The sequence below is a fragment of the Mytilus californianus genome, unplaced genomic scaffold (assembly GCF_021869535.1).
Source record: "Mytilus californianus isolate M0D057914Y unplaced genomic scaffold, xbMytCali1.0.p SCAF_5, whole genome shotgun sequence".
Lineage (NCBI taxonomy): Eukaryota > Metazoa > Mollusca > Bivalvia > Mytilida > Mytilidae > Mytilus > Mytilus californianus.
In genome coordinates, this window is record NW_026262701.1 from 30,490,211 (window position 1) to 30,562,299 (window position 72,089).

Genomic DNA, 72,089 nt, shown 5'->3' on the forward strand with positions numbered 1-72,089 from the left:
TTTATATTTTGCACTTACTCAAAATACATTGACCTCAACCCCCCAAGGGTGACTGGGGAATAGAAGTATGGTCACCATTGGTCTTCCTCCGACCGGCAGTAAAACCCTTGCTAAAGTGGGGCGTCCGTTTTGACTGTGCGGGATGTACAAATTTGCAGCCACGTCCGGTCAGAATGGGGACGTTAAATCCGATGCCTCGTGTAAAGAGAGTGCCACGCTCTTTGCACGTTAAGAACCCTTGCAACAACTCTATGAGGGATCCGTAGGTGACCTGTTGCAAGGCTAAATTTCTGTCCCTATCCAATATACCATCATTTCCCGTGGCAGTCTAAATTTCCCCGACCTTAATCCCGGAAGCCCCTATTACAGAACCTACCTATTGTATTTATTGTTAATTTGTTCTCGTCCTGAATATGCATGAAATATTTGCCACTGGACGTTAAGCAACCAACAATCAACAATCAATCATTTACCTCAATTTAAATTGTAACGGAATTTCCGATCCTTGCCGGAAAGTTACGAGTCACCTCATTAGTCTCAGATGTGATATATGTTGCATATACAAGTCTCTTTGATTACACAATAACTTATATATTAAATTGTTATCAAGGACATTTAGTTCAATACAATCCAGGTAAAATACATACATCAACTGACAAATTATTATCTATCTGTTATTGTGTGTCTCTAATAAAAGTAGTGTTATCTTTATAAACAACATTGACACAGATAGACTCTAAATGAGATCCTTTCTATACTGATTTAGGAATGTACATCGTTAATCTTAATCCCTCGAAGGTCTTCAAAACATACACTAAGTAAATATGATGTATGTGAAGTCGAACTGAAGCTCTTGGACCATTAGCTATGGAAAACAAAGCTTTCCAAGAAGGTAAATTTGTATTTGTTTATAGTTATGCTTTATAGTATTTGACAACGCCACCTGGAGCACTAGTGCGGCTGTTCCGATAGGTTAATTAATTGCATCGTTTAAAACTTTCGGTTATTTTGATTAATAAATTCAGTTTTCATGGCCATTTGTGTATTGCACTGTGTTTTTATATTTTACTTTTTAACCTTGAATACCTTTAAGAATAAAAAAAATATAGTATCTATTCCTACTTAATTGTTTAGTATTTTGCTTTCGTGGCTTGACTGTTTTTATTGTTACCGATGGAAGCAAATACATAAATTTGCAGGTACTATGCGGCAATCAGTTCTGGTTTTATGCTTGTATTCTAGTCTGCGAAAATTGTAAAATTTTATGCAAAATACGCATGTTATATATGATATACATTTCTCTCATTTCTTATTCAATTTAAATGATTACTTTAAAATAAGTGCCTTAGAAGAGTAAATAAGGGGCTTGATTTGCATTAAAATCAATGCTTACGGTAAAAACTTGAACGAGGATTTAAAATTTTCTAAAGTGTCTATTCAATTTGATAATAATAATGAAGAAATAAATACACTTTTATGAGTATGCCAGCTAGCTGAGTGGGCCATATAACGGCATTCATTTTGAAGAATGCCATCAATTTTAGCTGTTCTCAGTGGAAGTGAATCGATAACGAACGAATATTCTTTAAGCACGGTCTGTCATGCATGTAGACTCAAAACGTTTCTATTAACATCTTGAATAAATTAATAAATAAGCATAGTAGAAGTGACTAGAATCAATCAAAGTATTTCATCGGTAAATTGCAAAAAACATGTTAGGTAATATTTACTTAGATCGATCTTATATGAGAGCGAAAATTAAAGAAGGTTGATAAATCAACAAAGAGTATATATATAACCTTTACATTTTTACACACAATTTTATCAAATGGTGTTAGCTGATATCGTACTTTTCTTTATTTGGTGACTGATTTTGACGGTAGAAAGTCCTTATTCCAAATTCCAAATATATATTTATATATAAATGGTTGTAAGGATACATGTGCGCCATGAGCAACATTTAAAAAGGGAGGGGATTCATTGGTTATTTTTGTTAAAAACCTTATATTCCCAACTTTGAAGAACTACAGCTAAAACAAACAAGCGGGGATTTTCCGACCAAGGAAAGTTCGCGTTTTTTCTCTTTTGGGCCAACCACTAAAACGCATCTTTCATCAGTTTTTCTTCAATATTGGCGACTGGAAAGTGGCGTGTGCATAAAATGCCATATAATGATAAACGCCTTGGCACATACTTTTGATAATATTTCGAACAACAATGCTATATACGTAGTTTTTTTTAACTAAATTTTAGAAAATATATATTTACCAGAAAGATTTGTAAAATTAATAACCCATTTGGATATTATCATATTATACATAAACAAAAACATAAACTCAGAAAAATATAAGATCATCATAATTATAATTAGTGAAGCCTTTTTTTTAAATTATGCCATTTTTCTGTCTGATCAACCCCCTTTGTATACACAGATTAAAGATAGTATTATTATATCATAGAATGTTTTTGTCGTCTGTAAATCAGTATTATAATGTAATACATAATATGATATATTAGTATGGATATTCGCATAATGTAAGATTCAAACATCTTTCTGTTATTAGAGAGAGAGAAAAACGGAAGCGACGTAATAATATACATTGAATCAAATATGATTTATACATAACCCAATGGAAGTTGTCTTTTTTACTACAGTAAATCAGGTAATACAGTCGAATGCAAAAATATTCAATGCATCTCGTAAAAGATACAAAGATAGCATAGGGGTCTTAAAAATCAGAAATTCAACAAATAATTTACTTTTTGGCTCAGATAGACTATCTGTAGATCAAAGCAAATTTCTATCAAAAGATGTTCACACTTTAATTATGAGTAACAATCGATTCACATCTACAATATAATACCTCTTTTCTCTCTTCCCTGCCATGACTTATTAAATTAGGTCTTAACTATTGTTATAAGAGTTTAAATTCTATTCATCTTAAAACAGTTCTCGGCATTTCAAGTTTAAAAAAAGTCCCCAATATTTCTAGAATATTCAGATACTATAGTAATGTTTGAATCATTCAGGAGTGGCATGATTTACTTCCCACGTATAGGAGGAACATCACTAATTCATCATCCCATTGCTTTCTATGTTAAATTCCTCAATTTCAAGCAGTCACAGCTCTTTCGTCTTGAGTTCAAATAAAGTGACAATCATTTCATGTCAAAGCAACTCTTTATGGTGTCTTGTACTGAAAAAAATCAATATACCTTTAATTGCATATTTAAAGAGTACTAGTTCCCTGAACTTGGGAAGTACCAAAACAGGTACTTCCGATCTGAAAAACAGGGAAAATGTACCCTCTTTTTTAAATTTCATACATTTTTTTTATTATCAAAATTATAAAGTCATAAAGGATACTCCAGTGTTCACCAGTCATTCAGCTTTCATTTGATAACAAAATTACCAAACTATTCTACATATTTTGAAAGTTACACCCATGCGTAGAAACTTTTTTGTTTTTGAAATATGTACTACTTTCCGTTATGTTCTTTCAGACCGAGCCCGAATTGGAAGTGTTACACTTATAGCCATCACATAGGCACTACTTATCTTCTCTATTCTAGATGTAGCCATTCTGAACAGTTCACATTACATTTTATTTCCTTTAATAATTCGTAAAGATTCCGGATTGTTTTACTCCAACTGTTATAGTTCGTTCATTTTTTCTCTCCCAAAAAGGTGTTTTTCAGCTCCATTTTTTTAATTGAAAAAAAATGAGAAGTGGAATAGACATAAATTTTACAACTTAGTAACGTCTTCAAAACATAAGAGTTCTTATGTTTTTGGTAACAGCCGCACAGTTTGCTTTTTTTCCAGTTTTGATGTTGGTTTCTACCGTACCAGAACGTCACTTTGTTTGAAAGTTAATGCAAGTTTTGATTTTCAAAATAATATTTTACTTTGCTTGATGTTCATGACGTGTTTTGTTTTCATTTCAAATGACTTTATACAAACTTTAATTATTAGGTTATCTTACTAAGTAAACATTTTCGTGTCAAGTTTATATTGATTACAAAAAAAAAAACTATACCATTTCAAAGAGATAACCGCATTAGCAAAAGCTAATCATCCCGAGAATCATCAAAATGAGTCACACTCACATGATGTATTATATACAACTTAAGGTAAAAGTACATTATTTAAACGCCAAATAAATACATTTACAGCAAATGCTTCGATTCACAAAGTATTCAGAGACTACTGGTTAAAAAAGAAGTTATAACATTTATTATTTTGCATTTATTACAGAGCTTAGTGGACAACCTTGGTTATATTTCAATAAGAAAATATTTTGTTTATGAAGGCAAATTATATCATATTTGTGCACCTGAGTACATTCAAATGTTTTCCTCATTAAATGGGCTTTGACTCTGGCAGGTGTTAGTATCCTGCTTTATAGTTTTTTTTATATTTATCTGACTATTGAAAGGTTTGATGCTTTGCACATTCATTATGTACTGTCCATCTGGTAGGAATGAAAATCTGAGTAATACAGCCGAATAGAACTGTGTGTTCTTTTTCTTTATTTCAATTAATCGTAGCATACTGATAATATCTTTTCAGATACCTTTAAACAAGAATATGTGTCCATAGGACACAACGCCAAGCGCGAACTATATTTCTTTGTTCAGTGAACCTTGAAATCTGAATCAAAACTCTCATTTGACATATAAGTAAAAAAGCTCACATCATCATGAATACGTTAACTGTACCAAGTTTCAAGTGGATGTAAATTTTAATCACAACTTCATGGTAAAATACCTTGACCAAAAAACTCTGACACGAGAAGTAAATCCAGATGGACGGACAGTAAGACCGGAAAACATAATGTGCCCATAATATTGTAGGCGTGGCATAACTAACATAGAGTGTTTTCAATATTCATAGATTCGAGCACAAATGAAGCAATGGCATCCAGATTAACACTAAAAGACCAGAGATACACTATTTTTTTCTTCTGGTAAGCCGCAGCTCCGAAATAAAATTGTAAAAATCCCATTTGAAAAAAATATACAATTCTAAACAATGCATACGGATAAAAGTAGATATGGGTTATACGTATATGAGACACCAACCCAACGACACATATACCGTCATAAAGACATCTATAAACCAACATACGATTTTCAACAATTGAAGATCGATGTCTTCACAAATTGTCAAGTTGTAAATCTCCCCGCATTTTGTGCTTAAGCTTACCAGATACCATCATAGATCTTTCATCAAAACCAATAAACTCAATATCACAAAAACACGTTCATGTCAAGCAATAGTAAATGGGTTACAAAGGGAAATTTCACTCACATCAAGTTCACGTGAATTTCACCTCAAACGAGCTTATACGTAAAACTCACGTGAAATCAGTTCATGTGAGTTTCACGTGAATCTAATGTGAAACTCACCTGAATTTCATGTAAAAAGCACATACATTTTTTTCACGTGAATTCACGCGAATTTTTAAAATAAAGTAATTCAAATACCATCTTAATTTTCAAGTTTAATTAAAATCATGAAAAGTACCAATTTTTTTTTTTTGTAAAGTTCTCGTGAAATTCACATTAAAATTTTCACGTGAGTTTCATGTATAAGCTCGTTTGAGGTCAATCTCACGTGAAAATTTTCACATGAATTTTAAGTGAGATTCATGTGAAATTCATGTGAGCAAATTTTGCCTGTGTATGTCTCAGATTTTAATTACATTTTGCATACAACTTTGGCATATTTAACACTAAATAAAAATCGTAAAACAAATTTTAAACTTCTTTTGCTAAATCGTTTTGATTGAGATCCCTTGAAAAATTCAACATTTGTATTGAATGTACATAAAATCTTTCAAAAATTTAACTTACTGTGTGCTTTTCTAGATGATGGTAAAAAGTACGGAACAGTAGATAATGGAACGCGACAGAGAACCTTCCCTAATGGAACAGATAAGGATGACAGTCATGATTACGAGAACGTTAAAGAAAAGAACGATACAGGAGGAGTTGTCATTGAACCCATTAAATTAAAGCGATCTGTAGGTTTGATAAGTGGTACTTCGCTAATTGTAGGCACGATCATAGGTAGGTTTGACTTACATATTGCTTTTTTTGTTGTGACAAGACCAATATGTTATATAGTATATATATTAAGTTCAACATGCAAATCGTTTTACTAGGAGAATTACACTGTGTCTAAACTACCCCGGCGAAAAATGTTTGGACTCAATAGTATCAAATGTCCGGTACGGTGACGGACAATCAACAAACAGAGAAAGGTAGAATTTCTGTTTATTTATATGTTGTTTTAATGATACTGAAGAATGTACATACACATAAAACTATTTGCGATTGTGTGATGTAATATTTTCTACAACCGTTCTAGATTTATGGAGAAATAAGTAAAAAGGCACATCAAAATGGTGAATTGAGTGAGCCTTGCCTCGAATTTGTTTAATTTCTCTTTAGATTGAGCACATTGTACGGAAAGAAAGGTACGGAAAGAAAGATATTAACACGGAGATTTCAAGACCAGTCACTATGATCACCTCAATATTTGCATGTCTGTGCATGGAACGACAGAAATGGGTCATGTCTAAATTGAAGCACCCGGTTTTGTCAATGTGTACGACCCGGTTTTGTCCTTAAATTTCATAAAGCAGACCCGGTTTTGTCATAGAAAATAATGCATAATCGCATGACGAAAATTAAAATCTGGCGTTCAACAGGAGTTTGGGGGATCATTGAAAAACAATTTCTTTCAGGTAACTTATAACCTGTTTGAATCCGTAAACACTTGAATTCCTGCTATGTTAGAACAAAGCTAATTTCAATTTTGTTATGTATAAAAAAACTTATACTTTAACGGAGATATTAAAAAGAAATGAAGGTTTTGAAACGCTATTAGATTTTTTTATATCAATTATGTAAATGTAAGTGTTCAAACTTAAATAGTGTACGGCCTTGAAAATTGAAGGACGCACATTTGATATGTGATTTTCTGGGACAAGATGGTTATCTTAATGTTTCGCTCGACCTAAAAGGGGAGGCAGTATGATCGTTTAAAAATGAATATTCTGAAACTAAATGTTCATTATAAAGCAAGAGAATAAGACAAATGTATATGTATGCAGAATCGCCCAAGAAAAGGAATTTCCATGCGGTGAAAGGATCACAATAATAGTGCGTTAAAAAATCTGTTTACCCCTCCTTGTTACAATAATACTAAGTATAAATTAGTATGATAGTCTCAGGCCATCCGAAAATTGCAATGATGATTATTTTATGGTTAGTTATTTTATGAATACACGGTGTTTTCTCTTTTTTTTTTCTCTTCTTTTTATTTAACATTAACACATTCTTTATTACACTAGTATCTAGTTGTTAACAACTGCCCTATATAGTACAACTATTATATACAGTTTTATCTCTTCATTGTATAATGATTATCGTACATTGACAAATGTTCTACAATTTAAGCACGTTGGTCAAGTTTAAAATTGTCAATATGCAAGGGCGGACCGAGGATTTTTGAAAGGGGCGTATTTATAACAACGAATTTTATACCGCCGAGCGTAGCAAGGGGAACTTTTTTTTGACGATTTTATGCTAAATAAAAAATCATATATAAATCGTAAAAAACTTGACAAAATAATTATTTCTAGCCACCAAAAAAGGGGGAGTCGGCGTACTCCCTCTACCCCCTTGATTTGCCACTGATAAAATGCAACTATATCGTATACCATCATAAAATTTAATAAAAGACGAAAAAATAGAGACATCCGCCAATCGCATATTTACTATAGAGGCTCAGTAATCAAAAGAGTTAAGCCTTTTTCAACTGACTGATTTTTATAGTTTGTTCATATGTTGTGCTGTTATACCAGTTTTTTTCTTTTTTTTTCTTTGGGGTGGGGGTGGGGGGGGGGCTTACACGTTCAACACCGCCATTCTGTATGTGCCAGTACCGAATACAGGGGCCTGTAAATCGGTGGTTGTCTTTTGTTGCTGTATATCATAGTTGTTTTTCGTTTTTTATTTTGTTCATAAATCAGGTCGTTAGTTTTCACGTTAGTTTTTTTGCATTTTTCATTTCGGGGCCATTTTTTAGCTTGCTATGCCATATGGGCGTTTCTCATTGTTGGGTGCCATACGGTGATCTATATTTGTTATCTTTTACGTCATTTTGTCTCTGATGGAAAGCTGTCTCATTGTCATTTTTCACGGGCTAAATTGCCACTTAGGTTGTTCTAAATAAGACGAAGATATTGGACGTTATAATGTTGCAAACCAACTTTTATTTATAAAAAAAATTAATTCTTTTATGCCATGCTCAATGCTCATTTTAACATAGGTAGGCATTATATTTGTTAATATTGTTAGACCAAGCGTTAGCAAGGTTTAAAATATTGACAAATATAATGCCTACCCATGTTAAAATGAGCATAGAGCATGGCATGATAGAATTATTTCGATTCTAATAGGGAAGTTTAGAACTTGTGTACTTCGAAGCGGACATAAAATACACTTTTGAAAGGCAACCATTTTGATTTGAGGTAGCCAAAATGTTCCAAGTCTTTCTCTCACTGTCCGTTAATGAATGAATGAATGAGTAAATATATCGTTAACATAGCGTATAGTATAGTAAAGCATACTATCTTTATTCTTTTGATAAATTGATATGGTAACAAAATCATTCCACAATTTCTTATTTTTACATCATTACAGTAGTATAGAAATCAAACAAACATCATAAGGAATTAATGTAAGTGCATGCTATAAAGTAATTATTTCCATTTAACCTTAGGTCGAAGATATTAAGTTCAATAAGGTATACGTATATCATTCGAAAAATGTCTACTCCCTTTTTCGAAAAATTCCCGTTTAAAATATATTTTAACACGACATGTTTGTATTGCAATAATAAGAATAACATCTTTTTGACTCACGTATTTAATTTCTTCCGACGGGCAATGCTCAGATCCGTGTTAACGTAGCTTTTTATAAATTTGTGGTTTCAAAACAAAACAAAACCGGGTCCTATACTGAGACGAAACCGGGTCCTTATGTAGTAAACAACATTGACGAAACAGGATGCTTCCATTTTGACATGACCCATTTCTTTCGTTCTATGCACAGAAATACAAATATTGAGGTGCTCATAGTGACTAGCCATGCAATCTCTGTGTTAATATCTTTTTTCCCCGTATTTTTCTTTCCGTACAATGTGCACAATTTAAAAAGAAATTAAACAAATTCGTGGCAAGGTTCATTCAATTCACCATTTTGGTGTGCCATTTTTACTTATTTTTCCATTAATCTAGAACGGTTGTAGAAAATATTACATCTCACAATCGAAAATAGTTATATGTGTATGTATATTCTTCAATATCATTAAAAAATAAATAAAGAAACAGAAATTCTACCTTTTCTCTGTCTGTTGATTGTCCGTCACCGTACCGGACATTAGATACTATCAAGTCCAAACATTTTTTGCCGGGGTAGTTAAGACACAGTCAATTATTTAAAACTGGAAAAGCAAAATGACCGTAACGAAATCTCAATCAACGGACTAATGTCAAGGAAAATATTGAAAATATTTGGATTTAACATTCATTTCTTTCAATGCTTTCAGCTTTATTACAACATACACCGATATGTCTGCTATATGGTCGGGTTGTTGTCTCTTTGACACATTCCCCATTTCCTTTCTCAATTTTATGTAACAAGTTTACAATCAATAAGGAAGATTTTAAAGTGTTTATCTTGTACGAAAGAAACGGGTTTGTTTTTGATTAAAATTCCATAAAATGAAGGAGTTTACGTCCGACATAAGTAAGAAGAAGGCGCATGCATGATAGTGAACAACGGGATGTGGTTTTACGAATATTTTTGCATCTATCAATAAGTTGTTATCCGTGTAATCACAAAAGAAACCAAGAAGTCTATTGGAATGTTAAATCTTAAAGGCATACAAGATGTCATTTGACTTAAAAATCTATTTTTCATCTCTCAAGAAACACATAATAATAGTCAGAGCGCGTGCTACCATGACAACACATTTGAAACTACAACATTGTTGTGGTGAATACATAATTCAAATAAAAATTCCCCCCTCTTTTTTAATTGCAAAATGCAATTTCGAGAATTCTATGATTTCTTCAAATTATTGAAATAAAAATTATTCGGTTCTTGTTTGTTTTACAGGTTCTGGTATTTTTATTTCCCCTACTGATGTATTAGACAGAACGGGATCAGTCGGACTAAGTCTGGTCATATGGTCACTTTCTGGCCTTCTGGCGCTATTGGGTATGCATATTTAAGAGTGCTTTACCAATGCTAAATTTTTTATTGTGCGATCTTTGATGTACATATTGTTTCTTCAATAGTACTGGTCGGTATTAAAAAGGAGTGGCTGTTAATATCACCAATACCTAATTTAACCCCTCCACACATTATGTACCTGACCTAGTTCAAGAACTTCGACATTGCTTGTCCATTGTCTTATCTAAATATTTATTGTTTGGTTGAAGAGTGTATGTATATAATGGCAAATCTTTGGCAGTTTCTCTTTTATTTATTTACAACTTTTAAAGACTCCTCACGATGGCTTTTGTTAAGCCATGTGACATTTGTTTGTTACGATATGAACTTACTTCTAAATTTGTATTTAGAAGAAGTTTTCTTCGTACTTTTTTTGATTTTTTTTTATTGAGCTGAAAGGGAGAAGGTATGATATGGCCACATTTGTTGGCTCCTTGAGTTCAGAATAAATAATATTTTAATCATATAAAATAACTTCCTTCTGATGTTTAGATGATGAATGTTTATATTACAGTAAGTAGCCAGTTTGAATTGTGTCTCCTATATATGCACCAGGACTTCTCACTTTTGGCATTTAATTAATAAAAAACTGCAAAAACTGCAAAAATATTTTCATTTTGAGATTATGATATTGATATTGAGATATAATCCACAGCCCAAACAAATATTTTGTTACAAGTTGTTTGATAAAAGTATGGTGATGTGGGCACACTATCTTCGTGGGTAAGGCTCACTTCTAATTTTACCAAAAACTATGTGTAAATATATTTGCATAAGGAGATGTGTTATGATTGCCAAAGACACAACTTTTCACCAGATCAAAGGATGAGGATGTAATTTTATAATAATCCACTGATCTATGGTCTTCAACAATGAGCAAAACCAATACTGTATAGTAAGTTATAAAATGACCGGAATGACATAACGTAAAACAATTCAAAAGACCTTATCAATCCATTCATTAATCGCGGAAAGTAACATAATGTTGCATAACATTGAAGAATTTTACCATTTTTGCAATTTCAGGTGATTGATTCTTGTTCGTATCATACTGCTCTTAAAGTAGTTAGCATATTGAGTTAACAGTATATATCAATATTCGCTCCAACTGATTAGATGAAATGTAAATTAAATGCATATGCCAAGGCACTACAAAAATCACCAGATTTTTTTCCTTTTTTTTTTTTTTTTTTTAGAAAATATGATCATTCAACTGTATATTGTAGGTGCTTTATCATACTCAGAACTTGGAACAATGATCCGTAAGTCTGGTGGAGAATATGCCTATATGAAGGAAGCATATGGTGATGTCATGGCATTTTTATTCGCATGGACTTCCGTTATTGTAATAAGGACATCATCGGTAGCCATCATATCACTGACGTTTGGGGAGTACATGGCTACATTCTTCCCAATGTGTGGCTCTCCAGAAAATATAAAGAAACTCGTTGCCATAGTTGTAATAGGTATAAAGTACATATATGATCTCACATAAAACTAGATAAAAGAACTTGTCAGCGATTCTAGGAATACTAAACATAAGAAACAGCAGTTGTCAATTAAAATATAAACGCCATGACGATTTGAGTGACTGCATGATCTAAGTTTTATACCCTTAGACCGGTGATAATTCTAAAATGGACACATTTGAAATAGGATGCATCGGTTTCGGTGAATTCTCAGTTACCTGATATAAAATTTTGTACATAGGAAATAAAAAAAAATGTTGTCAGTATTTTATTTCTGCTTTTGCCTTTCACTTTTTCCTTGGGATATACGTGAGCATGTATATTCGATTAAGCATACTTCTTATCTTCTCAAATAGATAAAATGCATCACTGTAGAGTATGCACTAATTGTATATTTTTATTGTTGATATTCACCCCATATGTACCAAGTATTAGATTAGTTTTATTGAAGAAATTTCTTGGTATTCCTAAAAGGGAGATTTTATACACACAGTAGAAGAAGTATACTTAACAACAAAATTATTTTCATTTACCTGTGTATAATATGACGCAGGTTTCTTCAAAAGTGATGATTTTCTAAAAATTGTTTGAAATTTCAGAGTGATATCATACTTTAACTTTGTTTAAACCTGTTTATTTACTTTTGACTTTAATTATTGATCCCTTGTAATTTTTTATTAACTGTGTATTTGCATTCAAGTGTCACAAGTCAAATTTATTCGTTCATTGTGTGTTAATTTACGTTTTTTGATTGAGTTAAGCCTTCCAATTGATATTTTATAGTGTGTTTTTCTATGTTGTGATGCTATACTATTGTTTCAGAAAAGGGAGAAGGTTTGGTACCATTAAAACGTTTAATCCCGCTGCAAATGTTTGCACCTGTCCTAAGTTAGGAATCTGATTACAGTAGATGTCGTCTGTTTATGTAGTTCATACGTGTTTCTCGTTTCTCGTTTTTATATAGATTAGACCGTTGGTTTTTCCGTTTGAATGGTTTTACACTAGTAATTTTTTTGGGGCCATTTATAGCTTGCTGTTCGGTGTGAGCCAATGCTCCGTGTTGAAGGCCGTACCTTGACCTATAATGGTTTACTTTAATAAATTGTAACTTGGATGGAGAGTTGTCTCATTGGCACTCATACCACATCTTCCTATATCTATGTATTATTTTGAAGTTTATATCTTAATATACTTACCGGTACTTCATTAAAAAGAACAATAATTAAAAAACCTGTACTTAATATTTATATTTCATTTTTCTCAACGCGAGAAACAATTTTGTCTTAAAAATAAGACTTTTTTATTTGTAGTCACGATAGCTGTAGTAAACTGTATAGACACAACATTGGCGGTAAGGATGCAAGTATTCTTTACAGCTGCCAAACTAATAGCTCTTATGATAATTGTTGTCGGAGGATTGATTCGACTGGGACAAGGTAAAATTCTAAGCCAATTGCTGAAGATATGATCCTTAATTGTTTGTATTTAGGTTCGTTTTTATCTTGGTAAGTAGAAATAAAAAATGTTGATGTTCGATTTAAGAGTATGTATGTGTTACATAAATGTTTTAGCTAATTCAAATTATCGAATTTGTATCGAACTAATTGATAGGAGATAGATATCTATGTGTACAGATTACTGCTTATGCCGCTGTGGTTGAGATTAAAAGCCGTTTATTTGAAGAATGAAGTTCATTACAACTTATTACTTGCTGAAGTCGAAAATCAATTCTCGAATATTTTGATTTCCGCCATTTCTGAAATGTACAAACTGCCGTAAACATTCTCTTACAATTAACTCTTAAGAAATACATGCATTAATCGTTTGTTGTTGTGTTACATATTTGTTTTTCGTTCATTATTTTGTACATAAATTTGTCCGTTAATTTTTCTAGTTTGAATTGTTTTTCATTTGTCATTTCGGGGCCTTTTATAGCCGACTATGCGGTATGAGCTTTGCTCATTGTTGAAGTCCGTACGGTGACCTATAATTGTTAATTTCTGTGTCATTTGGTTTCTTTTGGAGAGTTGTCTCATTGGCAATCATACAACATCTTCTTTTTTATATTTTACCTACTTATAAATGACAGAAGCTGTGGTCAGCACGGGAAATAAATAACTACTCAACGACAAATATTGTACTTTTCAGGTCATGTTTCACAACTAAAAGACTCCTTCAAAGGAAGTGAGACGAACCCGTCATCAATAGCCCTGGCGTTTTACAATGCGTTGTGGGCATACGATGGATGGTAAGTCATACGTCTGCAGTTTGGTTTTTAAAATTATATCACCAATAATAAGAAATTGGGCATTACTAGGAGATACTACATAATTATAATAAAAGAATCAGTTTGCTTTAAGTTAACTTGATATATTAAGGAAGATAATTCACTATTTTGTAATCTAGCCATTCGATAAGTTGCTAAGTATGAAAGAACGATTACTTTAAAACTTTCAAGACTCGATTTCCATGCTTTCTGGATGCATTTGAACAGACTTTTTCAAAATAAATTTCGTATTGACGCATATATGATCAATGTGGTGGGATTTATAGATTGCTACAGGAAAGGGCTAAATGTTCATCCCCAGCAATAATGTAACCCTGCATGTTTTCTTTTCGGTGGAAATCAACCCTGCAGAGTATCTAATATGATAACACTTCATACTTTCATGTCATATGAGTTTTTATGCTGTTCTAGATGTTATTTACCTTACCAGAAAAGCGCAAAACGGTAAAAATTTGTTGAAAAGCGCAGATATATTTATATACTATATTTGTGTAGTTTGAGTTATCTCGCTTGATCTATAAACACTGTCTGAAAAGTTGTTCATTTAAAATTTTCATGTAAATGATACAAACCGCTTTATCTAATAAAAAGATATGCAATACTTGAACCCTAACACCCAGAAGGTTCAGAACAAATATATTGCTTATTCTTTAGCTTTGTTGAAACACAATATTTTTGTAGATAACGACTAGAGTTAACAAATACAAATTCATAGGTGAAGTGGAGAAAATTCATATGACAAACATGTAAAATAGTGCGATAGCTGATAAATAAAAGCACTAAGACATCTTATCCCATTGTTTCATTTGCTATTTGGGCAACTTCAGAATCTAATTAGAAAGCCTTTAAAGTAATAACATTGTCTTTTGTGGATTCAAATGGCCGCATTAATTATTGTATTAAATTTCTTTAAGGATGTTTGCTCCTCTTGTTTTTGAATTTCTGCCAGATTTTCGGAATCCTCAAGTTTTATCCATGTATTGCCATTAAAAAAATTTGCCCACTAACCCCTACTTTTCTTTTCATAATTTTATTACATATAGTTTAAAAAGCCATATTTGAAAATCCTATAGAATCCTTGTTATTTTTTCATTTTTTTTTAAAGAAAAAAGGTGTCAATGTTAAATGTATGAAAAATCTAGAGAGAATCATTTCCCGCCAAATTTTCAATGGCTTATATCTCGAAAACAAGCACACGGACCCTTCATTTTTTTCTGCTTTTTTAGTTCCTTCATTTATATACTATCAATTTATAACAGTCTTTTAAAAAGCTTATTATTTGGAAAAAGAGTAGCGAACATCCTTAATGCCTTTTCTTCTTTAACGTTTACAACACTTGTTAGAATTTTCTACTGTTGTCTGACAAATCGTATACATTCATTTCATTTATAAGATGTCTTGGATCCACACAAATGTTTTTTTTTGGGTCACACGTATGACAAAATACACTTATATTTAATGTTGTCTTTTTTCAAACAAACTTACATTTTTCTAGTCTCCGTGCATCATAATCACATAAAATAATTTCAACTTTTATACAGCACCAAATGCGCATTTCCACAATCAGTGACACTTAAATCCCAAATATTTGAAAACCGAAAGCTAATAAAAACGTTGAAGAGCTGACATAATAAAATTAAGAATGGAAATGGGGAATATGTCAAAGCGACAACAACCCGACCAAAAAGCACACAACAGCCGAAGGCCACCAATGGGTCTTCAACGCAGCGAGAAAATCCCGCACCCGGAGGTGGTCCTCAGCTGGCCCCTAAATAAAATTGTGTACTAGTTCAGTGAAAATGGACGTCACCCTAAACTCCAAAACATATAAATGAACTAAAATCTAAAAACATACAAGACTAACAAAGGCCAGAGGCTCCTGACTTGGGACAGGTGCAAAAATGCGGCGGGGTTAAACATGTTTTGTGAGATCTCAACTCTCCCCCTATAACTCTAGCCAATGTAGCATAAGCATATAAGATCGTGCAAAGAATTGCGAAATTCGGAAAAGGGTCAGGGCTATGAATGACTGATTAATTTCAAGTGATTTTCTAAGATATACAACAGTTTACAGCAAATTCCAATAACGCAGAATCCGCATTTTCATGCCAGTTATACGAAGAACTTAGGTTCTTGGCTGGTGATGACTTCGGACATCAATAGATCACCAGCAGAAGTATATGTTAATTGTTATAAAGTTGTAATACGTTGAAAAAGTGAGGGTCTTTAACATACACTAAAACATCAACTTCAACTTGAGGGTTGTTTTAATTGCTTTTCCGACGATATTTCGATTTCAGGAATAACTTAAATTATGTCACAGAGGAAATAGAAGATCCAAAAAAGTGAGTACATTTATAAAATGTGTGTGTGTGTGTGTGTGTGTGATTTAAATTCCAGGTAACCATTTTTTTACTATAAACATACCAAAAATTCTATCAAAAGTAAATTTTGTTCAGTGTAAGTAGAATAAAAAAAATTAATGCTTTCTGTCATTTGACCTAATATTTTAAGTTTCAATCTATGATTTCAAATTGACAATTCACGAAACACAAATGCTATTTAATAATTGCTTTGTAGACGACAAATGTGATTAAACAAATCAAAACATGGATCATACACTTATCTAATAAATATTTCTTTGTTTCTTCGCGAAAATAAAAAAAAAGAAATTTATGCACTTCTTTGCTTCTTAACGAAAATCAAACTGATGCACTGTTATTGATTCACCTCTATTTCAGAAACCTTCCGAGAGCAAACATTATAGCAGTACTGCTTGTTACTATTGTTTATATACTGACCAACATATCCTATCTAACAGCAATGACAGCGGCAGAATTACTCACTGTGGACGCAGTAGCAGTCGTAAGATCCCACAATTTTTAAGAGTTAGCAGCTTATTCCACTGATCAAAATAAAAGGAAGAGGCACGAGTACTAAAAAAACTAATGTACCCCTGTAATTTTTTTATATGTCTGTCAAAAGTCATAAACTCCATTAGTTGTTGTCTTTAGCTATAACCTAGTGTTTGTTCCTTTAAAGAGGTTTCTTTTTATAGTAAATTATTTATAATACCTGCTCACTTATTCAAAATTGTGTAAGCTTGGTCTGTTTAGAGCAACAAAAAAAGGAATAGACAGTGATCTATGTGTTGACCTCTATATATCTTTCTTACTATATATTGAAGGAATTTTGTCTTAATTGCATATATCTCACATATATCTCCTCTTGACAATATTACGTATTTCATGTGCAAGATGACAAAATGAGAATTAATATGCAAGGAAGTAATGAAAACGACTGCGTAAATATGCAAACATTTATTAAAAGACATTTTGTAAATTACAATTTGTAATGTATTTTTTTTTTATTTAATGTTTACTGATTTAGTGTTATAGCTCGTATCACTATTTTTAATATATACCATATTTGATTAATGGTTAGTATGACGATAAATTTTCACTTTTGTTCTCGTACTATGAACAACAAAATTATTTATTTATATATTACAACAAAATTATTTTTATTTACCTGTGTACGTTATTTTATTTGGCGGCATTTTGTCCAAGGTTATGGTTGTCTTTCTGATATCGTTTTACATCTAACCCCCTTGTTTTATTAATTTTGTATTTACATTGTGTTATAGATCAAATTTATTCGTTCAGTGTATGTTCACTTGTTTTTGTTAATATGTCTTTTGATTGAGTTAAGCCATTTCAATTGATATTTTATAGTGTGTCTTTCTATGTTGAGATTTACACTATTGTTTCAGGTAGGGTGAAGGTTGGCGCCTATTAAAACGTTTAAACCCGCTGCATTTGTTTGCACCTGTCTTAAGTCAGGAACCTGATGTTCAGTTGTTGTCGTTTGTTGATGTGGTTCATATGTTTCTCGTTGCTCGTTTTTTTATATAGATTAGACCGTTGTTTTTTTCTGTTTTACACTAGTCATTTTTGGGGCCCCTTATAGCTTGCTGTTTGGTGTGAGACAAAGCTCCGTGTTGAAGGCCGTACTTTGACCTGTAATGGTTTACTTTTACAAATTGTGACTTGCATGGAGAATTGTCTCATTGGCACTCATACCACATCTTCTTATATCTATTTATGAAAAAAAGAAGCAGTTAAATTCAACAAAATGACCATCTATGACGTGGATTAAAAAAAAGTAGTGTTTTGACTGATCTTTACATTTCATCAAACCATATCCTGGTTGCTGTGTCTACTTTGTTATCGTGTGAGCTAATTGAGAAAGCACGAAATATTTTGTACATTTTGTCAAAGCAGATTGTACCTGATTATTCATTTATCTCGTTTATAAAAGTATGTGAAGTTCATTGACATCATATATAATGCTTTATTGTTACGGAACTCATACTGTCTTATGGTTCAAAACTTTAAAGATTTCTACAGCTAATAATAGTATTACATATTTTATGGTCTTTTGAGTTCTATGAATATTCAGAAATAAGGTATTTAAAATATGATTGTTTAAAAATGTGGTTTCTATTACAGTGTACACTTACTTATAAAGTATACGAACTCTTACCAAATTAATTTCTGATTTTTGCTCAAGTAATTAAAAAGTTGACCATTTGGTCTAATGTTAGAAAATACCAACAAGGTTAATAACAGGTTATGCTTCTTCTTCTACTTCTGATTTGTAGTGACCGACTTCAGCACGCCGAAGTTTATATCAATTGTACTGCCCATGGCATAGTTGGTCGGTATTTATAGAAAAATAGATCTGAAAATTACGAAACAAAATCAATTACGATATTTTTACATAGTATTCATTCTTTTTCTATTTTTTACATAAAGATAAACCTATTTACATACGACAAAGTCGCTCATTACCATGTTCAGTTGATGGCTGTCCCAGGTTTTATTAGTGCGAGGAAAAAATGATTGTTGGTATATTTGGGCTGCGAGTTCATGAGTGAACGTTTACACGTTTATTTGATAAAATTTATTTAAAATAACCAAAATATATGTCTATTTATTACAGACTTGGGGAGACACAGTTTTAGGGGGAGCAGCCATTCTCATGCCCTTAGCTGTTTTATTTTCTACTTTTGGAGCTGCTAATGGCACCCTCTTCAGTGGAGGAAGGTAGGACAGTCTGTAACATCTATTAAGATAATTAAAAGATTGAATTAATCTATGTCAGTTGATTAAAATGTTAAAACAAAGCAAATACGGATGGAGTAAAACACGCGTTATCACTCATACTATATATCGCTGTTATAGGTAAACATATCGCAGGCAAAGTTGATCATGATGTACATTAATTTGGCAATTATGTATTTACGCATTCCTCGCTTTCAAATCTCAAAGTTTGATCGTTCCTGATTAAAGTAAATCCATAAAAGCGTTTTGAACGCACGACATTTTAAAAGCGTTTATTTTATTATCATATGTAACAATATTGATAATATCATAACTGTGTTTATTTTTAACATGCTATATCAAAGATATTTATTTTGTGTACAATACAAGAACAGTTATTTTTCATAATTATGTTATACTTTTCCTGTTGACAAACAATGCTTTAATTTTTTTTGGTCAAGTTTTACCAAACAAAAACAAAATGATTAATTTCATTTCATTTCAGAAATTAACTACACAGACTGTTTTAATTTGTTTATCTTGATATATCACAGTTTACATAAAGTGGCATATAATATTTAATAACTTAATAACTAAAATTTATTCTCGACTTCATAATTTGACATACATTCTTACAACCTTAACATATGTTTTCACTACAAAATATATTTATTTGTTACAGAGTCGTGTACGTAGCCAGTCGAGAAGGTCATTTACCAGAAGTTTTGTCGTATGTACACTGTAAAAGGGTCACACCAATGCCATCGATTGTTTTTACAGTTAGTAAATTGTATTCAAAGTTTGTAATACAGCCATTAATTATGTAGATTCGTTTTCTCATTCTGTGGTTTTGTGTAGTTGCAAATCGTACTGCATCTCCTTATATTTTATCTACGTATGACTAAACAAGGAGAAATATAGGGTATATGTCCATGAAAAAAAAAGACCAAAATGTAAAGATATATAGTTAAAGAGATAGTCACAGTTTATTTTACATCAAACAAGTTTCTATATATTCAAATAAAAAGGAGAAGTCTAATATTAGATTGCTGTTTCACCTAACACTTTCTTTAAATCCTAGTAATCATAAACAACAGACGCATTTTTTTTGCACCAAGTATAAAAAAAACTTCACAAAATGAAACCTGTCGCATTAACCACATGACGGTAATACTAGAAAGAACTGTCATCTAATCAGGTTGGATGACAACTATACCGTTACCGAAATATGCTATAACAAACAGAGGTCTCTTTAAAGGAGACCACCTCGGTGGTCTCGTGGTAGCGTGTTCGCCTCGAGTGCGGGTGGTCGTGGGTTCAAAATAAGGATTATGAACAAATTAAGACTGGTCGGCTCGGAGTCAGAATAATGTTTTCCGATAGGATGACATGTCTTCCTGTGGACTGTTACCTTATGAACTAGCAAGTTAAAATCAGAAAGTCGGTCCAGTACAAAGTAGGGTTGATATTTATATCGCATTAACATGTTCTTGTCCTAAATATGTACTTAATTTGCCACTGAACGTTAAGCAGTCATCAATCATAATAATTTATTTTATGGTTGTGTTTTGTTGTCATGCTGTTTCAGTGACGTTATACCAAACCTTCTGCTTTGCAGTGTTGTCATGCTGTTTCAGTGACGTTATACCAAACCTTCTGCTTTGCAGTGTTGTCATGCTGTTTCAGTGACGTTATACCAAACCTTCTGCTTTGCAGTGTTGGCATGCTGTTTCAGTGACGTTATACCAAACCTTCTGCTTTGCAGTGTTGTCATGCTGTTTCAGTGACGTTATACCAAACCTTCTGCTTTGCAGTGTTGTCATGCTGTTTCAGTGACGTTATACCAAACCTTCTGCTTTGCAGTGTTGTCATGCTGTTTCAGTGACGTTATACCAAACCTTCTGCTTTTTAGTGTTGGCATGCTGTTTCAGTGACGTTATACCAAACCCTCTGCTTTGCAGTGTTGGCATGCTGTTTCAGTGACGTTATACCAAACCTTCTGCTTTGCAGTGTTGTCATGCTGTTTCAGTGACGTTATACCAAACCTTCTGCTTTGCAGTGTTGTCATGCTGTTTCAGTGACGTTATACCAAACCTTCTGCTTTTTAGTGTTGGCATGCTGTTTCAGTGACGTTATACCAAACCTTCTGCTTTGCAGTGTTGGCATGCTGTTTCAGTGACGTTATACCAAACCTTCTGCTTTGCAGTGTTAACATCAGAGACAGTCTACAAGTTTTAACCTGAATATTAGTAAAATCAATTTGAATTATTCCAACAAATTTTGTATTACAGTATTTAAATACAAATACCATAACATAGTACAAAATTTGAAAGAATATGTGTAAATATTTCTAAGAACTAGTTTGTACTTTACAGGCCTTAATAAGCATCGCCATGGTGATACCAGGAAATATAGGGAGTTTGATTGACTTCTTTAGCTTTACAGCATGGCTGTTCTACGGTCTTACCGTTGGTTCTCTTATACTTTTAAGATTTACAAGAAAGGACTTAGATAGACCTTTAAAGGTTAGTGAACTAATTTATATTATGAATAAATCTCATTGTCAGGTTCCTATTTAGTTAGTTTGTGTATAAACGAATACAAATCATTATATTATATCAAATTGAAGTATATAAAAATTATTATGATAACAAAAAAGAAAAAAAATGTCAAAATAGATAGACGTTTTCAGCCAAATGTACGATTTATATGAATTAACAATAGAAGAACTTTTCTTACAGCTGTTGTATGTTTAATATTTAAAATGTATTTGACATAACAATACAAATGTTGATTAATAAGAATGGTTGGGCGAAATTTTTCAAAGATTTAGAAATAAGTCTCGAAAACTGATTGCTTGTTCCCGGATCCCTACAGATATCATTAATCCATTGTTTAATCAGATTTGAAGAAAAACATATACATCAGCATTGCTAGAACCATAAGAATAGTAAATACATCTTGTTAAATGTTTCATTTTTCAGATCCCGATCATAATACCGATAATATTTGTGTTAATTGCTTGTTACTTGGTAATTGGACCAATTGTTCAAGATCCAAAGATTGAATTCCTGTACGCCTTTCTCTTTGTTATTGGTGGACTTTTGTTTTATATTCCTTTTGTTTACTTCAAAATAGAACTCAGAATATTTGGTAAGTATGAAAAAAACTCGAAGAACTTTCTGTGTTATTTACAAATGTATCTAAATTTGGTTTTTAATTTACTTTCTCTTGAAATACACGTGCATATAGTTATCAATGGTACCAGGATTATAATTTAATACGCCAGACGCGCGTTTCGTCTACATAAGACTCATCAGTGACGCTCATATCAAAATAGTTATAAAGCCAAACAAGTACAAAGTTGAAGAGCATTGAGGACCCAAAATTCCAAAAAGTTGTGCCAAATACGGCTAAGGTATTCTATTCCTGGGATAAGAAAATCCTTAGTTTTTCGAAAGATACAAAGTTTTGTAACAGGAAATTTATAAAAATGACCATATAATTGATATTCATGTCAACACCGAAGTGCTGACTACTGGGCTGGTGATACCCTCGGGGACGAAACGTCTACCAGCAGTGGCATCGACCCAGTGGTGTAAATAGTTATCAAAGGTACAATTCGGCCCAAATCTAGAAAATATGTGATTATCAAAGATCTGTCATCAATACAAACTTCCGAAATGATTTCTTGTTTTCAAAATACAAATGCATTTTACTACAGTAAGGTGCAGATTTAAATGTGTGTGCTTTGGTAAAATATAAGTGCTACAATGATGAATTCTTTTGTGAAAACACATTTGAAATGAGAAAAACCCGAATCATTAGCAGAATAAGCAAATATTATCTCTCTCTCTATATATAAATATATGTGTATTGTAAGTATTTTGTTACGACGACAATAAATATCGTAAAGTAATATCCCAATGCAGCCGTAGGTGAATTTGCCACAATAAAAAACATGATGATTAACACGGTCTTAAGATTATCTCACTCATGCATTATTTGGATAAACTTGTGGTTTCGTTGTTTGATGGCAAAAACCAAACGAAAAATGTTTTGAAAATCGAGAAATTAGGATTGTTAAAACAAAACACTCCTCAAAGATACAGGTTTATTATTTGGTAATACAGACACGTGTGTCGTCTACATCAGACTCACAAGTGACGCTCGAATCAAATCAGTTTGCAGGCCAAATCAATTACAAAATTGAAGAGCACAAAACGCTAATGTTGAAGGGACAATATATATGTTGTCATATGTATGAATGTTCTAAATGGTTAATCTTGTTAACAAAAAATGAACGCTGATGTTTAGTTTGTTAGCTATGATTTTTTTTACAAAGAATGATTTTGATGTAAAAATAGCGTCAACCAACAATGCATGTTTATTTTCATTTTTGGTGTAATTTTTCTTTTGCATAAAGCGAAATAAATATAAAGTAAAACAGACATGAATTCGGTATACAAGTATTTCCTCATGTTGATAACGTATTAATGTTTTATTTCAGCAAAAGTTACAGAATTTTTTCAACTGCTGTGCGAGATAGTACCTAGCCCGTATGAACCTGACGATTAATATTTGGATGTCCCGTATGAACCTGACGATTAGCATTTGGATGTAATTCACTTTGCTAGAGTCTACAAGTGTTCTGCAACGAATCGTAATATTTGATCACAATTTGCTATCTTGGAATGAACATAGATTTATTTTTAACAAAATTAAATTTCAAATCATTTAATTTGAATATTGCCACGTCTTAATCATAAAACACTGAGTTCATCAATTTTCATATTACTTATTCATAATCACGGAAGACAATCCCCTTATGTTCCATTATTTGACGATGTTTTTTTGGGAAGATACAGTTTTGTAAGAATTTAATGGCTATATAGATTATATTTTTATGCTTTATTCTAATGAATTATTTAGATAACATAATAGACGAATTACAAAGAAATGAAAATCTCTTATTTTAAATATCTTAAACCATTATGTAAAATGCATAATTATTTGTTTTATTATCAAAGTATTTGTTAGCTTTCTTTGCCCTTTCTAGCATGACATCATTTTTTTTATTACCCGGTACCTATGTTGTTTAATGCATATATGCCCTTTTTAGCATGTCAACTTTTTTTTTATATCACCCAGTATCTTTGTTTTTGCAAGGTGTATGTGTTCTTTTTAGCATGTCAATTTTTTATATTACCCTGTATCTATGTTCTTCATTGCATATATACCCTTTTTAGCATGTCAATGTTTGATATTTCCCGTATATATGTTCTTCCAAGGCATACATGCCCTTTTTAGCATGTCAATTTTTCTTATATTATCCCGTATCTATGTACTTCAATGCATATATGCCCTTTCTAGCTTGTAATTTTTTTATATTACCCCGTATCTATGTTCTTTAAGGCACATATGCCCTTTTAGCATGTCAATTTTTGATATAACCCTGTATCTATTTTCTTCAATGCACATATGAAGCGTGATCGACATCTAACAAAGAAGTCCGTTCAAAACGAGGCTAGGATGTGTCTGGAATTTAGTATACAGTGAAGTCTGAGCTGTTTATCAAATTTGAGGGCTTAATTGTGATTTTGAAATGAAGAACATCAATAAAAGCTGTGTGTTAGAATTTTTGTGTCTAAATTAATACATTTTTATTATACTTCACGTTAAAATGCCAGATTTTGATTGGCTAATACGAGGCAATAATTTACTCTATCCCATGGCTGAGTGGGAGACAATTTTTTTGAATGTCACCCTCTGGTGAAGACCAATCAAAAATCGATAATCTAAATGACAATGAATTGAATTTACCTCAAGTAAATAAAGACAATGCTTAAGTTCTACGTTTTTGCACATAACTTTTTCGATGACTTTCAAAATAAAAAAATAAAACATCTTGCTTCACTTCAGTTGATTTTTCGAATACCCGTAACGATGTTATGTACGTGACGTCATAGTAAAATACTTTGAATTTAAAATTCAACTGTATATGCCAATAATGAAAGGACATTCAGTATAATAAATTAAAAAACACATAGCTGAGAGGGTGATGCTTCGCCTCGGTTGACAATGTTTTCTCGGGGTAACAATCTGCTCTATCACCCTCTCATCTATGTGTTATTTATATAATTTTCCCTTTTTCCATTGTAAAAAGTAGAACATGTACGAAAGTTTATAAAGGTTTTTTTTTTCTATCTTAGGTAGGTTTTTTTCAATTTGTGTTAGACAGTTGTTTTTTTTTTTTTTTTTTTTTTTTTCGTTCATTGTTCGTCTTGGTGTGATGTTGATTCTTCAAGTTTAAAAGTACATCTTGAAATCAAAATGAATTCTGTATTCAAAGCTTGTTTTTCTAGATTCCATACTTTCTCGTAAGTAAGTTGATAAATGATTTGTACAGGATGATTATGATCAACTTCCTGGCCTACAAGACCAATGAGAACGCATTATGCCTATAAACCAAGACAAATTTACATATAACTTCTTTGATTGTTTCTTCTGCATGATATTCACGTCTATGCTTCTCTTTCAAAAATAGTACGTGTAAAACGACAACATTGATCAACATTTCAAAAATTTGGATCCCTAATTTCATTAAATTTAAATCTCCGCACTCGTTAACATTTTATGCTTGGTCGCTGTGAGTGAGCTCCCATGCTTCGTCCAGGTATCGGGTCCGTTCGCGCCCAATACACGTTCGCACCCTATACGTTCGCACCCCACACGTTCGCCCCCTGGGTCCGTTCGCACCCTTTTTTTTTTATTCAAAAACCTGATGAATTATAAGATGTTTTTTTACATGTTTATCTCAAAATAAAGAAAAATTCGGCAATTTTTAAATTTTTTAAATGAAATATTGTTTTAAATTGATTTGATGATTAATTATTATATGTTAATTATGTCACAATGATGATTACTGTTGATATATGGTGTTTTGAAACAATGAAAAAAAAACTTATTTATAGCAATACAATAACCAAAATACGATTAAAAAATTATACAACACAAAAATCGTTTTTAGAAAGACACTTAATTTTAAAACAATGAAAAAAAAAATATTTATAGCAATACACTAACCAAAATACGATTGAAAAATTATTTAACACAAAATCAATAAAAAGGGTGCGAACGTGTAGGATGCGAACGTGAAAGGGCGCGAACGGACCCGGATTCCTTCGTCCAGGCATAAAAAAGTGAGCGAGTGCGAAGATTTAATTCTTATCAGATTGCCTGGTTCCCTCACACTGCGCTGATACTCAAAACGCATACTTATAAATGAGATTCACTTGTTGTCGAGTATCGAGTTGCGAGTTACGAAAGTCGGGTTGCTAGTTACGAAGGTCGAGTTGCAAGTTACGAAGGTCGAGTTGCCAGTTACGAAAGTCAAGTTCCGAGTTACAAAAGTCGAATTGCGAGTTACAAAATTAAATTTGCGTGAAAAAGAGGAAAACTATTTTTTGGTGTACCTCTTTAACATTTTTGAATGATGATTGCTTATCGAATTGTATACAGTATTGTTGATTCTTTTTGTTGTTTGGACTTCATCTTAGTCTCGTATAAAAAAATGAATGGATTGCTTACATAATCACTACGCAAAGTATGGTTATTTTCTGAAGAAACATATATCCTTTTAAAATACAGCGGATGGCTTGTAGTTTAATTATCATTAAATCTCATAGCTAGCATCGTCATATTAAACGTAAAGGGAGATAGCAACTAGATTATAGTACATATATGTAAAAGACCCCTTCGGCAAATTTCGTTAAGAGTGGGCTCTTTGAGGCAGCTGCAGAGACAATATTTGTTAGGGACCCCAAAATTTATTCTTTGGCAGTGACACTCAATATTGTGGACGTTTAAGTTATATATGTCTATATTGGCTAGAGGTGAAAGGGGAAGGGTTGAGCGCTCATAAAACCTGTTTAACCCCGCCGCATTTTTGCGTCTGTCCTAAGTCATGAGGAACCTCTAGCCTTTGTTGGTCTTGTATATTTTTTAATTTTGGTTCATCTATATGTTTCGGAGCATAGAATGGCGTCCATTTTCTTTATCTAGTGTACATTGTGTGTCGGGGCCTGCTCGGGGCTGCCTCTGGGTGTGGGATTTCTCGCTGTGATGAAGACCCATTGTGGCCTTGGGTTGACTTGTATATTTTGGTTGGGGTTTTGTCTCTTTGACACATTCCCTGTTTCCATTCTTTATTCTATACATGTAGCTGTCAAAGAAACTTTTGTAGAAGACAAAAAAGACGCAGTTTTGGAATATGTAACTTCTTTCTAAAAAACGGGTTAATCATACCTAAATCAATGCTAACTCTTTTACCTTTTTTTTTGACACGAAACTCATTGTGCAGTAGGTGGGAAATTGATTAAATAACGTTTGAATTGTCTGTATAAAACGTCAAAACATTTTTACATCAATATGAAAAAAGTGCAGTTTTAGAGAGTTGTTAGTTATTTGAAAAGTACAACTAATGCCATACTTTACCCGGGTAAAACTTTTTTCAGGTGCTCTCGTGACAGGCTATGCATGATATTAAAATGAAAAGGAAGCACAGTTTTTTTTTAGAAAAATGAACAATACCCAGCTGATATCTGAAACTTCAACATTTGTATCAAGGCTGCATGCAGGTAAACAAGTAAACTTGTGACAGACAGATCTTCTTGCTCATATCGTAAAAATACACGCCATAACATTCCTTAAAACTGTTCCTTTATTTTTTGTAACAGCGGTATAGCTTATTGTAGAATAACGTCTTTCAAAAAAAAAATCCATATTATGATCTATGTCAGGAAGTTACCATAATGCCATAGAAAAACATCTATAGCATGCTTATTTTTGCGTTGTAGTATTCAGATATACATACACTGAACAATTCGATTATTAACTATTTGGTATATATATGCACTCTCCGCTTGGGATTGAATCACAAAAGTTAACAAAGTTCAAAATTATTTGATTTATCACATAAAGCACATAGCATATCACATTTCTGACTAATTCATGAGATATTTTCCTAAGTTAAATGTAAAAGTGTGCCTATATCACCCTAAACCTTTGCGAAAGACGGAGAGTTAGCACTTGGTATGTTAATCAATATTCTTTGTTTGAGCGTCACTGATGAGTCTTGTATAGACGAAACGCGCGTCTGACGTAGAAAATAATATAAGCCTTGTATGATTGATAAGTATTTATTTTAGGCCTGACACAGTGCCATATTCTGTGAGATGTCGATAATTTGCAAGTATATTTCATTTGTCTACATGATTTATTTTCTTATGCTTGATTTGTTCAGTACGGTATACATTTTGTCTTATATCTACAGTATATCCTGTTTTATTTTAGAACAATGTCGCTCTCATGAAAGAAATTTAAGCGTGCGTGACTTTGCAACATATAGACTCTTATAAATAAGTATCACATAACTCTTTCAATTCCTGCAATCAAAATACCGGGACCCTTCCTCATGCAGTGTATAACTAATGTCGGGTACATGTATGCTTTGTTTATGAAATGCGAAGTAAACCTGTAAATTCTGTTTAAAAAATCAGACGACACGACCGTTTATATATACGACCGTTTATATATCTATATAATTCTAAAGGAATTAGAGAAACATAATATTTTTGTAACTTGCAACTAGACCTTCGTAACTCGCATCTCGACCTTCGCAACTCGCAACTCGACTTTCGTACCTCGCAACTCGACTTTTGTAACTCGCAACTCGGCCTTTTCAACTCGCAACTTGCAACTCGACGATAAGAAACTCTCCATATAAATAGTTGTACATTTTCTGCAATGAATTTATTGAATAAGCACAAGTGTCGCCCGTGGAAAATATTTTCAGGTAATGTTGTTAAAAGTTTGTGAGAGTTTCAAATAACTAACACGACGAAGGCGTACAAAAACAATTAACATTCATAAAAAACAATCTGATAAATAATTCAAAATTTGTTTGATATAAATAAATAAAGAGAAAGATAAATAAATATAACAATAAATATGTATTAAAACACACAATAAAGATGCATGCATGCCGCATGTCATGAAAGGGCAGACCAGAGCACAAAAAAGACGAAGAGACAAACAACTTTTAATCTTTTTAAGTATGTATTTTAAGTAAAAATTATTTAGCCTTTGTTGAAGTCTTTTGGAATTATTTGCTGTAGAATGACGTTCTTTTGACATGGTGTTTACGAAGAATTATCCTTTTTTGTCATATTTGCTACACAATACTTTTTAGACTCATACCACCTATTTTTTGTCTTGTTTATTCTTTAGTCTCTTTACCCTCTTTTTCGATCAATTTCTTTTCCTTCTTTTTATTTTTCGCTGCTTTCTTTAGTTTGTTTTTCACGTCTTTTGCAATTTTCTTTTCCTTCTGATTTGCTCCTTTCGCAGAACCATTTCTCGAATCTTTCTGCTGTAGTTTCCCTATAACAACATTTGTAACAAGGCTGCCACCTTTGCCACCTGGACCTGGTCCACCACCGCCACCTCCACCACCACCCTTAATGTTAAGACTAACTCCATGTAGAGGGCCTTCAGATCCTGAAGTAATGGCCTTGGACCCTTTTCTATGCTCAGTCTGAATTTTCTTGATTAACAAGTTTGTAATTATACCACCTCCATCACCACCTTTTCCAATCCCACCTCCACCACCGCCACCTCCTCCGTCAATAATTAAATTAAGTAATGTTAGTTTACGGCCATCGCCTGTTTTTATTAGTGTTTTTGATCCCTCACTTGTATGAATCGTCCTTATTTTCTTGATAACGAAATTAGTCGTAATATTTCCACCATCTCCACTTGGAGTGATTCTCCCGCTCCCACCATTCCCGCCTCCTGTAATATTCAAACTGTAGTTTCCATTAATATCAGCAAGGTTTACTTCTTTAGCATTACTGATAGCTTTTTCAAAATCTCTTTCCAATGGTTGAACCTTTCCTTTAACTTTCTTTTCCGTGTCTTTTTCCCGAGTTTCTACGGTTTGATTGTCTTCTACTTTTCCTGCTGAACAATTGTCATCAAAGACAAGTAACAAAAGCAGGACGACATAAATAATTGAGATGTTCATCTTTTCTAAAAGAATAATAAAAACAAATATAAATCAATTGTTTTAAAAACATTTTAAAACGGTCTTTCCCCTCCAAAACATGATTGATTGATTGATTGGTTGATTGGTTGATTAGTTTGTTTGTTTGATTGGTTGACCGAATAAACACATTGAACCGAGCCTCTGGGAATATGTCAAAGTTGCCGTTTGGCATATTCCCGTTAAATCCATGTGCTTATATGGATCAGCAGGTCAAGGTTGATCTTATCGTGCATTCTTATTACAAAAAAATATACATCATGATCCTTGTATGCAGTTGCCAATATGGACGGGTATAAGGCGGACGACATTTTGAGTCAGGCGTTTGAATTGGTAGAAGAGACTAAAGATGAGGCAATATTTATGACCTAAAGTACTTACAGGTATCAGTTTAATTAAGGTAATCATAAATGTATTTTATATGTCACGGATGGATTTATTGAAAAAAGCCCCCCCCCTTCTCAACATTAAACAAACATTCATATTCGAACATACTGAGGGATAGGTGTGTCTGAATTAGAAACCCGACGACCGGACACGCTTAACATACAAAAATACAGATTGCATATTTAGGAACCCCCTTTTTGGGGGGCCATCCAGGGGGAGGGGGGTTCAGGGGGTTCGAACCCCCTTTTTTACGATCAATGCTTTATAATAAAGACATATGACTGGACCCCCCTCCCCCTTTTATCCTGGGTTGGCACCCCCTTTTAAAAATGGCTGGATCCGCCCCTGGGTGCTATCATTAATTAGTTTTCAACAATCCAAACATTAATATTTATTTTATGATTAAGACTTAGTCAAAACGAAAACTATATGTTTTTAATGTATAATTCAAATAAAAGTTCTTTACATGTATGTTCTTTACGACATTGCCATATGGGATCAAAAATTTTAATTTCAAGCAAAGGAGTATTTAAATGATTTTTTTTTATTCAAAATAATATTTTTTTCGTTACGGGAATTTCCTGTAATGTGTTTATTTAATATGTCTTGAAACAACTTGTAGTGAACACTATTAGTAATCTCTTATGTTCATGCTAATAAAAAACCCAATTTCTGTTGTTATGAATAACAATGGACTGTTTCCAGAAACCCCGCTCGTCACACCCTGTGGTCAAAATCCATTGTTATTCGTTACAATAGATCTATTCAATATACACTTGTTTCAGAAATAGAAACAATGAAGTATAACAATAGAACTGGGGTGTAATGCTATTGTTATAGTACTTTAACAAAACGTGTATCGATTAATTTCAGAAAATACATGAATTGGAGCAGATTTTTGCAGGGATGGATTTCTATTTCGAAAGTTTGTACACAAGAAGGATGGCATTTTTACAGTAAAATTTACGGGCGATTTTCAATTCATAGAAATGGGATTCCTAAAAAAAAATTTCTGAGGATGTAACGAATAATTCAGAAAAAAAATTGTCTTTATCTTTTTAGGCTACTGAGGAGATACACAAATAAGAAAAACGGTGTTTGGGGAGATAACTCTTACAAAAATTACACGCAAGAAACAAATTTGGCGGAAGAAGAAAAAAAAGTAATAATGATAACCAAATGAGTCGACAAGGAAAGCGTCTCCTGTTAAATGCCACCATCGGGATAAGGACACAATAGATAAAATTACAGATCGCACACTTTTCTTGTATCTAAAGATCTCAGACCGCGAAAACACATGAAATGCACTTGCAGACACCTTTTTGTATAATTTCAGCCCTTTTGTACATGATAGGCGGTTATATGTTTTAATTTAAACATCTGTGGGCTGTCATCCTACAATTGTTGTTGCTTTTTGGCCTTGTAATTTCAAAAAAACATGATTGATAAATTAATAACATGATTAAATGTAACCACTCTACTACAGACATGTGATATTACTGTGATGTTATAAACAGTAGAGGTTGACAAATCTGACTTAAAAAGACAATTTAATGCAGTTTTAATACAACTGAATATGAACTAGATATTAACCCACAAAATATACTTCACTAAAGACTACATCTTTTAGCATCGTTATGGGGGGTTTGAGGGGGGGGGGGGGGGGGGGGGGATGGAGGGGTTGTAAGACTGTTGCTCGTTTCTTAAATATTTTAATGACGACATTTCAATTGAGTCGTTGTTGGCAGCAGGTTATTCAGTTTTTCCTTACGTTTGAAGAGGGACGAAAGATACCAGAGGGACAGTCAAACTAATAGATCGAAAACAAACTGAAGGTTTACATTAAAAGTGCAATACACAAGTAAAAAAACCAACATTCAACACTCGGACAGATTAGGTCTTTTGAACACCTACAAAATATAACGTGATAGATTTATAATAGTTTTGGATTTACGTAAAAGTAAGCCCCTCTTATAGTTTTTTTAAAGCCTGGTATCTACGATGAGTATATTTACAATATTTTATGAAAAAGCAAGAAAACCATAATGAGAACCACTATTTTTTTTATGCTTAAAGTTATACGATACAGAAAAAGAAAGCTCGTTGATTTTTCCTTCAGATTTTGACATAAAGTCAATTTTGATATGCACTAACGAAAGATGCAGAGGAATTATACTTCCGTGGCTTACTTTTCAGGTTTGAACTTGTAATATGAATGCTTTATGTAAAACTCAAAATGTTCAATACTTTTCGATAAATAACACAACTTTTAAACACAAAGAGATATTTTCACCCGTTTGCTTTTGCAAAGTGTTTCTTGTTCATAGGAATTTAAGTAAGTCCCTCAAATGAAGGCTGAATGCAGATACACATTTTTTGTGAAATCATGCAATTATTGGTAATAAAAACCGTAGAAATTTTCTTGCCAATACAAATGCATACAAAAAAAAAATCAACCATTGATTTTTTTTCTCGCAATTACGATATGGCAATCTTGAAGCAGAAGAAAATGGGGGTCCATATGCAATATTTGTTTAGCTAGAAATGATGGCAAACCCGTTTTCCTTTTTGGAGCTAAATAACGTCGCAGTGCATTCTTCATGCAACATCGTCGTGCGGTAAATCCCACCGTACATCAAAACGCTTTACCAATTACTGTCATACTCGAATTTGTTGATGATAGAAAACTAAACAGTCTTCGCCTCGAATTTGTTGATGATAGAAAAGTAAACAATCTTCGCCTCGAATTTGTTGATAATAGAAAAGTAAACAATCTTCGCCTCGAATTTGTTGATAATAGAAAAGTAAACAATCTTCGCCTCGAATTTGTTGATGATAGAAAAGTAAACAGTCTTCGCCTCGAATTAGTTGATAATAGAAAAGTAAACAGTCTTCGCCTCGAATTTGTTGGTAATAGAAAAGTAAACAGTCTTCACCTCGAATTTGTTAATAATAGAAAAGTAAACAGTCTTCGCCTCGAATTTGTTGGTAATAGAAAAGTAAACAGTCTTCGCCTCGAATTTGTTGATAATAGAAAAGTAAACAGTCTTCGCCTCGAATTTAATGCCCTTGCAGTAGATTTCGAGTGCTTAACTATATCTTATCTTTGTTTTCCTTTGTAAATTCAAATCCACGTAACCGAATCGATTTTCAATGAATTTCGGATGCTCATCATTAGCAGAATTGCGAAAATCATTTTTTGAAAACTGTATTTTGAATGTAGATGTATTTTCCAATTTCAAGAACAATCTATCTCTGTAAATGTCACTGTCCATATATAATAATTTCTCAAAAAATCTAAAGCAAAATTTTCTTTCGATGAAGTTATCATAATATATATTTCGAAAAAAAAAAAAATTATAGTATAGTCTCTTAACATTTCTCGTTTAAATCCAATTCACACAAAAAGAAAAAGAGCAGGAATATCATCAAGTTGCGCATTTAATGAAATGGTAAATGAATGGCTGAATTCATTCAGTAAAACAATAGTGTGTGTATGAGTATTCAAATTCCTTCAATAAAACAATAGTGTGTGTATGAGTATTCAAATTCCTTCAATAAAACAATAGTGTGTGTATGAGTATTCAAATTCCTTCAATAAAGCAGTAATGTTTGTATGTATTTTCGAATTCATCTAATCAAACAAATAAGCTTCGAAACTGATTCCAAATTAGTGTAATTACTTACCTTTATAAATTTTATTCCAGCAAAAAACAATTGAATATTCCTTATATACTAAATTTTAGATACACGTGGTATATCCTTGTTTATTATAAAATTATAAATTATGACTTTACACAACAAGAGAACTGCTTTTCATGTTAACCTAACTTTGGTCTTAGGACCGGTCGGAACAGTAAACAAATCTTTCAGTAGGTAATTGTTATCAGCCAAAAAGTCTGGTCATCAAATTAACTTGATGTACAGGTTAAGACCACACCAATCTGTAAGTTGTAAAACATTTCCCTAACAAAGGAGTAAAACAAGTGAATAATTAAGGAGAACAAGTGGTACATGATGCAATCTGAAATTATCAATGGAAGTTACAGTGTAATAAGGGGATTCCTGTTTTAAAGAAGAGAAAATGTCAAAGGGTCAATCATAAATCACAAATGAAATGGACAAATAAAAAGAGAGACGAAAAATGGCCAGCCAACAGTACATACAGACTTTTCATATAAGAAAAATGATTTAATTATAATATGAAAATGGACTTTTGAACTAGATTTCAGTAACTGCGAATACTCACTGAATTTGAACTTGCAATGATCAACTTGCCGTTTGCCACATGCAGAGCAAAGTGCCAGATTCAGGGAGGACTAAGAATTAACAAATATGATTATATATGCTTATGTGCCGGTCCAATGTGAGGAGTTTGTAATACAGTAGAAGTCGTTGGTTTGCTATCAGTCCCATAAGATTTCGTTTATTGTTTAACAGAAATAATTTTATCATTAATGGACATTGTCTCATTGGTAATCATATCACACCTTTGTCTCACTGGTAATCATATCACACCTTCTTATTTTTACAGACAGTAACAAAATTGCAAAGCAGAACAATAAAGTGTGGATACCTATGAATCATATCATTAATACGGTCATTTCCTGAAATTCGCTTTATCAAAGGACGTGGACAAAATGTATTTACAGGAATCATTGTCGAATATTACACACGGGTTGTAAACTAGATGATCAATATGTAAAGGAAACAGTGTTTTAAATTTTTAGTCTTGAGAAATGGTAGTAAAAGTTCTTTTCGTTCCAAAAGTAAACCTCGGCTGATTTGAAACTCACTGACATGAGTTTTTAGAATTATAGTTGAAATACTAATGATTTTTGTTCTACGTTTATGTTTCGGGAATGACATTATGGCAGCAAAAATGTGCTTGCTTTAAAATTAAATGTAGTTTTATCTTAACAATTAACGTCTTGACAATTAATTATTATTACAGTTATTGTTTTATTGAAAGTCTGAATACAGGTAATTATGACAAGCTGCAAAGATCACAATGACACTCCTTATAACGATAAAAGAGGGACGAAAGATACCAGAGGGACAGTCAAACTCATAGATCGAAAACAAACTGACAACGTCATGGCCAAAAATAAAAAGACAAACAAACAAATAATAGTACAGATGACACAACATAGAAAACTAAAGACTAAGCAACACGAACCCCACCAAAAACTGGGGGTGATCTCAGGTGCTCTGGAAGGGTAAGCAGATCCTGCTCCACATGTGGCACCCGTCGAGTTGCTTATGTTATTACAAATCCGGTAAATAGTCTAATTCGGTAAGTCACATTCGTGAAAAGGGAAGGGTATTGTAGTTACGACATAAGGAACATATCCGATATCATCTGTGAAACGGTTATTCCATAACGGTCAACCAAAAAACTTTAAACTACTGCTAACATCAAGAAAATTTAACACACAATGTATAACTTTCAAAAAGAAAAGAGTCTTTCAAATAAAAAAATATAAACGTCTTCATGCCTGTCTTTCATGCTGAAAAAAAACCACGGTAATATTAACCTTAGTACTCCTACGTGTATATAGAGATACAATACCTGCTTATAAATTTTCCTTTGTAGCAAATTTGTCAGAAAATCTGTTACCCATTTAAAAATTCGTCAAATAATGTTGACGGTTTGTTTCAGATTAAACAAAATATTTTTTAAGATTTAACAAATGTTTAATCATTCCAAAGTCGTGTCTAGTAAGGCGTTCCATTATGAAACAAATATATAAATAAATAAATGAAATATAACTAAACTGTTTCATCCATGTACATATGTACAAGCATATGAAGGCGATCAAATATAACTACATAAAAAGCAATAAAAATAAGCATATGCCAAATGTCAAAGAATAACAGCCAATGTGACAGCACAGAGCCAAATTACAAACAATAACACAAAACATGACACAGAAAAATAGAGTTTCAACTTTTCCCAATAGAATCTAGGTTACAGTCGACTTATCATAAAAATTAAACCTAAGGCTTTACACTTATGAACAATAGCAAATATGATCATCAACTGGAAATATGTTCTTATAAAGAATCATTTTGCTCCAATAGTTAAGTTACAAATAAATTTATGTACAGTTGTGATTTCATATTTAGACAAATTGATTTTTATTATGAAGCCGCTGACATTGCAGCTGCTATAAGAACAAAATACGAACAATTCGTATCAAAATAGTTTTTAAATTTAGTAGAGGTAAAGCAGTTTTGTCCTCATTTTTGGATTGATCTTTTAATTTGCATATTTTTATTCAGTCTTTATTTTCGGCATAAAATGTTCCTTTTAAGCCTTTTTTGAAGTCATATGGATTTTTCCCATGAAAGGATAAAGCCCTTTTTCATAGTGTTCACGAGAAAAAATTATTTTTGACATTTTTGCTTCACAATACTATCTAGATAATGTCTAAATCCCATCTTTTTTTCTGTTATTCCTTTGTCTCCTTAACATCTTTCTCAATTTCCGTTCCTTCTTATTTTTTCTTTTCCTAGTACCATTTTTCGTTACTGTTTTAGCTTTTCCTATGACAATATTTGTAACCAAATCACCACCATCGCCACCTTGACCTGGTCCGCCGCCTCCACCACCGCCACCGCCATTAATGTTCAGACTGAGTCCACTTAGAGGGTTTTGAACTTCAACAGTAGTTTTATTTGCTCCATTTCTAAAAACAGTCTTTAATTTGTTGATGGTCAAGTTTGTAAATATACTTCCTCCATCTCCACCTTTTCCTACCCCACCTCCACCCCCGCCACCTCCTCCGTCAATAATTAATTTAAGTGCTTCTAATGTTCGTCCATTACCAGACTTAATTTTTATTTTTGTTCCTTCACTAGTATGAATTGTCTTGATTTTCTTGATAAACAAATTAGTAGTAAGATTACCACCATTTCCGCCTGGATCAATTCCTCCTCCTCCACCACCTCCGCCTCCTGTAATATTCATATTGATGTTTCTGTCAATATTAGAAAGGTTCACTTCTTCAGTATTGCTAAGAGTTTTCAACGTTTGACTTTTTTGTATTGCTTTCTTTCCAAATCTTCTTCCAAAAGTTCTAGATCGTGGTCTATGTCTTGAAAGTCTTCCGTGTCTTCTGTGATAATTATATCCATAGGATCTATGCCCTGAACAGTTTTCATAAAGAATAAGGATCAAAATCACACCGATGTAAATTATTGAGATGTTCATCTTTTCTGCAAGAAGAATAGGATACAACTAAATAAATATTTTTGTTAGGATCTTTTTTTTATTATTATTAAAAAGATGGATAAACATTTTTATGGCCTTTTTCGTTCTTTTTTTCATTTTTTGCCATGGTATTGGCGGTTTGTATTCGATCTATGTTTTTCTTATGTCCCTTTTGATATTTGTCGCCTATTTTCCCTAAAATATACATAAAATATGAACATAATTGTTAAATTTTACCCCAATATATATATTTTTTTTAAAATAAGTACGTTGACCTATTTTTTATTTAAATAATGTAAATTAGTTTAATTCTCTTGCGAAAATTGTGTAAAATGTTGATGGCGACATTATTTGAACATAAAACATATTGAAGCAACCAAAGTAGGCAAATTAGGGCGCGTGACGTTTGCGCGTTTAGATAGGATTTATGCGCTTTTTAATGGACATTTGCGCTTTAACGTCAAGGACATTTTTTCTTTTTTCTATTAGACATTTGTGCTTTATCCCCATAACATTCGAGTTATGATTGAAAGATTAGAAATAATTTAATATTCAAAATTTAGCACATTCTTATATTTATATACAGCTAAAAGTTATCGTTCGGTTTCTTTTGTTGTTAGGTTACTTTCCCATTGACCAATACTGAAAAAAACCATTAACGATACCCAAATTCTTTTGATGGAAAAAGTGAATTAATTTCAATTATATATATTATATCATATATTAGTTAGAAAATGAAAAGAAAAAAAGTAACAGCTTTTATTTGAAAAACTCAAGTATCTCTTATAAATATTATGCGAAATAAAACATATCTTTGTGCACAGTAGATAATTTATTGTTTGTATGAATGGTCAAATTTTATTAATAAGCAAATTAATTTTTGATATTGTTTCTTTTTTTTTTACAATAGACAATACTTTATTATTAAACCTCAGACACATAGGTGTACAAGAGGACATCATATATATTCATAAACACAATTGAATAATCAATACACTTACACTAAACATATTAATGAATGTATGGTAAACTACAGCAAAATGCCAATTTACAAATTACCATAACATTCAACACAAAGAAGTATAACGTACCTGTACAGGTTTGTTTGCCATCAAGAACAAAACAATGTTTGTAACAAATGCACTATATCTTATAAGTATCTTTAAATACATGTGCACATGGTGTATCCTTGTTTACTTTAAAATGACAAATTGAGACTACAAGTTACAAAGGAATTTCATGAGAGCATTGACTTTAATGTATTTGCATCGCTATATTCCAATAACATCTATAAAATGGTTGCATGATTCACAAAAAGGAGTTAAAAAAGAATGGTTAGAAATATTAAATGAATGCTCTTTCCCCCCAAAAAAAGAAAGAAGAAGGATATGACTGTAAAGTACAATTGAATGTTTATAAGAAAGTGATTCAGAAATGGTTCATAAAAGACAAATACATAAAGCAAAAGCAATCAATCGGTCAGCAAAGAATACATTATTTCAAAAACTTACAATAAATGTTATTAAGTGATTTACGAAGTAGGAGAATTTGGGGAGATAAAATATTCCTACGAGTCATAGACACCAACTTAGAGGGAGCAGTATTAGATAAGAGAAGACAGTGTTATGAGGGAATGCCTGTGTAAAATAACAAAATTTTAAAGGGTAAACCGAGACTCTTACATGGTATTGTAACATGAGGCAAATTATCGTAATTAATATGATGAGCACAATATTTTTATATGCAAAACAGTAGGAGTGAAATTGACCTTTATCTTTAATTGTCTTTTAGAATTGAAAAGAAGTAGTTATAAACCACAGGTGTATATTGGAAAATGTGTGCATGGGGACAAGTAAATTTTTGATGATACATTGGCTCTCAATAATGACGACTTCATTATGTACACTAAAGAGATTTATCCTGCTAAACTGATTTTAAATAAAGCTAATACTAACAATGAACACTGCCCGTTCCTGGATCTTGATATCTATATCTTTAACGGGAAGCTTAATACCAAAATTTATGATAAAAGAGATGATTTTTCATTTCCTATTGTTAATTATCCATTTTTAGATGGTGACGTTCCCTTGTCACCACCTTATGGTGTTTATATATCTCAACTTGTTCGATTCGCTCGTGTATGTAACAACGTATTTGATTTTAACGAAAGAAACCTCTTTATTACTGAAAAATTATTACACTACGGTTTTCGATATCACAAACTAGTAAAAAAAATCACTAAAATTTATCATCGGTACAAGGAAATCATTCGTAAATATAAATCAACATTCAGACATCTTATACGTGCAGGTATTTTACATCCAATCTTTTATGGTAATATTTTATACAAAGCACACAAATGTCGACATTCACCTCAAAAGCTAACCAAATCTTTAAACAGACTTATTCAGAAGGGATATAGTTACGATACTGTTGTCAGGTCATTAAAGATGACATATTTTGGTATTAATATTGATTCACTCATAGGGTCTTTGCATCGGAAATAAACACATTTATTCTAAAACCAGTTGTTGGCATGATACTATTTTCTTCTCATATATTTTATGATGGTATGATACTAAACCAATAACGGGAGGGATTGTGCTTGATTTTCATATGATGAAGACATAATCTTTCAACCAGTTTAATTGAGGTCTGGAGATGGGATGTCAGTAACTGCTAGTAGTCCTTTGTTTATTTATGTATCATTGTCATTTTGCTTAGTTTCTTTTGTTACCTATTCTGACATCGGACTCGGACTTCTTTTAAACTGAGGCTTACCGTGCGTATTGCTGTGTGTTTGTTATTCTACATTGGCTAGATGTATTAGGGATCTCACAAAACATGTTTAACCCGGCCGCATTTTTGCGCCTCTCCCAAGTCAGGATCCTCTGGCCTTTGTTAGTCTTGTATGTTTTTTTTAAATTTAGTTCATTTATATATTTATGGAGTTTAGTGTGACGTCCATTTTCATTGAACTAGTACACATTTTTGTTTAGGGGCCAGCTGAAGCCCGCCTCCGGGTGCGAGATTTTCTCGCAGTGTTGAAGACCCATTGGTGGCCTTCGGCTGTTTTCTGGTCTATGGTCGGTTTGTTGTCTCTTTGACATATTCCCCATTTCCATTCTCAATTTTATTTCAGAATATGTAACAGTTTTTCAAGAAGTTATTGAGGACTCAAGAATAACTAACGGATTAAACCCTTTCATTTGATCATACATAGGATTTACTATAAAAAAAATCTGCTATATATTTCTTTCTAAAAATATGATCTTAGTTTGGTGACAAATACGGAAATAAAGGGAATAAGAAATAAAGAAATTCTACCCATTTCGATCTAGTATTACATAATATACAATAAATCTCTTCCCTAGGAGAGTTTATCCATCACTCATCCGAATAAGCAACTCATGTTTGAAATGTAGTTTTTTTTCTTTCAGTGATTAAACTTAATAATTTACCTATTTCCAAAATGGTTAGATTTCAGGAGTTTTTTTCTTCATAACTTTATTTTCCTATATCACACAGAGCTAGAATATTTGCTGAACATTCCACCTATTATGTTCTAATAAATTGTTATGCCTTCTTGTTGAGGGACGTAATAATTATATTTATTTTACGAAGAAAGTTATCTGTAGTGACTCTTTATATCAGTGTTAGCTGTTATTGACTAAGTGCGATAATGTTAGCATTTAGTAGCGGTTTGCATAGTTTTGATCTTATTTTTACATATATTATTTCTTTTATGGTAGGACAATACAGTGTGGATACTAATGTAGCATAATTATTTCCAGAAAAGAAAATGATAAATTCCGATTGCCACATGATCTGAAGTTCAAACTGAAATATTGTCGAATTTTATATGTACACAGGGTGTAAACTCGACGGCCAGTGTTTCCAGGAAACAGTTTTTTATATAGTTGGAAGTCGAAATATATGACGCAATAAATAGTCCACGTTTTAATGCAAAATACGTAGATTTGGTAAATTTATATATGTTTTTGGACCTCTATTGTTTCTCTATAGAATCTCCCCTCTCAATTAAAAAAAACCCAGCTTTTTATGTACCTGCGTTTCATGGAGAAAACAAACCTCCGTGTTTCAAAAGATTTTAAACAAATAAATGAACAGTCGATTTACAGGAAACTACCTTATCAATATTTCGTGCCATCACAAAGAACTGACTACTGTGCTGCAATACCTACCGGAAAAAAACACCAATCAGCAATGGGATCTATAGTACTAAATGTAACCGACAGCAGCCGAAACCAACACTTCCTGAAAAATTCTTGCCAAATAGCTACCTTCATGTTTAGCGCAGTACGATTGTAGTCTATACCATATAAGCCTTGTCTCGAGTAAATGTGTCAGTAAAAAGACCTTTGCTTCACATTGCAGTACCCATACGTTTTGCTATTTATTTTAGATAAAATGGAGAATGGAAAGAATGTTTTCAAAACCCGCCACTGAGTGATGCCTAATCACTTAACATAAATTATCAACGTATTTAATGTGAATAACATGACGGGTGTCAAATGTAGAGCAGGATCTGCTAACCTTTCAGGAGCACCTGTGACCACCACTGCACTGTAAATAAAAGTGTTAAGAATCTGAACACTTCTTGAACGCTCTTTTGTAACACTTCTGAAACGCGTAACAGTGTTCTAAATATTGACATTAGTGTTCCAATTTTCAACATCGTTTGTGTATCTTTCGAACACTATGTGTGTACTTCTTGAACATTTGATGTATACGCCTGAACGCTAGAGTGTTTGATTCTGGAACATGTCCTTGTGAGCAAAATTGTACACCGTTAATCACGCGTTCCAAGCCATGTAACACTTCTGGAACACTCGGACTGTGTTTTAGAAATATGTGTTAATATCCTGAACGCATAGTGTGTACTACTGAAACACATTTTTACATGTTCCAGAAAAAAATGTTCCATTCTCTGAAACATTTTTTGTGGTCAAATAAAATAAAATTGAATAATTAAATTTTTTTTAATAGACTAAAAGAGTCAAAATTCAAAAAAGGACAATACAATGAGAAACACTTCAAAATTACAAGTTAGACAAGTTAGAAATATAACATTCGAAATACATTATGAACAAATTGTCAAAATGTGTCCAAATTTATACATAGTGCAGATCCTCTTCTGTCAATACATGCATAAATTTTATCAACACAGTTTAACTAATCGTTTTCTGCCTCTGTCAAGCACTGCCCTGAATTTCTTTACAAAAAAATTAAACTTCATGGAGGACTCAGATGTACATGACTCATTCATCACTCATATTTTCCATAATCCACTGCCTGCATATCACTTCAGATAGTCAAAATCCAACCAAAAAATACCCTGTAGTTTGCTAGTTATTGAATCGGTGCTGATGTAACACTGCTCCAGGCATTGAACAAAATTTGAGTCGCCAATAACTGTACATGTTTTTGAGCTTCCATTTTGAAAATCACAGGGTGAGGTGGGTTATAACTACTACTTGATCTTACTATCAACCGTATGTTCTGCAATGTAAAATAAACAGTGTATGCGTAAATAATACATTGTATCATGTCGATATTGCTAAAGAATTATAAATTCTAATTTTTTTGGCAATTCCATTTAATTCGTCATCATTATTAGAGAAGATTATTTTTTGAAAATGTGCAATATTATTTGAGAAGTTGTTACAGATGCATTTTTACTGTTTTTTACTGTTTAATTGTTAAAGGGTGGACTATTTTCAAGTAAGAAGCTCTCCGATTCCATAATGTATAGCTTTCAAACAAAGCCAGTTTACAGCAAATACTTATGATTGTTTTAGACAACATTATGTCTTTAGACAAGTTTAAAGACACTAAATTGACTGCAGATATCTCAAGAATATAACGACCATTTGCTAAATATATATGCTTGAAGTCATGAAGACCTCTTTGCAGAAAATGTTTAGGAATTTCATCATTTGAACTACAATAACGTTTATACAAATGTGCATCCTCAAAAGTGTGTGTAATCGCCAAACTGTTGATTTATATTCACACTATGTGATTTGTGTGGTTTTTTATAACTTTAAATGTTTCCCATCTGGCAGTTGTGAACGTGCATATACCAGTTGTGAAAGACACTAAGAAATCGGATCATTTTCGTGTATTCTCACAAAGTACCTGCTATTTCGTTGAAATGAATTGTGGCATAACAGTACGTTGCACACGACCTATATTGTTTACTTCCATTTCCTTCAATGTGTCTTGTCAGAGGAGGACATTTTTCATTGAAATCCTTAGACATGAAATAGTTAATCTCGTAATTTGTTATTAATATTGCAAAACATACCTATGAACTCAAGTTGTGACGCTTCTTCTTCATGTTCTATTCAAAACAAGCGTTCAAAAACCAACTTCCGGTAAAGTAATACGTCACGTCATATTATTTACGCGGACATTTTCGGAACACATGGTGTTCAAGGAAAAGCGTCAGTTGTAACGCGTCGTATTCGAGACCAGAACGCTTTTACATAGCAACGATTTCATTAGTATCAACTTATTCACATTGGTTAAAAAATAAATCCAAAGAACTTAAGCAGTTCAGAAAATGATATATATCCAATTTCGAACATTTCCAAGTTTCCAAATATGCCTCTGAGACATGATTCGAGGTTAATTTTTCTCATCTATAATTTGCTTATGTGGATGCAGCAAAAAGACATTTGTCGTCAATTTATGATTATAAACATCATTATTCATCGTCTGGTTGAGTCTTAAGCTATAAAATACTAGTTCTTTTCCCAATACAGTATTAGAACACTCAAGTGTTAAAATTCAGAACACTGTTGTTCCTGGACATGTGTTTTAAAAGACTGAACACAATGTGTTATATATTTTAACGCTGGTGTCGAATGGAGAACACTGGTGTTATAAACCGAACATATTGTTTTCAAAATTGGAACTCGTCCGGACGCGTCAGGCGTCCGAAAAATTTACAGTGTGCTTTTTGGTTGAGTTTGTGTTGCTCAGTCTTTATTTTTTTGTATTGTGTTATATAGTGTGTTGTTTGTCTTTTTGCTTTTTCATTGTTTTTCATTTTTTGCCATGGCGTGGTCAGCTTGACTTTCACTTACGAAGTTGATTATCTCTTTGGTATCTTCTGCCTCTCTCTTTTATAGATCATACCTTCAAATTGTAGGGATCTTTTGTTTTTGGCAAATTTTTAGGAATTTTGGTCCTCAATGCTCTTCAACTTTGTGCTTTATTTAGCTTTTTTAGTTTGTTTGAATTCGAGCGTCACTGATGAGTCTTTTGTAGACGAAACGCGCGTCTGATGTAAGTACAAAATTTAATCCTGGTATCTAAGATGAGATTAGTGTATTATGGCTTATATTTGTCTGATCGGCTTCTCATTTTCCGATAATCTATTTTATAAAAGTATGAAAAAATACATCGCTTTTTAACAGATGCAATATTTGCAATATTTCTACAGCATATTTCATTTCCATTTTCATTGCATTGAAAAACAATTGAATAACAGTTATAGCAGGAACCGCTATTCTAATTTCCTCATCTGTTTTTTTTTCTATCGTTGGAGCTGGTAGTTGTTCCCTCTATGGTGTTGGAAGGTAAAAGGTTTTCATGTATCCATGGAAGTTAGAAGATTAAAATTGACGTTTCAATAATAATTGAAGTTAGTTGATTACAACGTTTTTGGCCTCGAGCTTCTCTGAAGAGACATTGATTGTCGAAATGCGCATCTGGTGCAGAAAAATTGGTACCATTTATGTTATTACTACCACTGGGTCGATGCGTCTGCTGGTGTACTGATAGTCCCCGAGGGCATCACCATCCCAGTAGGCAGTACTTCGGTACTGGCATGAAAATACGGATTTTGTGTTATTAAAGTTTGCTGTTACCAAATTTTGGGCAAATACTCTATCGGAGCTTGTGCTTCAAAGCAAAACCCACATTGAGACAATGTGAAACCCTATAAGCATAGTTCCTTGTTCAAATAGGCATGATAGAAACGTGAAGACTAACAGAGGTTTTACATAATCTTTCTACAGTATTTTTATGTTTAGTTGTTAGTTGTTTTGCATCCACTTGCTGTTGAATAGTTGCATCCGCCTCAGTCAGTCAAACCTTAACTTAGAAGGATTTGACTACTCTAAGTTGTTTATATTAATAATGCTTCTCACACATTCGAGTATACATCCATGTCTTTCAAATTTTGGGTTTGAGCATTCCAAACGACGTTAATAAAACAAAGCGTTTCGGACGAACAAAAATTAAGTAGTTGTCGTTTGTTGCTGTGTTACATATTTGTTTTTCTTTCATTATTTTGTACATAAATTAGACCGTTAGTTTTCTCGTTTGAATTGTTTTACATTTGTCATTTCGGGGCCTTTTATAGCTGACTATGCGGTATGGTCTTTGCTCATTATTGAAGGCCGTACGGTGACCTATAGTTGTTAATTTCTGTGTCATTTGGTCTCTTGTGGAGAGTTGTCTCATTGGCAATCATACCGCATCTTCTTTTTTATATGTAGTGTTTAAAAAGAATCATAAAGTATTGATATTTGGATTAACCGTGTTTGTTAGCGCTCAATCCTCCGGATCCTCTACCATAGGAGAGTATTGAAATATAGTACAACATAAGAACAAACTGTAAAAACAGTGAAAGAAGTATACTCATCAGATCGGTACTAAAAAACAATTACAATAACTACAAAGGACACAAAGTACCGATCTAAGTGTATAGTGATTCAATAGCCCTTACGATCAAAATTGGTTTGTAACTCTAAATAAAACTAAAATGTAATCATGGATTATGCATAATTTCTTCTTTATAAAATTCATAAAACGGTTTGTTATCCCAAAACCAAAAACAAAAACTAAATACAACAAACGGCAACAAGCGGCAACAAACGACAACCACTGAATTACATGCTCCTGATTTTGAATAGACACACAAAAAAATGGTGTTGTTAAGTCTGACATTGTTAAAACAGTACAACATAAAAACAAAAAGGAAATGGCTTGACTCATCAGTTTGGCACGAAACACAGAAAACAACAAACATAAAAACAGAAGGAATGGAATACCTATCTAAGAGAACTGATATAAGTATAGTACTAGCATACTTTCGGATGAATTAAATCTGAATTATCAGTACAAATTATTCATGAATAGCCTTTGTTGACGTCATATGGAATTTTGTGACGTTGGATGAAGCCCTTTAATCGTGAATTTCACGTAGAATTATCATTGTCGTGTTTTCTTCACAATATTATTTAGTTAATCCCTATGTCCCATCTTTTCTCCTCTGTCTATTCTTTTGTCTCTTTAACATCTTTTGTAATTTCCATGCCTTTCTGTCTTCACTTGTCCAAGTTCCATTTAAAGTGACATCCTTTACATTCTCTATGACAATAGATGTAATCAAGTCACCACCATCGCCACCTGGACCTGGTCCACCTCCGCCACCGCCACCACCGCCTTTAATAATCAGACCGAGTCCTTCTAGAGGGTTTTGATCTTTAGCAGTAGTGATATTTATTCCATCTCTAAAAACAGTCTTAAATGTTTTGATGGTCAAGTTTGTAAATATACTTCCTCCATCACCACCCTTTCCTATTCCGCCCCCACCACCGCCACCTCCTCCTTCGATCATTAGTTTAAGCGCTTGTAATGTTCGTCCATCACCAGGCTTTATTATGACTTTTGTTCCTTCTTTAGTATGAACCGTTTTGATTTTCTTAATAAATAAATTAGTGATGATATTTCCACCATTTCCACCTGGTTCGATTCCACCTCCCCCACCACCTCCGCCTCCTTTGACATTTATATTGATGTTAACTTTGTCAGCATTGAATGGTTGACTTTGTTCTATGGCTTCCGTTCTAAACAGACTTTCCCAATCTCTACTGTATGATTGCGGTCTTTGTCTTGAAAGTCTTCCGTGTCCTCTGTAATAATTATCTCCATAGTAGCCTTGACATGAACATTTGTTAAAAATGCCAAGGACCAAAATCACCCCGATGTTAATTATTGAGATGTTCATCTTTTCTGCAAGAAAAATAGGAAAACACACAATAGTTTCTTACAAAACATATTATTTTGTTCAGTTTATGTTTTCGCTTTATAATTAGACGGATACAATCTTTTAAACAGTACGTGTATATCCAATCAAACTATTATTCTGGCAGCCATCTAAGATCAATAGATTCCGAATAAGTCTGTATTATATTTATGTTTAATTTGCAAAAAATAAGACAAAACTGAGAAGATACTTTTACTTCATCAAGAATTGGCTACCTTAAAACGTTTTTATCTTATTGTTAAAAACATTTTCTAGAAAATAATATTTTATCGACTTTTTCAACAATCATGAAATCATGAAATCATGAAATCCGTGATATTCCCGGAGAAATGTTTGTACACATATTGTGCATTTAAAATAAATCTTTGGATGACATCAAATCAACCAATGCTTTATGCATTTTGTAAAACAATATGAAACAAGAACAGGTATACACATTTTCTTGAACAATTTATTTGGTTGAAGTAACCTTATATTGTAGTTTAAATTGTATTTTACAAATATTATTTTGTATTTAATTTGTCTCATATCATTGACATCCATATTTGTCAAATATATATATATATATATATATATATATAAACAAGTCTAAAATTGAATATATATATATATATATATAATTATGAATAAGTCTAAATTGAAAACAACGTTCAAACCTATGATTGCGTTGGATAAAAACCGCAATTTTTATACGTTTCCATCCAAAACAAATTTCTTGGTAGAGGGGTCTAAATACAGCACAAACAACATTTTCCAAAAGACCAAAAAAGTGAAAAAGTATATTTAAACAAAACGCATTTGACTAACAGGTCGAACAACGGATGTTCTTAAACCCTGCTGACTGCGAACAACGGATGTTCTTAAACCCTGCTGACTGGCGTTGTTCGACCTGTTAGTCAAATGCGCTTTGTTTATATATATAATTATGTATACAGAATGTGTTTTCAGTCTTGTATTAACAACACTGGTGATCCGATGGATAAAATCTGTGTTAGAGTTGTCACTGGTTCAGACGTACTTATATATATATAAAATTTTAAATCAGATTGCAACAACGAAAAAAGCAAACATATCGTCATGCTGCACAAATGATAATACAAATTAACACTTAGTAATGTCTTGCGTCTAACTAGCTATTCTGGATTGACTTTCATCTGGTATCTTGTTTGAATGGTGATCTTCATTCAATAAAACAAATTTACATCGGTATTGTTTCAGAGTAGTATAACTTACCTTTAAAATGTGCTTCTTGCACAGAGCAATACACGTAGAATGTTGTAACTACTTAATTACATGTATACATATGGTGTATGTAACCTTGTGTATTTCAAAATGATAAATTATGACTATGAGCTAAAAAGAACTTTTTGAAATTTTTTTCAGAGTAAATTTATAATGCTATTATTCAACTGTTTCCTTGTGACGTTAATTATATTATACAAGAAGTAAAATATTATGGAATATTTTAAAACAGTAGCATAGTAAATGATGCTAACTTGAATTTTTGAATCAACCATAACAAAAAGTAAAATAACAAAAATACCGAACTCCAAGGAAAATTCAAAACGAAAAGTCCTTTATCAAATGGCAAAATCAATAGCTTATACACATCAAACGGATGGAACGCAACTATCTTATGTTCATAAGAGGGAAACAAGAAAAAAGCATGACAGTCATCAAACCATACGGAACACACATGAAAGTATAATAGTTAATATGTACTGAAAACAGTTTTTCGACTAATTTTAAACCATGAAAAATATTATTATTTTATTTTAAAACAAAATTTCGCTAGATTTCAAAATTCAAGACTCATTCACTCTCAGACATTATCACTGTTATAAGAAGCAACAAATTATAATGCATATAATCCAATGGTGAACGAACACGGAGGAACATTATCTATTGTGCTAGCTGCGGAACCGTAGCGCTTAGGTCTTTATGATATTTTTTGACTATTTGCGGACCATAGAGCTACGGATTTTTCCTATTTTAAAACGTTCTGAATTGCGACCTAGGTTCAGGTCGCACTTATTTCCCAAAAATTTATTGTTTATCGTCCGTGCATAGCTTGTCAATGTATATAGTTCGTTTCGTTAAATATTTTTTTATGATATGACGTACCTTTTTATGTTTGAATATGCATTTCCTTGACATTATCATTTAATCATTTCCTGTTGTATACATTCTCCGCCTATTTTGTTCATATTGAATCTCGTCATGACGTCACGAAAAACAAAAAAAGATTATATAAGAATAGAATTTCGTAAGTAATTTTTCAAAGAAATTAAGAAACACATAAAAAAGGATACAAATTATTGAGAAATGTGTATTAGGGTATTTTTTAGTGTATAATTCTCCCTTTCATTTAATTATAAAATAAACTCACCAAATATATCAGGCTTTTAATTCAATATACAACATACACGCGTTTCGTCTACAAAAGGTTCAACTGTGTTGCTTTAACCAAACAATTGAACAAGGCAATAAAAGACGAAATCCCCACATACGCAAAAAAAAGAAGGAAAGACACACGTTTTGTATTTGTAATCAGTGGAAATAAAATGCAAACTCAAACCTTTAAAACATTGTTACTAAATCTGTTCTGAATAAACTGATCACAGCATATTTTTGGAATGAAATATTATATATATAGCTGTCAAACGACTATGACTGTTCCGCCATTCCATATACGAAATAACGCCGACGAAATATCGGAAGAAAGGCTTATTAAAATAAAGTAAAGTATGACTAAGTAGAGAGTCCAAACATACCGAACAGAAAATGGATAGAAATACGTTACAGAAATGGTATCACAAAGTGCTCTGAAGCCTTTAACATTGATGATCCAGGATTCACACTTAGATTTCCTTCTTGTATAGACCAAAGATTGATTGGAGATCGTCCGCCAACTACAGAAACATTTTATCAACAGCTACACAGAACAAAGATGAAGGCTAGAAGATCGGGGGTTAAATCATATCGTACATAGTACGCTTACCTTACCAGGGATCCACAAGTTAAAAGCCATCGACCACCATCGCAACCACCACAATGAACGTTCCATACATACATTGTACCCTAAGCCTACACTATTCATTACTGTCTTAAAGCATCGATTTTTATGGATGACATATATTTAGATAAGTATATTATACAATAGTTAACATGACATGCCCGACAATTTCTTATTAACCAATACCTATCAATGGATAAATCTAGATTTTATTTTGATATTTTAAGGATATTGACCTATTTCACCATAGACTAGGAAGCTTAACGTATATGTACTTACAAAAATACAAAAATTAAAGCTGTATTTTTCTATCGTATTATTATTTTAACCTGTTCTCGATTCGATTCTAATCATATTTGAATCTTTCACATGTTTAAAAACGAGCGAATCTGTCCCGACAGCATCCCGATTCTACCGAATGTGATCCGACAGAGATCAGACAGTGACCAGACAGTGTACCGACGCTGACGGAAGATATCCGTTAGATAATCGTCGCCAATTCATGATAATCAGGTACTGTCGGAACGCAATCCTATCACAGTCTGCTGTACCGCATTGCAAATGGCTTTGTTTGGACTCCGTCGTATTGTGTTCTGTAATTGTCGGGACTCTGACGTGGGTATTATAGCCGAGTTTCGTAGTAATAACGGGACTGTTTCGGCAAAGACGGTTCGCATTCGGCAAGATCAGGATGCAATCTGGACTCAATCGGCAAAAAAACAGCAATGAAAAATTTCTCCAGATCATGCCCGTTCCACATGACACCGTCCAGAAAACACAGAACATTGTTACGATTTTGATCCGATACAGAAGAATCTGTCACGACATAGTCACAACTGTAATCCGTCTAGACAAAATCGACTGAGTTTCTCCGAATGTTACGGGACGCACCTAACTGTCGGGGTGCTTGGCCGACCGTTCCGGACCTTTCCCAATCCGTAGGAATCTGTTACGAATGTATACGACTGCGTTCCGACAATGATAGGACATTCCAGATCATTCAGGATAGTAGTTCGACTTTTTCACTTTTCGTGTCTTAGCGATGTCTGATCTGAAACGGGAGCCGTAATCGGCACTGTGTGAACGCCGCATTACAAAATAGGGCCCAGACCTTTGTTATTGATTAACATAAAAAATGAGAAAGGAATATTAAAAAAAGAAAAAAAAGACAATCTCTTTCTTGACGGACTCTTATTTCACTAAAACAATTCCGAGATATCGGTCCCCTTTTTAACATATGATTAAATCATCTAATCCATATTGTACATAAATGTTCAAAATTGTTCTCGATATATTATTTTTAACAGTTTTTGCAAAAGGCCTTATTTCCAAACAGTGTCAAATTGAGATCCAATCATGTGGAGAATAATATTTTCTTAGAAGACAATAAAATTTGGTCAGTATAATATGTAGACATTTTGAATTGTCAATAGTAAAATATTCCTGCCTTCACCAGGCTTGAAAGTAAAAAGCGTTGGATTTTCTATTTTCAGACTCAAATTTTCCTATTCTATCAATGTCAGTGTCATTCAGACTCTCTTTGGACTTTACATATAACATGATATAACTCCATTAAGTTTATACTGCGGGAAATTTTTATCAGTTCAAACATTTATTTTTAGAAAGAAGATTGATCAATCGGAAACTAAAATAAATACTCACAGCGAATTTAGCATTGGCATTTCGCTGATAGGAGACGAAATAACTTACGGCTGGACTACTTGGAAGGCATGTTATGAATGATTCCAACAACAGAAACAAGTATTTCAAACATCATGACTGTTAATGACGTCCTTACACTAAATCCATTGGATTTTGGATTGGATGTGTACTGATTGATATTTAAGTCTTAGATGCATGCTTTATTTATGAGTTGTTGTTGACCTTTGAACTAGCTGACTGCGAGTACTCTAAGATCTGTACCTATTGTCTCTTTTGTTATTGGGATGTATAAATATCCTGCCATGTCCTGTCTGTGTTTTTGTTAGATGTTTTCCTCTTTGTATATCGATTTGATTAGTTAAGCCCTGTTTAACTGATTTTTGTAAATTGTTCTAATGTTTTACTGGTACACCACTGTCCCAGGTTATGGTGAGGGTTTGGTGCCAAAAAAACTAGTTTAACCTTTTAACATTTTGTATGTGCCTGTAATTCGGAGGTAGTCGTTTGTTGCTGTATACCATATTTGTTTTTCGTTCATTGTTTTGTACACGAGGCAGGCCGTTAGTTTTCTCGTTTGAATTGTTTTACATCTGTCATTACGTGGGCTTTTATAGCGGACTATGCGGTTTGGGTTTTGGTCATTGTTGAAGACGTACGGTGACCTATAGTTGTACACTTCTTTATTATACTTCATGCAAATTTCTTATATTGTCCATTTATTTTATTGGACACGAGGCATATGTGTATTTCCACTAACCTTTCATAAGCCCCGCACACCCATAGCAACATGTGATCGGGTGATAATACCTAACATTAACACCCGCTGAGCTAAAAGTTTGCCGATCCGGAACAATTAACACCCGCCCCGGCCGAGGTTTGCCTATTCTTATTTTTACATCATTTCCGTCGTTTTGTTGTTGTTATTAGTAAACTATCTTAATTTATGACTTTATTTTTGTACAGTTGTCCTTCTAATAACATAGTGCACACTTGAATCATAAGGCATTCAGTATAATAAAAAACATACTGTCCTTGAAAGAAGGTGTTAAGGTAATGTACAGCTTCATCTAAGGGCAGTATGTTGAGAATGTCATTTGGTCTCTGGTCGAGAGTTGTCTCTTTGGCAATCATACCTAGTCCTTTTATTTTTATTTATGTCATATTTTTCCAGAGACAAGTAAATGTGGTCCTAAGCGCTTTTCTGGATTTACCTTCACCAAGAACGCTCAATGCCGAACAATTGAAAGCCAAGGATGTATAAGAACTAAAACAGTTGATGAGCTATATGACCAAAAGGATCTAAAAAAAAGGTAAATCCATCTAGGGGCAACTTTGCCTGAGGTAGTTGAAACCTTAGTTACCTAATTATTTATAAACGGACAATTTCAAAAAGGATTGTTTTAAATCATGTGTTTACCGAAGTACTAAACTACTGAGCTAATGATACCTTTCGGGGACTGATAGTCCACCAGCAGCGATATCGACCCAGTGCTGTATGAAAATGAAAACAATACCTCATCAATTTTATGCGTCCGAAGCAATTTTCTAGATTTACCTTCATCGGGACTTTCAAATATTTCCGAATATTTGAAAGTCAAGGATGTGTAAAAACACTCAGGGAATGAGGCAAACCATATCACAAGTGGATACAAAAATCAAAGTATCACAAACTTGTGATCTATTTAGCCTTGAACTCCAAAGAAATATTAATTAACACCCGAAAAATTATAATGATAATACGGATAGTTAGATGAAACGAGAGAAATGCATAAAATATAATACTTGCTATTGGACTTGGAATTAATAAATCATCACTGTGATCATTTAATTATTTTTGCCTGCGTTCACTTACATCAATTAGCCCTATTTGACGGTACCAATATTTCAATTGCATGGAAGCACAGAAGATCAGCAGATACAGTTAAAATTTCAAATAGTTTTCTATATAAAAAAGAAGATGTGGTATGATTGCCAATAAGACAACTCAAGAGACCAAATGACACAGAAACTAACAACTATAGTTCTCCGTTCGGCCTTCAACAATGAGTAAAGCCAATACCGCATAATCAGCTATAAAAGTTTTAATATAAATTGTATTCAAAGTAAATGTTTGAAAGGATATCTGTTTTATTATTCTACTTGAACAATGTTTCAAATAGGATCAGTCACAAGTTTTACCGACTTATGAAGTCTTCTCATGTTGAGAATATGATAACAATATCACATTAGATAAATGAGCATGCCTATATAAACTGTATTTTTTGAAATACGTATAAATTAATCAATTTGATAAATTATTATATACAAGGAAGCAATTAAACCAAGAGTTCCAAGTGATGAAGTTGATATCACCACTTCGTAAATTTTACGGACGCCATCACGAGTTGGTTGACCGTGATGGGAATATTCGTTTCACAGATGGTAGCGGATATTTTCCAAATGTCGTAAATATAATGCCGTCCCTTTTTCTCCGAATGTGACGTACCGAGTTAGACTTATAACCGGGTTTGTACTTACATGAGCAGCACGAAGGGTGCCATATGTGGAGCAGTATCTGCTTACATTTCCGGAAGAAATGAGACCACCCCAGTTTTTTGTGAGGTTTTTATTGCTCAGTCTTTAATTTTCTATGTTGTGTTTTGTGCATGTACTTTTGTTTGTCTTTTTGTCTGTTTGTCTTTTTCTTTTTTAGCCATGGCGTTGTCAGTTTATTTTCGACTTAGGAGTTTGAATGTCCCTTTGATATATTTCACCTCTCTTTTATAATAGCTGCAGTTGCAGGTTTTGGAAAGAAACAAAGATGTAAAAAAATAATGACGGAGGAAAAGTGAAACTTTAGAGGTCGGATGCAAGAAGTATTAAAAGTATTTAGTATTAAGCATGTTAAGTGAAAGTAATTATGGAAAAAAATGAGACAATTTTCTCCATAACTCAAGTAATCACATCTTGGGGTACAACATGTAATAAGTGAAATATTATCATCATGAGACAAGTTTTCTAAACAAGATTTCAAATTTGTTATTATGTTGATATATTTTATACATAAAACAAAACTAGTATGATATTCACTTGATACAAATTGATATTAAGAAATGAAGCAATGCATTTTATTTGCATCAAGGTGACATTTAATCTGCTAGGGCCATAAGAAAAATGTTTTGGCACTATTCTATTAGAATGACATTTAGTTTGTAAATAGTTCTTAGATTCAGATAGTGAGTCTATAGAACGGACAGAATGATATAATTTATTGCATTCTCTGATTGCAGAAGAAACACATGATGAACAAGTAAGTGAAAGTCTGCAATAACATTAACGGTATCGTTTTACTGCACCAGATGCGCATTTCGAAAATAAATGTATTACAGTGATGCTAGAGGCCAAACTATTTGATAATCAAAATTTTATTCAATAAATAAATGAAGAGCTTTTAATCCAAATCAGACAAAATGTCGGGCAATGAATAAAAGCTTTGCATGACGGAGCTATATTTCTTAATTCAATATAATTTTGTAACAACAAATTATAATCACACAATTTCTGTATTTTCAGCTTCAAAGAAAGGATTATTGAGTCATCAATGTGGAGGATTTAAAATAGATAGGACTGGGCCTACCGTGACAAAGGTAGGATAATTGTATAAGAGTTGACATCATCCTATCCATATCTTTATACTCACTGTAAACATGCCATTTATTCATATTGACTGTACTTAAAAGATATATCTTAACCAATCATGTTTTAAAAAAAATTATATGAGTCACTAGTACTGTAACATATGTTCGTTAAGGGTGCTGCTTTTTTGGAAGCGGGCGGTCGTGTCTTGTATAAGGGAAAAATAAACAGAATATTAGCAATTGAATTTATTTTGTTTTAAATCTTAGCCTATAGAGAAATAATAAAAAACGTGTCTAATTATATCTTTGTTCATTTAATATTTCATGATCAATATCAATCGTTATTCTTCTATCTATTTTGTTCCTTTCTTCTTTTTGTCTTTCTTTTTCTTCTTTCTGTCTTTCTTTTTCTTCTTTTTCTTCTTTTTGTCTTTCTTTTTCTTCTTTTTCTCCTTTTTGTCTTTCTTTTTCTTCAAAGGTTTAATCTTATTAACATTCTTCATCTTCCCCACATTAACATTAGTAATCACGTCTCCACCATCGCCTCCCGGACCAGGACCACCACCGCCGCCACCACCACCGCCATTGATATTTAAATTAAATCCTTCAAGAGTTGTCCCGTTTGCTAATTTGATTTTTTGCCTGTTGCCTTTATTCTTATGAACATTCTTTATTTTCTTGATATTCAGGTTAGTGATTACGCTTCCGCCGTCTCCCCCGGGACCGATTCCTCCACCCCCACCACCCCCTCCTCCAGAAATATTCAAATTAAAACCATTGTGACCTTCCTTCCCAAAGGTCAATACAGAACAACAATTGTAAAAGATAAGGATTGCTAATAAACAGTTTGTAACCTTCATTGTATATTGTGTAAAACTTGGCCTTTAGGACTGTTTTTCTTTAATTTTGTTGATCGTAGCTTCGTTCAATCTATTAAAAACAAAAAAATAAATAAAAAATATACATGTATTACATAGACTGAGGTGAAACACCTTTGTTAAATTTGTATACCCATTTATAATATCCCATGAAATGAATTTTGAATCATTACATAGAATACGTATAATTTGTCAGTGTCAGTTTTTTGTAAATTGTAAATTTATTGTTTTAACATTGGGAAAAGAAAGGGGATTTCATTAAACTACAGTATGTAATTATACATACTTTCGTAAGTTTCTGCTTGCATAACACCTGTGTCAGTGGTTATTATTGTGTTATATTTAAGGATGTACTTAAGTGAAATTAAAAGAAAAATCTAGAATTTGAAACTGATACATAAGTCAGAAGAGCATTAGTTAAGGAACAAATAAGCCAAAGATATTGATAGGTTATGGAACTCCTTTTTGAGATATTTGATTTTAAAAATATGGCGAGAAAAGACTTACTCGGACTTTTACCTTATATTTAGCATTGTCATTATTACGGTCTCAAATCGAAAGAAAAAAATCTGGAATCTGCTTAAATTTTGGTAAATGACCTTTTATGAGCTATTGAAGTCTTATATGAAAAGAAAAGTGGGTGTTATACATGTATATGGGGCAAAATATTTTACCCTATATCGTAGGGAAAAATCCAAGGATTCCGAACATTTGACTAAAATTCCTAAACCTGACCTAAGTACTTCCTTAAATAGGTTTTTGTTATTTTGGTAATATTGTCTTGATGACAGGATTTTGTAGTCTCTGATAATTATTTTGTTTAACTCTGGGTTGTTCAGAGCTTGCATCGTTTAACACCGTATGTTGACTTCTGGGTGTCGTTTTTTTTGTGTCATTGAGCTGCTGTTTCCAAAACATAAAACAAAAAATTCCATTATCCATAGCTACATCCTTAAATATAACACAATAATAACCACTGACACAGGTTTTATGCAAGCAGAAATACACGAAAGTATGTATAAGCAGGATAAAAAGTAAAACAAAAGACTATATATTTAGGTGAAAAACACGTTTAAATTTTTGAACCTAAAAACAAAACCGCAAACAAATTAAATCTTAAACAAACCACGAAACGTCTTCGAAATGTATTCACTTTTTCCGGGTTGTTTCAGGTATAAGGTCAATATCGGAATGTTTATGAAACACTGTAGAATTCAAACAGACTGAAAAATATGAAAAATGATTTTCCAAGATTTTTACAAACAGCATTATCTTTTTAAACCCTTCACTTTGCTATTGACGGCAATTTGGATAAACACTTGTTTTGCATTGAATAACTAGAAAAAATAAATTATTCACATAAATCTATATACATAAGAAAACTTTCCAAGATCTTTTTATAAGGAGAAAATGCCATTCTTCTCATTCTATAGATATAAGTCTATAGATATAGTCCTAAGTCAGGAACCTGATGTTCAGTGGTTGTCGTATGTTGATGTGGTTCATAAGTGTTTCTCGTTTCTCGTTTTTTTATATAGATTAGACCGTTGGTTTTCCTGTTTGAATGGTTTTACACTAGTAAATTTTGGGGCCCTTTATAGCTTGCTGTTCGGTGTAAGCCAAGGCTCCGTGTTGAAGGCCGTACTTTGACCTATAATGATTGTGACTTGGATGGAGAGTTGTCTCATTGACACTCATACCACATTTTCTTATATCTATATAGTTCAAACTTGCTCAATTTTCAGAAAATTATATAACAAAATGTTTTATAAAAAAAAGCAATAGTGAACCTCATAACGCTGAATAATTTAATGGTCAATATGCCGTAAAGTTCTGTTACAAAATCATTTTAACTTTTCAATAAATATGTAGGAAACTTTTCCTAGTTATATTACACGTAGAAGGACAATGACAGATGACAAACACAAAGTGATCAGCAGCTGATGTCACACCCATAAATAGAGGGTTATCCTCAAAACTTCAAAATTACTAGAAACAAACCGCGCGAGAGCGGCTTGAAGACTACTTGAAATGTTTATGGTGATACACAGCTTGGGTTTGTGTTTCTAAAACTGTTTTTATTCACTGATGCATTATGTTGATAGTTTTGATTAGTTTGTCAGTTCTTCTTCCATAGGAGTTTGAATGTCCAATTAGTAGCTTCTGTCTCGGTGTTACACGGGTGCTCCTAGAACGGAGGAAATAACTCAGAGAAGAAGAAGACAACCTAGAACACTGATGATTAAAACATTTCTCAGTGTTGCTAGTTTGTAGTATTTCTTTTATTTTTTCGAAAGGTACGAGTCAAGTTCTGTCTCTGTGTGATACGGGTGCTCCAAGAACGGAGGAAATGACTAAGAGAAAACAACCTAGAACTCTCTGATGATTTAAAACATTTCTTCAGTGGTGCGAGTTTGTAGCATTTTTTTTTTTCGAGTAGTGCGAATTCTGTCTTTGTGTAACACGTGTGCTTCGATAAAGGAGGAATTTACTAAGAGAGGAAGAAAAATATCTAATGATTAAACACATTTCTTCGAATTTGTTATATTTCTTTTTTTTTTTTGAGTGGTGCGAGTTTGATAAAGTGATGCAATTTGTAATAATTAGTGAGAGTGTTTGAGTGGTGTGAGTTGGTTGTAGGCCGAGTTGTCATAAATTCAAGACAAATTGAATACAAAAACCATTTATTGCCTGCTTACAAAACGTAGACGGTAAGGAACCAGCTACGGAACTTTATTTGGGGTTTAATTAATTAAGCTACGCTAATTAAAGCAATTGCTATATGAAGTTATGAAGTACATTACATACACTAACTATTCATTATTATATAATACGTCAGACAATCGTGGGCTCGGAGACAAACCGGCAAAAATAGTTTGGTCTACAAATTTAATAGTATAGATATTTGAATGCATGCAAATGATAATTAAGTTCGTGAATATTACAGTGAATATCTAAAGTTCGTGAATATAACAGTGAATATAATGCAGTGGTTGTACGAAAGAATTTATTTTTCTTTGACGACTGACAAGTCGACAGTCGCAAGGCGAGACATAGGCATCGGGTTTCGACGAATGGGCAAACAATTAAATTTTGTGTTTTAGCTTATTTGACCTGGAGTGTTATCGATTTATGATAAAATGGAACTTTGTTTCAATTTATGTTCATATAGAGTTAGTATGAATTAGTGTTTTTGCACGCACCATACTGTTGAAAACATAATATTTACTTTATATTTATCAAAATAAATATATGTCGATGTTTTTATTCAAATCAAAAGGTAAGGCATTTCTACAACAATGTACATTTTTTTGGTATAATTAAATTCACAAAATGCACTGTCGTCATTAGTTTTAGTTAGCAAAAATAGACTCATAAAGCATTTTTTCTTCTTTAGGTAACAGTGCAACTTTACAACGCAAACTGTCAGACGAACAGACGTTCATGAGGTATACACACATGTCCATCCTTCTTGGGCAGGATATTATAACTCAAAAAATCATAATAAAACGATTTAAAGTTTTGTAAAAGCAAGAAAAAAAAACAACACAAAACACAATTGAGAATTTTTCCTTAAACACCGTTTTGAACAAATAACCCTAAATAATTTTAACATACCTTGGTCACCATAGTTTCTTAACTTTTGGAAATACACCTTGCAGTGTGGGATTACTTTGGGTTACCATCTTATATCCTGGATTGCATAATGAAAAATTACATGCATTTTTTCCCTATAAAACAAAAAGACATACCAGGTATCTTGATCTTGACATTATGACATCAACATACAATTATGTAATACATCCTATTTTAGTGCGGTTTTATTTCATGATTGTAAGTGAAGATATTATAAACATGTGTTTCACTTTGAATTTTGGAAAGTCCAGATATAATGTGTTGTTGAAAGCCCTAGGCTCTTTCAGACCACAGTGGGTAACCTATATTTATCGTATCACTCCTGGTACTTGTTTCAAAGTTAATTTGTGAATATATATGACAACTTTGTGAAGTCTAAAGGAGGAGTAACATGTATGTAAATGAGACTGCATCCCAACAATATACACACAGATATCTTAGGATGGCTTTAACAATAGGCAAGTATCTTCACCTCGTATTTGAAATACCTAGATTTCTAGGCAAGTTGTAGATGACGTTTTACACAGACTTCCAAAGTATTACCACCAACACTAATTACTTTATATTACAAAACTAACATCTATGATATAAAGACAACTACGAGATTTCTGATCTGCACTCACCTCTCTCTTTTAATCTTGATCGGTGGAAGGTGGTACACATGTACATGTATAACAACTGATGTATTACGTACAAAAACCGTCAGTTCAGAAAGCGCATGCGCTCATCGGCCTATTCAACCGGTAATATCCCGATAATGGACAACAAAACGCTGGCACAAGTAAACCATACCTATTTCGAGTATGTTTTGAGTAAAGCAGTATCTTGAAAATTCCATTCTTTAAAAAACTACTTCATGTTTCATGGTCTTAAGTTTTTTATGGATTTTAAAGAAAGAATTGTGAAACCTGCACCCAACATAATAATGCTGCAATTAAAATTCAATTCCAGTTTGAGTGCATTATAATTGTTCTAATTGTTTATCTAGTTGACAGTAATACGATTATAATATCAAGCACTGAATGCCATTATTGAAGAAAGGTGTCACCAGTAATGTACCACTATATATACCACAAACGCCTTTAAGAACCTATGTAAATTCCTTCGCGAATATCAATGAGCACCTTTCAAGTCAACAGTAAGAGCTTACATGATATTGGTTTCAGATGCCAATCCATTAGAACTGCCAAAGAAACTGTCAATATTGGGAGCAGCAATAAGAGCTCTGGTCCTTTGATAATCGTGTATTCCACTGACTACCGTAGAAATGTTGTCTGACGTTTATTACTCAACATTTACCTCTTCGAATATGAGTAAACAATATAAGCTAAATCAATGCCCATGTACATGTTTCTTAACTCATTCAAGTAGACCTATATGTTAAAATATGCACTGTAGCAAACAATCGACATTCATATGTCCACCAAATGTGCTTTCTGCTTACAGACTTGTTCGTTTACTTTTTTGAGGCAGACTTTTTAGGAACTTCCCAGGAAGTATGAAAGGAAGCTGAAATTATCCTTTATCTTTACGTTCCGATATAAATATGGTGTCTTTTAACTTAATAATTAAAAGTTATATGACTATGTTGACTACATCGATCCGAATGAAATTTCGATAAAGAAGATAAACTTTAAGCTGACCTAAATCTAGAAATTGACAACGAGTGTCGGTTGAGAACTAAATTTTACGAGAGAAGAGATGATTTTAATGTTCCAATTATGAACTTTCCATTTCTGTGTAAAAGCAGCATCTCCCAGTTGATACATTATTCATGGGCTTGCGTTTTCTATCATACTACTTTGAAAAGGGGTTACTACCTACAAGGAAACTATTGCACGAAGGGTTACAAAGGGCAAATATGAAGTTATTCCTTAGTGAGTTTAGTATATGCAATCATGCTTTGGTTGACCCTTATATCTTGTGTACAAGTTAGTTGTTCTATTTTGTTTTTAATGTCTATGTTGTTACTACTGGTAACAGTCTTGTTTACCTTTTTTTAGTCCTCCACAACCATATTTCATTTCAAACTTTCACATTCGGTCATTGTTTATGTTTAATTAATTGACAAATACAGATGGATATTGAATTCAATGATATCTTTAATTTAGCTTTCACAAAAGCCATTTATCAATCCGCTAGTGTGGCATGCCGAATCGCGTAAAATGGATTATCTATCGATTCAACAAGAGTTACACAGTCTATGTAACTATGGGACATGAACTACTGACCCTTCCGGAGCACATGAGCTCATCAAAAGTTTTCGGTGTGGTCATTGCGGCTCAATTTAAAGTTTCTTTGTAATAGTTGAGTCTTTTCACCTATAGATTTGTCTTTTCGACCATTGTGTTGTCTTCTTGGTAATTATGTTGTCTTTTCGGCTATTGTGTTGTTTTTTTGCCTATAAAGTTGTCTTTCAGCTATTATGTTGTATTTTATGCCCCCGCAACCGAAAGTTGGAGGGCATATTGTTTTACCCCTGTCCGTCCGTCCGTCTGTCCGTCCTTCCGTCAGTCCTTCCATCTCTCCTTCCGTCAGTCCGTCCGGTCATCTGTCCCATTATGGGTATATACATGTAGTTATTCCAGATAACTCCTCCTAAAGTTTAAATGCTTGGAGTGTTTTCCCTTTGCTGGCTGTTTGTACATATATTGAAGGTGTGATTGTGTCAGGATTTTGATTTTTATTGGTATTTGCTCTTTTGTGTGATAGTTGAACTTTGTCATTTTTGGAGTATGTACTTGCATAAGAGGTGCATAGCGTTTCCGGATAACTAATCCTACGGTTTAAATGCTATGAAGTTTTCACTTTGCTGAATTCTTGTACATATATTGAAGATGTGCATGTGCTCAGGGATTTGATTTTTATTAATATTTGCTCTTTTAAGAGATAGTTGAACTTTGTCATTTTTGGAGTATTTACTTGCATAAGAGGTGCATAGCGTTTCCGGATAACTCATCCTACAGTGAACCATAGACCTATTTGCTCCGATGCTGAACTTTTTTTATTTTGAAATAACAATTTGCATCTGCGGGGGCATCATTTGTATCTCCAAGACACAATGATATCTCAAAGAAAGTCCTACATTGACATTGTTATAATACAGTTACTTTAGAGTGGAGTGCGGGGGCATCACTTTGTCTAGTTTTGCTAATGCAATGTCTTTTCGGCTAATGCGTTGTCTTTTTGGCTTTTGTGTTGTCTTTTCGGCTATTGTATTGTCTTTCTGTGATTATGTTGTCTTTTTTGCTAATGTGTTGTTTTATTTTTACTTTCGTTTTGTTATTTCGGCTAATGTATTGGCTTTTCGGCCAATGTGTTGTCTTTTTGGCTATTGTGTTGTCTTTTTAGCTATTGCGTTGTCTGTCGATCTTTATTGTACTTGATTCCTCTGTCAGTATTTTTTTATTTCGTTATAGCAGCAAATTACATCATTTCAAACATTATTCATAACTCAAAATTATTAAGCATTAAAAATGATATACACCTAAATGAAATCTATGTGTAACATATCTTGAAATCTTGAAATTAGAAAATGGATACTTTTGAATACACCATGGTAAACAAATGTTGAACGTCGTTTAATTACCGGATTGGAAAATGCCATCATTATGATCAGGCAAATATTACCAATTACCTTTTAATGGAAGGACCAAAAATTCTCTCAGTGTCTTCAAGGTGCAAAATTTTAAGGTACTCAGCTAGTGATAGTTTTGATATTTTAGATGATGTAATCAGTTCATGTAGACAAAGTGATAGTCTGCATCACTCAGTTTGTACGTCTGAGTACCAGTATTTTTAACTGAATGTTATGTTCTATTTATATATATATATATATAGTTGAATGCCACTTCATCATACACAAGAGGGGCCTCGGTGGTCGAGTGGTCTAAGTAGTCGAACTACTGTATCACTAGCCAGTCAACACTGAGGTTGTGAGTTCGAATCCCGGACGGGGCAGGTGCACTCGACTCGATTCTTAATTGACTAGGATTGTCAGTTTTCATACCGAAGGTCGGTGGTTCTCTCCGGGCACTCCGGCTTCCTCCACCAATAAAAACTGACCGCTACGAAATAGCACAATAGTGTTGAAATTGGCGTTAAACAACAATCAATCAATCAATCAATTAATCAATCAATCATACACAAGACATATATTGTGATAATTCAAGGAATATTTTGTTTTATGCAGGTGTTGTAGTCTCAGAGTATACATTTAGTGTGTTTAATAAAGTTCTACGTAACACGCAGTTAGCGGATATAACATATACCTCTTGGTTTTAATTAGACTAGAAAAAACACGCACAAGCGCGGCTTAAAGACTACTTGAAATGTTTATGGTCATACACAGCTTGGTTTTGTGTTTCTAAAACTGTTTTTATGCACTGATGCATTATGTTGATAGTTTTTATTAGTTTGTCAGTTCTTCTTCCATAGGAGTTTGAATGTCCAATTAGTAGCTTCTGTCTCGGTGTTACACAGGTGCTCCTAGAACGGAGGAAATAACTCAGAGAAGAAGACAACCTAGAACAGAGATGATTAAATCTTTTCTCAGTGTTGCTAGTTTGTAGTATTTCTTTTTTTTTTTCGAAAGGTACGAGTCAGGTTCTGTCTCTGTGTGATACGGGTGCTCCAAGAACTGAGGAAAAAACTAAGAGAAAACAATCTAGAACTCTCTGATGATTTAAAACATTTCTTCAGTGGTGCGAGTTTGTAGATTTTTTTTCGAGTGGTGCGAGTTCTGTCTCTGTGTGACACGGGTGCTCCGAGAAAGGAGGATTTAATAAGAGAAGAAGAAAACTATCTAATGATTAAACACATTTCTTCGAGTTTGTTATATTTCTTTTTTTATGAGTGGTGCGAGTTTGATAAAGTGATGCAAGTTGTAATAATTAGTGAGAGTGTGTGAGTGGTGCGAGTTGGCCGTGGGCCGAGATGTCGGGCAGTACGTAGACTGAGCATGCGCGAAAGCGTATGAGACACGGATCGATAACGGTCTCCGAATGTGGATATTTTCTCAAAAATTGGCGTTTTCTGAGGAAAAAAGATTGTTTCAAAGACAAATATAGGAAGTACAAAACACTATATTTATACGTCATATCACAAATATATCCGACATTGTATGGTTTCATAGGAGTTGCGGCTGAATGTAATCGGTCTCTTCTTTTAGTAGCATAGTTGTAAAAAGAGGCAAAGATATCAAACGAGAGTGAGAAAACAAAACAAAATAAGAAAACGAAACAAATCAAAACCAAGTGACAAGTGTACGGATCAACCGTCGAAGGAGATTTATAAGAACAGCAAACACAAAATCAGAACCGAATGAGGAACCCTTCGTATTATAAAGTTGTCAAACATGTAGCGAATCAATTATGATGAGGGCTACAATTTCCACTTTAATTACTATATAATTGAAAAAAGCAGTTTTTGAAGTTTAGATTTGACAATCGATAATTTAAGTATTGAGATTGGATAGATCCGATAATCCACGAGTACCTGTGTACGAATCTGTTTCTCTTATGATTATAAAAAAAATCATTTTTAATAAAAGAAATTTTTTTTCCAGTGCCTTCCAGGTTCCTGATTTCTACGTCATACACTTAAAGTTGTCACTTTCTCTAATACCTGTTACCACATTCCGATTGATCCAGAGAGCTGATAAAGGTTATAACCTTTTAACTTAGCCAATCACTTACTGTGATCATCGACGCCCACACGTTGATTGAATTGTTTTTAAACAATTTATCCAGAAAGGGTTAAATTGCCAAAGCATGAGAGAAAGGAAAAATCACAATTTGGAAACTAAATTCATGAAATTATAAATAATGTTCATGTTTCAATGTTCTTTTCATATAGCCTTCTTTATACGAGTCAAGAAACATCCACAATTGGTGCTCATAAAATTCCAATCGACTAATCCACTTGACTTATCAAAGACATGATGTATTAATCTAAAAATACCATTCGAACAATACCTTCTTCTTCTTTTAGCAACGTAGTTCGTTACCTTCCTAAAATAAGATACACACACATTCTTTCTTTCTTTATATATATATAAAAAAAAAAAAAAAAAAAATGAAAACATCCAACGATGATTAAAGAATTTTGACGACGTTTTTCAAAGGATTGATATATAAACATTAACTGTAGAAAAATGAGAAAATAGAAAATCTTCTCCAAACGACGAATTTGCCAATCTTTTTTCATTTTATGATTGAATAATTGTAGTTTTCTAAATAAAATAAATGAAAACAACAAGTTATTAATTTCATGCGTCCAAAGCTTTTCTGGATTGACCTTCATCAGGAACGCTCAAAGACAAATATTTGAAAGCCGAGGATGTATAAGGACCGAAATAGTTGAAGAGCTATGTGACCAAAAAGTGCCTAAAGCAATAGCCAAATCCATCTACTTGGCCTGAGGGAGTTGCGTAAAGGTCGCTGTTAAATATTACCAGCATATTTAGAATGGTAGCAAATTAATAATTAATCTAATTGATAGACTCGGTAATAATTTATTTCATGTTTCACAAAAATCAAAGTTTTGCGTTATGAATTATTTGTCGAATAGAAAATTAATACATGTAAACAACTTGTTTTCTCTTATTCACATATTAAAAAAGTAATATATTAAAAATAAAGACCAGTGATGATTGCCATTGAGATAAATGTCCCCCAGCATTCACCGGATTTCAAATGACGTGGATGTAAGTAACGAAATATAGGTTACAGAACGGCATTCAACACTGTGAAAACCCGTACCGTATAGTAGCACTTGTCTAGAATGTTTTCATCCTATGCAATACCGGTATAAACAAACCACATACTCGCGTTTTTAATTTTTTTAATTCATACGAAGTTGGAAATTAAAAACCATCAGTCAAAGAGAGACACACACTTATTACTTATGCAATAACTAATGCTGTAGTAAAACATACGTACTCGTGAATATATGTTGCACGAAAATTTACAAGTAAGGATAAAGCACGCAATCCTAAATGGACTGCCAAGTATGATGCAAAACCTTTAAAAGAAAAGAGAATAACCATAACATAGTCATAAGATTAGATTAGCCTTTAACTTTAAAACTTTCATCTCTCTTAAGTATGCCTATCTTATTTACAACCATACATCATATCCCCATGTATTCACATATTATTTACATTTCGCATATCAATAACTATTTGCAGATGATATAGAAGTAGAAGTAGAGACACTCGTAGTAAACAGGTAAGGTATACAAAGGTTAATTACTACAATCTCGGGTTTCTATATGAAGGCATCACTGTATTGCGATTGTAAAAAGCATGACTCGGACATAGAAACAAAAAAATATGATTATTTGAAGTTTTATTGCTTTTGGAAATTTAAATAACTAAAATCGACTAACTCCACCAGCATATCCCAGTAATCCTTTATATTGAAACCCGCTTCGTCCTGGTCCTCGAACTTGTCCTCTTCCTCCAACTTGTCCTCTCCCTCCAAATTTTCCTCTCCCTCCAACTTGTACTCTCCCTCTGCCCCCAATATTTTTTACTCGTTTTCCACCTTGATTATTTAATCTGCCTTTAACTCCTCTTCTACCTCCCTTTCTACCTCCTTTTCTACCTCCTTTACCCACTCTTCTACCTCCTCTTCCACCTTTTTTTATGATAATCTTAGTATTAATATCGCCACCTCTTCCGCCTGGAGCTTGATCACCACCTCCGCCGCCGCCACCACCACCAGTAATGTCGACATTTACTTGAGCAGTAACAGAGTTGAGGTAAAACACAATAGATATTGTGGCTATCACAATAATGATTGAACAATTCATAATCCTTCACTGAAAAAAAACCAAGAACTGATAAGATATTAGGGAGCTAACTGATTTGAAAACTTTCATGTATACACAATATCAATGAGCATTGTGAAAAATCGTGTGCTTTTTTTCTTTTTATTTATTGCTTCGATATATGACATCTATTAGAAGTTGGTGTGGCACATGTCGAGCAGGATCTGTTTACCCTTCCGGAGCACCTGACATCACCACGTTTTTTTGGTGGGGTACGTGTTGCTCAGTCTTTAATTTTCTCACCCCGCGTCGCCCATAATATTCGATAGAAAATAATATTTTATTGTAAAGAGGTTAAGCCTCAAACTCGGTATGGTATTTTTGATATAAATTAGTTTTGGATGACAACGTCTCTTTAATGATCTTTAATGTTCGTCCTGAATATGTATGAAATATTTGTCAATAAACGTTAAGCAAAACATTCAAGCAATCAAACCTTCAATGTAAATTCTACCTAAACATGTTTCAATTTTCATTTTTTTTCAAAATTGACTTCAACAACAATGTTAATCAATTATTGAAATTCCACTTTTTCCACCTGAAGGTTCTTCACAAAGTCACAGGGGAAAATCCTGAAAGTCGATGACACCTAATGATACACCTTTTTATAATATAACTCCTTATCAATCGCTAGAATCGCCATGCTAAAATGTAAGTTTAACTGGGTAACTGATATACACACACACAGAGACATATTGATTATACATACCTAAATATGCGTATGAAATTGAAATTCTATGAACGACGTTTATATCGTTTATCTATTTCCAACCAAAAATCCGGTTAACAACTCAATTTTGAGTAGTACGATAGCTGGCAACACTTGTATCTGTATTATAACTTTAGAATCGTTCAACCAATACTTTTTGTTTGTTTTTAGATTTTATTGGGGACAAAATGACGGTCAAGTTTGACATTTAACCTGGTTTGTTGTAATTTGACAGCCTATTAGTTAAATGAATTGATAGACGACGTAGTTATGATAAGTGAGCATAACAAAATGTATGTGGTAAATACCCCGATTTTGTCAACAATTTTATTACATGCCTTGCAAGCACGTACGTAAATATGCAACCGTCGTGTCGATTTGGATGACAACGTCTCTTTAATGATCTTTAATGTTCGTCCTGAATTTCATAGAATTTCAATTTCATACGCATATTTCTTAAATAGCTCAGCTTTTGGCTTAGGAACTATCAGATTACCTTGAGTGACACCTCTTAATGAGTAAGGATTACTAGAATTAATAATATTCGTCTAACTCCACCAGAAGAGAAGTCAATTTTGAAAAAAAATTAAAGTTGAAACATGTTTAGGTAGAATTTACATTGAAGGTTTGATTGCTTGAATGTTTTGCTTAACGTTTATTGACAAATATTTCATACATATTCAGGACGAACATTAAAGATCATTAAAGAGACGTTGTCATCCAAAACTAATTTATATCAACAATAGCATACCGAGTTTGAGGCTTAACCTCTTTACAATAAGTGTAAGTTTTAAAATTCCAATAATACAGATACAAGTGTTGCCAGCTATCGTACTACTCAAAATTGAGTTGTTAACCGGATTTTTGGTTGGAAATAGATAAACGATATAAACGTCGTTTATAGAATTTCAATTTCATACGCATATTTCAACATTGTTGTTGAAGTCAATTTCATACGCATATTTATAATTGATTAACATTGTTGTTGAAGTCAATTTTGAAAAAAATGAAAATTGAAAATGAAAACCAAGGAAAACATATTACAATGGGTATATACTGCCCCTAATTGACTACTGCTGTATTATTTGGGGTGAATGTAAAAATGAAGGGACAACAAGAATTTTAAAACTTCAAAAAAGGGCAGCAGGATTAATTCTAGATGCAGATCCTTTATCCCCCTCAGCCCCCTTATTTAAAAAACTTGGGTGGATGACAGTTGTCAATAGAATCAAATACCACAAATATTTACTTCTATATAAATGTATGCGTATGGAAGCACCAATGTACCTAGTTCAAAAGTTTAAACTGAAATCAGATAATGATCCTTACTCCTTGAGAGGTGTCAGTCAAGGTAATCTGATAGTTCCTAAGCCAAAAGCTGAGCTATTTAAGAAATCTTTTGTTTATTCTGGATCAATGTTATGGAATGGACTACCACACAAGATGCGTAAACCTCAAAACACTTATACTTTTAAACAAAGTATCAAGAAGTATTTAACACAGTCCTGATTATGTTTTCTACAATGTATTTGTATATTTTTTTTTTTTTTTTTTTTATTATTTTTATTTGATTTTTTGACTACATGTACATCTTGAACAGCTTTATATCTTATCATGTTAACAATATTACATTGAACTACTTGACTGTAAATAAACTATGTGTAAATATCTGTTTTTGATTGTATTGTAATTTGTATGTAATTTGTATGTGAGGGCCTTAGGGAAGATTAGTTTATTGTAACTAACTGAGTTTACCCTCTTTAAATAAAGAATTTATTATTATTATTATTATTATTATTATTTGAATGAACTATAATAATAACTAAGTATTACAGTTTCCTGACCTTGAACACGCACAAAGTAACTTATGCCCACTGTGGACGTTTTGTTTATTACTTTATGTTCCAAATTCGATTTAATAAGATATAAGCTTCGGTATTAACATATTAAAACTATTGATGCCAAACATGAGCGCTCAACCCAATGTTGAAAGTTGGATACCTTGATAAATTTTACTCCATATATAGTTAGAGTAAAAAGTAAAACAACAAAGAATACCGAACTCCATGGAAAAATCTTAACGGAAATCAAAAGCTCAAACACACCAAACGAATGGATAACCACTGTCATATTCCTGACTTGGTACAGGCAATTAAACTAAAAAAAAAAATTAAAACCAATTTTGTAAAATATTTCGTCTCCATTAATATAGTTTTTTTTCCTATAGTTTTAATTCAACATTTATGCATAAAGTAAAAATATTTACACATACTTGTAACCTTAAACAATTGAATCGTGTTTGTTCTCCAAACATAAAATTGAGAATGGAAATGAGGAATGTGTCAAAGAGACAACAACCCGACCAAAGAGCAGAAAACAGCCGTGAAGACCACTAATGGGTCTTCAACACAGTGAGAAAATCCCGCACTCGGAGACGGGCTTCAGCTGGCCCCTAAACAAAAATGTGTACTAGTTCAGTGAAAATGGACTAAACTCCAAAACATATAAATGAACTAAAATTAAAATAACATGTTTGTCCGACAACCGTTTGTTCACAGAGTCTGTTAACCGTGGATTCATTTGCCTTCTTTTTTAAAATAAAACATTTGTTTAGTAAACGCATATGATATTTGGATTTTGGAATTCATATAGATATATCTGTGCGTCAGAATGCAAAAGGGGGGATTAAATCCTATGGTGCGTGCAGAGAGAGTGTCACACTATCTGTTTGTTTAAGAACCCTTGCATCATCTCTGAGGTTCTGTAAGT

At 32.9% G+C, this 72,089-nt stretch overlaps 3 protein-coding genes and 1 long non-coding RNA gene across 4 annotated transcripts; 1 reads left to right on the plus strand and 3 right to left on the minus strand.

Annotated features, from left to right (window-relative positions):
* The first annotated feature begins 691 nt into the window (after nucleotides 1-691).
* Nucleotides 692-24,813, plus strand: LOC127701927 (b(0,+)-type amino acid transporter 1-like). The gene is made up of 13 exons (XM_052205896.1): nucleotides 692-892; nucleotides 5,875-6,075; nucleotides 10,198-10,299; nucleotides 11,541-11,780; nucleotides 13,094-13,219; nucleotides 13,932-14,031; nucleotides 16,371-16,415; nucleotides 16,812-16,935; nucleotides 19,075-19,178; nucleotides 19,858-19,954; nucleotides 21,551-21,700; nucleotides 22,160-22,328; nucleotides 23,686-24,813. Exons 1-13 carry the CDS (start codon nucleotides 868-870, stop codon nucleotides 23,751-23,753), a joined length of 1,551 nt encoding a protein of 516 aa, XP_052061856.1. The 5' UTR covers nucleotides 692-867; the 3' UTR covers nucleotides 23,754-24,813.
* A 4,641-nt stretch (nucleotides 24,814-29,454) lies between these two features.
* LOC127701944 (RNA-binding protein cabeza-like) lies at nucleotides 29,455-37,639 on the minus strand. Its single transcript, XM_052205920.1, has 2 exons — nucleotides 37,189-37,639; nucleotides 29,455-30,266 (listed from the first exon to the last, which is right to left on the minus strand). The coding sequence occupies exons 1-2, from the start codon at nucleotides 37,637-37,639 to the stop codon at nucleotides 29,455-29,457; spliced, it is 1,263 nt and encodes a 420-aa protein (XP_052061880.1).
* A 9,046-nt stretch (nucleotides 37,640-46,685) lies between these two features.
* LOC127700344 (outer membrane protein IcsA autotransporter-like) lies at nucleotides 46,686-49,270 on the minus strand. Its single transcript, XM_052203764.1, has 2 exons — nucleotides 49,203-49,270; nucleotides 46,686-47,935 (listed from the first exon to the last, which is right to left on the minus strand). Exon 2 carries the CDS (start codon nucleotides 47,928-47,930, stop codon nucleotides 47,172-47,174), a length of 759 nt encoding a protein of 252 aa, XP_052059724.1. The 5' UTR covers nucleotides 47,931-47,935; nucleotides 49,203-49,270; the 3' UTR covers nucleotides 46,686-47,171.
* A 7,446-nt stretch (nucleotides 49,271-56,716) lies between these two features.
* On the minus strand, nucleotides 56,717-61,433 carry LOC127701463 (uncharacterized). The gene is made up of 3 exons (XR_007982048.1): nucleotides 61,402-61,433; nucleotides 60,761-60,873; nucleotides 56,717-57,194 (listed from the first exon to the last, which is right to left on the minus strand). It is a non-coding gene; the product is annotated as an uncharacterized LOC127701463 (long non-coding RNA).
* Between the last annotated feature and the right edge of the window lie 10,656 nt (nucleotides 61,434-72,089).

Coding starts and splice junctions, on each gene's coding strand:
- LOC127700344 (XM_052203764.1), bottom strand. CDS start 47,930: ATGAACATCTCAATAATTAACATCGGGGTGATTTTGGTCCTTGGCATT.
- LOC127701944 (XM_052205920.1), bottom strand. CDS start 37,639: ATGAATATTACAGGAGGCGGAGGTGGTGGAGGAGGAGGAATTGATCCA. Junction 30,267..37,188: donor TAAAACAGTAACGAAAAATG/GTACTAGGAAAA, acceptor TTATTCTTTTAG/AAAAGATGAACATCTCAATT.
- LOC127701927 (XM_052205896.1), top strand. CDS start 868: ATGGAAAACAAAGCTTTCCAAGAAG. Junction 16,416..16,811: donor GAAATAGAAGATCCAAAAAA/GTGAGTACATTT, acceptor CCTCTATTTCAG/AAACCTTCCGAGAGCAAACA. Junction 19,955..21,550: donor TGCCATCGATTGTTTTTACA/GTTAGTAAATTG, acceptor TGTACTTTACAG/GCCTTAATAAGCATCGCCAT.